At 36.2% G+C, this 72,089-nt stretch overlaps 6 protein-coding genes across 6 annotated transcripts; 1 reads left to right on the forward strand and 5 right to left on the reverse strand.

Moving 5' to 3' along the window:
- Positions 1 to 18,194: 18,194 nt before the first annotated feature.
- On the reverse strand, positions 18,195 to 18,725 carry LOC145111085 (uncharacterized). The gene is made up of 2 exons (XM_079047387.1): positions 18,555 to 18,725; positions 18,195 to 18,449 (listed from the first exon to the last, which is right to left on the reverse strand). Exons 1-2 carry the CDS (start codon positions 18,723 to 18,725, stop codon positions 18,195 to 18,197), a joined length of 426 nt encoding a protein of 141 aa, XP_078903513.1.
- Positions 18,726 to 26,839: 8,114 nt separating this feature from the next.
- On the forward strand, positions 26,840 to 27,854 carry LOC145111095 (uncharacterized). The gene is made up of 2 exons (XM_079047397.1): positions 26,840 to 27,401; positions 27,604 to 27,854. Exons 1-2 carry the CDS (start codon positions 26,840 to 26,842, stop codon positions 27,852 to 27,854), a joined length of 813 nt encoding a protein of 270 aa, XP_078903523.1.
- Positions 27,855 to 30,698: 2,844 nt separating this feature from the next.
- Positions 30,699 to 31,229, reverse strand: LOC145111101 (uncharacterized). The gene is made up of 2 exons (XM_079047399.1): positions 31,059 to 31,229; positions 30,699 to 30,953 (listed from the first exon to the last, which is right to left on the reverse strand). Exons 1-2 carry the CDS (start codon positions 31,227 to 31,229, stop codon positions 30,699 to 30,701), a joined length of 426 nt encoding a protein of 141 aa, XP_078903525.1.
- Positions 31,230 to 33,654: 2,425 nt separating this feature from the next.
- Positions 33,655 to 35,758, reverse strand: LOC145111104 (uncharacterized). Its single transcript, XM_079047404.1, has 7 exons — positions 35,606 to 35,758; positions 34,952 to 35,514; positions 34,771 to 34,835; positions 34,559 to 34,674; positions 34,064 to 34,129; positions 33,874 to 33,939; positions 33,655 to 33,750 (listed from the first exon to the last, which is right to left on the reverse strand). Exons 1-7 carry the CDS (start codon positions 35,756 to 35,758, stop codon positions 33,655 to 33,657), a joined length of 1,125 nt encoding a protein of 374 aa, XP_078903530.1.
- A 1,421-nt stretch (positions 35,759 to 37,179) lies between these two features.
- Positions 37,180 to 37,994, reverse strand: LOC145111111 (uncharacterized). Its single transcript, XM_079047414.1, has 2 exons — positions 37,898 to 37,994; positions 37,180 to 37,814 (listed from the first exon to the last, which is right to left on the reverse strand). The coding sequence occupies exons 1-2, from the start codon at positions 37,992 to 37,994 to the stop codon at positions 37,180 to 37,182; spliced, it is 732 nt and encodes a 243-aa protein (XP_078903540.1).
- Positions 37,995 to 42,019: 4,025 nt separating this feature from the next.
- Positions 42,020 to 43,189, reverse strand: LOC145132230 (protein PHOSPHATE-INDUCED 1-like). Its single transcript, XM_079066939.1, has one exon. The coding sequence runs from the start codon at positions 43,096 to 43,098 to the stop codon at positions 42,136 to 42,138; it is 963 nt and encodes a 320-aa protein (XP_078923065.1). The 5' UTR covers positions 43,099 to 43,189; the 3' UTR covers positions 42,020 to 42,135.
- Between the last annotated feature and the right edge of the window lie 28,900 nt (positions 43,190 to 72,089).

Below are 72,089 nucleotides of genomic sequence, written 5' to 3' on the forward strand. Positions count from 1 at the left end.
CCCTATCATCCTACCAGGATGGAATACCCTCTGCTACTGCTCAACATACATATCCCGCAGGTAACCTCCTACCAGCGTACATAAGGCAAGACCAACTACAGGTCTATAAATAACCACTACCAAACTATCGGGGTGCTAATCCAACAAAACTTGTCATCACTTAACTACCCTATCCTCCAGGATACTAAGCTAGCAGAGCATAACATCATATCATTATCCTATCTACCAGGATACTAGCAAGCATATCATCACATAAGCATAACAAGCTCTAATCAACAATTCAAAGGGTCGGCCTTGGTGTCGTAGACCCTTGAATACGGTGAGGATAACTCACCTTGCAACTGCCGAAATCCTGCAAATCTTTGACCGCTGACTCATCGGAACTCCCAACTATCACATGATAATCACCAAGTTAGAATCCAACATGACCTCTAGGCCAAGTGCCCACACCACTCCTTAAATCCATTCTCCTTTTATTGAGCCAAGTCCCAAAACCAAGTCCTTATGCAAAGCCCAATATTGGCCCAATTTACTAAATTGGGCCCATATTTCTAATCGGGCCTAGATCCAAGGTCCATAATAATTATTGGGCCCAATATACTCCATCTATACTGTTCAGTCACGGCCCAAGCCCAGCTATCCCGTAAAGAGCCCAATACTTCACGGCCCAAATTCGAAAACCCAACAGAGGGCGTACGCTGGGCGTACTCCTCTGGTACGCGGGGCGTACGCGCGTCTGTACCAAAATCCGTCCATGTGCTTAATGGCTTAAGCACTTAAGCCCATATGCCAGATCTAGTGACAAAAAGGGCATAGGACTCATAAAGTCTCAAACTTTATCCTGTTTGACGTCCATAAAGCTCTTAACTCAAGGTCTTACCCCATTAAGACCTTCCTACTTCACACATGGGACAACCAAAGCCATTAGGACCTCATTTTTCTCACTCAAGACCTCTCCTATGGTCTGAAAGGACAGCTTATCTTAACCAAAACACATCATGCATCATATTGGGGGGGTTTTAGGACAAGAATGGTGTCAAAACTTCACAACACTTAGATCTACATAAAATAGATGTCAAGCAAGAAGCTTTATACCTTAAAATAGTTGCAAGAGGTGATGCTATCTTAGATCTACAAGCTCCAGCCACCAAGGTTCCTTCTTTTCCAACCTCTTCTTTCTTCTTCTAAGCTTTCTTTGCCTAACTAAGCTCCACAAGGCCAAACACACTCAACAATGGCAATGGAATGGCTATCTAGGGTTTTTCTGAGGATAAGGGAACAGATAAGGAGGCTGGGGTTGATCCTTTATGTTCTTTATATAGTGGCTGGCCCTAAAATTAGGGTTTAATGACTCTGAGCGTACGCTGGGCATACCTCTAGTACGCTAGGCGTACGCGTCCTTGCACCCGCGATCATTTACTCTATTACGCTGGGCGTAACCCAGCCTACGCTGGGCGTACCCACGCGTGTCCCAATTGCATGCATGGCCTACCTCGACAACTTTTTCCATTAAGGGCCATAAATGTCACTTTCTTTAAAATGTCATAACTCCTTTATTCTAAATCCGTTCCCGACGAACTTTATATCCACGCAAAGGTGGCGAGAAGCCCTACGCTTCTAGCAACACACCTCGGTCCGAAACCTTCTCGAATGAAACCCATTGCCCACAAAAGACCGAAACGCCCTTACTCTTGATCTCGGAAATCCATAAATAAATACTTTTAAAACGGGGCGTTACATGGTCCCCAATACAAAATATGATAAAAGTTTGTCAAAACCTTTCTTTAAGAAATATATAATTTCATTTCATATCAAAACCTCGGGATGTCATGTTCCGATACAGATCAAAAGCATAAACAAGACATTATAAGCCTTTCAACAGTTATTTACAACTACTGGCCTATAATCCAAAAATCTCTCATCGTCCTCCGACTATGCTCGGGGTCCACTACCTGTAACATAAAAAGCTGAGTGGGTCAGGCTTGGGAGCCTGGTGAGCATATAGGGTTTTCAACCCACGGTAATAATAAACTTATTAAGTTCACCATTCAACAATAACCCTGATTACCCGTTCCCGTTATCCTCACTTTACGTCCCTAAACACTTTTCACAAGGGACCTAGCCTAAAGAATATCATCGGGATGGACACTACTGCTAAGGGGTTTCCTCGGCCATACATGTCCTAAAGGCAACCATGAGGGGGATGGAGTACAGCAAATGAACACCCAAGTTCATTAACACCTACAGGTTGCGAGCCTGCCAGCGTTCCACTGGACTGTCTAGAAAAGTCTGTGGTCGTCATCCAAACTCCGCTAGATGACTGGATCACAATCACATCGAGGCCTCTCATCATTTTATCTCATCACACATCAACTATCTACCCATGTTTTACCCAACATATTTGTAGATAAAAATACATATACAATTTAAAACTTGTATAAAACATCTATTCAACAGTCACCTCAATTAACAATTAATATAATTACACGTAGCACGTGTTTTATAGAAAATACTTCATATCTAGGTGTAAGATGAAGGTGACTATACACTCACCTGATTTACTGAAAATCAAACAGCAATTCGTTTCCTAAAACGTTCGTTTCTAATAAAACCGGGAGTTTTATTCAGAAACCGGGCTCTGCAAAGGTCGGGCTTCGTAACCAAAAAGATAAATTTTCCGGGCTTCTCGGGCACTTCGTGGTGTATTCCGGGGGTTATAATCGATATTGGGGCTTTGTGGGATGTTAGAATGAAGGAAATATGAAGAAAGGGGTTAAAAGTGGCAAATTTCCAAATGTATCCGAGAAGGCTCGCAAGCCTTCTATTTATAGGGGTCCGAAGTCGGCTAAGGAAGAGAGGAGTCAGCAGCGAGGACACGCGGCAGCAGTTGGGCGAGGGTGCGCAGGTGGCTCGCACGTGGGCTGCGCATGCAAGGGGCTCGGTGTCGCCTCCTGATTGGACCGAGGTCTAGTCTGAGACTTCGGACGTGGCACTCCCTGCGAGACTCGAATGCATCATCAGAAGGGTACGAGGCAGCTCCTGATTGGCCGAGCCTTCGGTCCGAGGAGAATGTGACACGCGTCGACAGGTGGCCTCAGATGACTCACAAGATCGGACACGCATCGGGTGCGAGGCGAGGACACGTGGCCGAAGTCCACATATGCGAGATTTCCCGGTTTTGACAATATTTCTCGATTTTCGCGCCAAAACTTCTAAAATCCATAACATTCGCATACGAGCTCCGTTTTTGACGTTCTTTATATGCACGCGTAGGTAAAGTTACGCTCTACAACTTTCGTTTAGACTTCGTCGGCTTATTTTGACTTCAGTTTTTATATTATTATTTTTAACAGACCGGGACAGGAAATCCGTTAAAAATTCATAACTTCTTCATCCGACGTCCGTTTTCGTCTGTCTTTTTACCGTTGTGCTACTATTGACGAGACCTTCAATTCTCATTTAGGTCGTGTCGGCTAAAAATCACTTGATCTAAAATTCGAGTTTTTAGCTGTCTACTGCTAAGCTGAAACTTCGAAAAATCATAACTTCCTCATACGAAGTCAGATTTGGGCGTTCTTTTATACCTACTATCGGTTTAACGAACACTACGAATTTCGTTTAGATCACTAAGGCCAAAAAGTAGTTTATCAAAAACTCACTTTTTACGACATTCGGCCCCATGTTGGTTTTGTCGCGAAACTTCGACAGGTCATAACTTCTTCATTATAACTCGGATTTTGGTATTCTTTATATATCTGTAATCCTTGTCACGCCCACTACAAGTTTCTTAATAGATATCGGCTTTATCTAATATTTATTTTTGACGCTCATTTTTATTCTTAATTAATTAAACCCTAATAAATAAGCATAAAACACATAATTCACATAATATTCACATAATTCCTTTTCATTTCTTCAAAATGAGTTACAAAGGTTAACCTAGACTATAATGTCAATATTAATGCCTAGCCAAGAAACACGGGCATTACAGTCGTACTCTAAAAACCCATTTACATGTGTGACAGGGAGAATACTGTCAATAATACTGTCGATAAATAAGAGTTATGGACTTAGCACATGTTGTATAAACCCTGGCAGCTATGGACTTAGTGCCTGTTGTAAAAACCCTGGCAGCTATGAATTTAGTGCATGTTGTATAAACCCTGGCGATGATGTGACCTTGTGCCTATTCCTTAGGATGAATCCTTAGGAGTGAGTGATAGTTGAATCTTAGGGTAAATCCTTAGGAAATAAATAAGATAATGGGGTTGGGGTAATTTGGTTGATTGATTGATGTTTAAGTATAATAAATTTATTTATTGTGGGTTGAAAACCCTATATGCTCACCAGGCTTCCAAGTCTGACCCACTCAGCTTTTTATATTACAGGTAGTGGACCCCGAGCATAGTCGGATGATGATGATGAGTGATTTTTGGATTATAGGCCAGTAGTTGTAAATAACTGTTGTAAGGCTTATAATGTCTTGTTTATGCTTTTGATCTGTATCGGAACATGACACCCCGAGGTTTTGATATGAAATGAAACTATGCATTTCTTAAAGAAAGGTTTTGATAAACTTTTATCATGTTTTGTTTTGGGGACCAATTCCGCAGCATCTTTTAAAAGATTTCTCTGATTTTATTTTAAAAAGCATAAATTAAATCGGTCTTTTCTGGCCGAGAAATTAGGGGATGTCACATATTGGACCGTTTAAAGTTCTTCAGAAGATTAGGAACCAAGCTTACAAGCTCGAATTACCCGAAGAACTGAATGGAATTCATAACACTTTCCATGTGTGTTATTTTAGGAAGTTCACGGGAGAAGTTCCAGATATAATTCCAATTTCTGAGTTAAGAATTGATGAGAACAAAAGGTTAATTGAAGAACCAGAGGCAATCGTTGACCGAAAGACTAAGAAGTTACGACGCAAGATGGTCGAATTAGTGCTTGTCCGTTGGAAACATACGAATGGTCCAAATCTCACCTGGGAAACAGAGAGTGACATGATGAGTCGTTATCCGCATTTGTTTGTTGATGTGTGATTCCGAGGACGGAATCATCCTAAGGGGAGAGAATTGTAACGCTCGTGTTTCTAGGCTAGGCATTAATGATGATGTAACAGTCTAGGTTAACCTTTGTAACTCGTTTTGAAATAATAAGAATGTATTATTTGAGTATTATGTGTTTATTGCTTAAATTGTGTGATTTAAATGAATTAAGGATAAAAATAAGTGATAAAATAAAATATTAGATAAGCCCGATATCTATACATGAAGTTGTAGTGGTCGTGGCAAGGTTTCCGAATATATAAAGAATGCCGAAATCCGAGTTATAACGAAGAAGTTATGACTTGTCGAAGTTTCGCGACAGAACCAGTACGCCACTGCGTGACGTAAATAGTGAATTTATGATAGAACGATATTTAGCCTTAGTGATCTAAATGAAAGTCGTAGAATACGTTCAACCGAGAGTGTGCATAAAAAGAACGTCTAAATCTGACTTCGTAGAGGAATTTATGATTTTTCGAAGTTTCGACTTAGCGGTGTGCAACCCAAAGTTCGTATATGAGATCGAGTGGTTTCTATCCGAAACAATCTAAACGAGAATCGAATATCTCGTCGATAGTAGTCCAACGGTAAAAAGACAGACGAAAACGGATGTCAGATGAAGGAGTAGTGAATTCACCGAAGAATACTGCTTTAAGAGCCGTAGTGCTGTCCGATAATCTTCCTATCAAGTAAGTGTGTAGTTGCTTTCTTCTAACACATAGATATGAATTATTCTCTATAAAATACGTGCTATGTGTTTGTATATTATCTGTTATCTGGAATGAGTATTGAATGGATATATTATACAAGTTTTAAAGTTGTATAAGTATGTATATATGTATATGTTATCTACAAAACTGTTGGGTATAACATGGGTAGATAGTTGATATGTGATGAAATAAAATGATGAGAGGCCTCGATGTTGTTGTTGATCTAGTCATCTAGCGGAGTATGGATGACGACCACAGACTCTTTCTAGACTGTCCGGTGGAACGTTGGCAGGTTCATAACATGTAGGTGTTGTGAACGATGTGTTCACCGGTGTACTTTATCCCCCTCATGGTTGCCTTCAGGACATCTATTGTTGAGGAAACCCCTTTGCAGTAATGTTCATCCCGATGAAAATCCTTAGACTAGGTCCCTTGTGATAGTTGTTGTTTTAGGGACGTAAAGTGAGGATAACGGGAATGGGTAATCGGGTTATTGTTGGTTGGTGAAATTAAATATAATTATTTATTGTGTGTTGAAAACCCTATATGCTCACCGGGCTCCCAAGCCTGACCCACTCAGTTTTATTTGCATTACAGGTAGTGGCGCGAGAGCATAAGTTGGACAACTTGTGAAGATATTTTGTTTATAGGCCAGTAGTTGTATATAACTGTTGTAAGGCTTATAATGTTCCGTTTATGCTTTTGGTCTGTATCGGAACATGACATCTCGAGTTTGGTTATATATGAAAATACATTTCTTTAAGAAATGCGTTGATAAATTATATTTTATCATATTTTGTTTTGGGAACAAATTCCGCAACTATTTTAATTCAAAGGATTACTCTGAAATTATTTTAAAAAAATAAATTAAATCGGTCTTTTCTGGCCGTGATTTTGGGGATGTCACAATCGGGCAACAAGTTGCGTCGCTAAGCCCTTTTGTATGGTAAAGCCAATTCTTTTGAAGACTGCATCCATAGATCAAGGGGATATAACATTGCTATGCATGATCCTTTGTACTCTACTAAGAAGCTCCACCGCATCCGGCGCAAGGAAACCAAACGTATCAAATCCAAATGGTATGAACGCGTGTTGATTTTCCATGCATGGTTTCTCATGTTTGGCGACCTTGCATGTAGCATCTTTTAATATGTATTTAACTTTTTATCTGAATTTGATGAACAAAAAACAAACTTTATATTTTATAATTAATTAATATAATTTAATATATAACAAAATATTATAAGTATTAAAGATTATATTTGAATTATAATTACTAGGTAAAAATAAACTGAAAATTTATAAATATATAAACAGAGGGACTAGAACCGAAAACAGAAAGTTCATCCCCATTTTGGAAGAAATGAATAGTATAACACCATATTTGGTGTAATACTATTCATATCCCCCAAAATGGAGGAATAAGTAGGAGAGGGTTGGAGAAGAATGAGGGAAAAATGGAAAATGGGAGTGGGTTGGAGATGCTCTAAGCATTGGTTAGGTAAATGTGCAACAATATTTGGGTTTGAACATTTAAAATTGAGTTCCAAACAATAAAGATAGGCGTAAATGACACTGATGGTGGCTTACCAAAGATGAGACGGTTGAGGAGCACATGTTGATTTTTTCTAGATTATGGCGAAGATTGTAGTTCACCATAAACGAATAGGATGACTGAGAAGGGTGTCACAAACAAGTTCAAGGGTAGGGGTGTAGTTGGTGGGTGGGTAGTTTGTGGTATGTGGGGCCTATTTATTTATCTAATAATAATAAGAGTAAAACATATAAATACAGGCTATGTGATTTGGTACAAATACAGTCTATGTGATTTGGTTAGATTCGCAACTTTAGTCAAATCTTTGCAAAGTTGATGGTTACACATTTATGGTTTCAAAAACTTTCATTGTTCATCCTTTCGGCTAAGTGATAACTTCTTTTATAAAACATACCTTAAGTCTATGTAAAATGTCATTATACGTTGTATTTTTGTTATTTGTCTGTTTTCTAAACTGTACGGACCAAATATATAACTAAAACGAAATAAAATAGAACCTATATTAGAAATATACATCGTTCAACCCCATCCTTAGTTCTCCCTCTTCGGAAAAACACAAGAATTGTCCCGTTTTTCAGTCCCAAGGTGTAACACCCGGTTTTCAAGTATGAGTTTTATGCTTTGATCTTGTGAAATTTTTGTGGTCACGATTTGGTAAGCAGGATCACCACGATGTAACAAAGCCTTTTGGAGTCACAATCATTTTAAATGACCATGATGTGGTCATGTATTGGTCACGACATGGTGACGTCACAAGGTAAAAACCCTAGATTTCGGGCCTTAGGCCCTATTTAAAGGAAGTAATGACTTGGGTTTCATCCACCATCAACATCCATCACCTCCAAGTGCTATGAAGCAAATCTTAATCCTCTCTCCTCCATTTTTAAGCCTTTTTTTGGTGTTCTTGTGGTTTTGAAGAAAGAAGAAGGTGTTCTAGTGCAGGGATTCATCTAGCAAGCTCATCTTCATCCCTTGGTGTATCTTCTGGTGTAACGACCCAAAAATATATGGTAAAATTTTCATTTTTATTATAGTCCAAACACTAATATAAATTTTAATGAAACATTGAAAAGCATTTCAAATAAAACAATTATCAAAGTTCATTCCCAGGAATCACATATTGCGGAAAACACGGGTGTATGCGCTGCGGTCATCCCGGGCTCTCTCATTTGAAAATTGGAGTACCTGAAACATAAACTGAAACCGTAACCACAAAGCTTAGTGAGTTCCCCAAATACCACATACCATACATATCAAACTAGCCATACATGTCATACATAATCATGAACCATACATGTCATCCATATACCATAATCAATAAGAGTGTGATGTGCCAACCATAGTCTTGCCATTATGCCACGAGCCGCCTCGTGGTCTTTCTTGCCAGGCTGGGGGCCATACCCTGGGTCTTACAGACAAGTGCCAAGAGCCACCTCCCGGTCTTCCATGCAAGCATCACCAAGACAACTAGCATATAACCTATACTACTTAACTAATTACTTGCTAGAGTTCAGATTCTGGTCTTGCATACAGTGTGCCAGGAGCCGCCTCCTGGTCTTTCATACATAAAGCCAAGGACTAACCCCCGTGTCTTCCAATAATACATAAACCAAATGGGTCGGCATTGGTGCCTTTTACCCCTACAACATTAAGGAGACTCGCCTCGAATGAAGAAGCTCCTTGAAATAAATTCGTAGTTGCTGCCCTGACGATGCCTCCGATCTATCAGATCAAAATAACAACAGATAAACAATTGGATTCCATTTCGAGGCCTACTAACCATACTTGGGGTAAAATGACCATTTTACCCCTGACCCCAAACAAGAACCAAAACTGAGGCCCAACTCCCAGAACCAAAAAGGCCCAAAACCAAAAGATCCACAAAGGCTTATTAATGGCCCAATTTTCCAAATTGGGCCCAATTCCATATGGGTCTTATCCTAAGCCCATATTTTCCTTCAATACAATTCATATTATCTCAAACACCACTTGGGACAAACTTGGTCAAAGGCATAAGTCAAAAGTAAAAGTCAACGCTCCGAGTTGACTCAACTCTTCGAGTTCTCCCAATAATCAACTGAATCGCGAAAAGTCGATCCAACTCGCCGAGTTCACCCATGAACTCACTGAGTTTCCTCTTTATACAGCAGAATCGGGAAAAAAATCATTCTAACCAGCAAAACCTCTTAATCTATTAATCCACCATTCCCAAAACTAAAGGCTCCACCACTCAGATCTCAACTGAAATAACGCATGGAAGGGTAAAGTTTCCAACTTTACCCTTAAGAACCATTCTAATGGGTCAAAAACCCAAACCCTAAGCATAAGAGGTCAAGGGCTTAATCATCAATCACCAAATCATCAAGACCAAGCTCATGGATGCAGGTCTAGACCTTAAAGGCTGAAAGGTCATGCAAAGTTTCCAACTTTACTCTCATGCAAGGCTAGAAGAAGCTCAAAGGAGGCCAAAAGAAGGGCTTAATGGATGCATGGAGCCCTTAGGACCATAAAGTTGGCACCTTTATGTCATAAGAGCTCACAAGAACCATGGATCTGAAAGAATAACTCCTTTGGGACGACCAACACCCCCATCAACCACTCAAACTTGGCTAATCCATGGAAACTAGCCCTAACAAGGAGATATAAGCATATAATAAGCATGGTTGAGACTTTATACCCGAACAATGCTGGAAATGGAGCAAAGAATTGAGATCTGAAAGATCCTTCTTGAATCCCCACCTTGCACTAAGATCCTCTTCCTTCAATAAGCTTCAAACACCCCCAAAATGCACTCAAAATGGGCTCACAACACTCAAGGAGGCTCTAGGGTTTCTGGATTAGGGTAAGGGGCAATGGAGGCTGGAAATGAGGCCAACACCTAGGACTAAAGGTGTTTAAGTAGGGTGCAAACCCCCGAAATTAGGGTTTCACAGATAACGTCCAACTCGTAGAGTTGGCCTTCACCAGCTCGTTCATGATCTCATCGGATTCTCCAAACTCGTAGTCCGTCTCCATGTATTCCTCGGGCCCGAAACTGGGGGCTGCCTCCTGACCCATCACGGGGTCTTCCTCGATCATTCTGTGGGCCACTAGGGCCTGATAGAAAAGGACGCCCTGATGTGCCTCGTCCATGGCGACTGGGCGAGAAACTGGGAGTGAGAAGTGTGTAAAGGGGGTATGTGCAAATAAGTTTTTCCAAAATACTCCTATAGTATTTTAATTATTTAAGTTTGAGTTCCTTAGAAGTTTTGGATACGAGGTAAGCTTCTTGATCCATTTCCCACCATGATTACTCCCAAACACATGTTGGTCATATTTTAAATAAATATAGTCGATCAGGCTATATTTATCCCCAATATGACTACATAACTGTATGCGTTTAATCACAGTGTTCAATTTCCTCTAGAGAGTTTTAGTGTTAAGGTTTTAATGTACACTTAGGTATTCATTTTATTCAGAGTGTTTTAGTCCCATTGTATTTATAGTTGCATATCAAGTATGATTAAATATGTCAGTTCACTATAAACAATGCTCTGATATCAATCTGTCACACCCCCGAACCAGACGGCGGAAACGTCCGGGGGCTTGTGCGTGACTTCATCTTGTAATATCATCACAATGCATATAATTGAAACAAGACAACACCATCATCATACATATCAAAGTACAACCAACATTGCTTACATCAAGTATAGTATCATAAATTACATGCCAAAATATTCAATGTATGATGATAATAAAATACGACAAATTCCTCATGTTCTTGCTGACCTTTCCGCTTAACGATTCCCTGAGAATACAAGTTGTTTTGAAAATTTCAACATATATAATGTTGGTGAGTTCATAAGCATGTTTGAATGAAAAGTTTTGTATCTTTCGTAAAATGCCAGAAAATCCGATATTTTCTGAAAAATGGTTTAAAAGTGATGTGTCAAAATCAAGTACTAATGCATGTGTGTTTTTTGTTTTTGGAATGTATATAAAAATATAATCCGGAAAAGATCCTGTAATTTTCTGTTGTAAGTAGAAGGTATTGTTTAACTGTATATTTCCCCAGAAAATCCTATATTTTCTGTTTACAAAAGTTTCGTGGTCTCAAAACCCTAAGACCGAATATCAGTGTATGTATGTTTTTGTATCAACAAGATTCTATATGTATTCCGTAAACTTATGATGGAGAGAATCTCTATGTGAGCCGTTTTAACCATACTTGATTATGACGAATTCGCATGTCGTGGGGTTTTTAGGCGCCGACTTGTTTAAGGTAAGGTTTGTCACCCTAGACTGGCCTAGTCTAACTGTAGCGAACAGCTCAGGTGTGGGGTGTCACCCCGTATAGATCTATACACAAACTCTCGCTCTCCCTCCAGGAGACTCTGGTTATAACTACAGGCTATGAGTGTACACTCGAGAGGTGTCAACCGACATGTCTCACTAGCATCCTTAACTTTGTTTACGCGAATATTGTATTATGTTATATATATAATGTTTCCGTGTACGTTTTATAATTGAAAAGTCCAACGAGTATGTATGTGAATGTACGAGGCCCAACAGGCATGTAGAAGGACCACTAAGGCCCAATAAGCATGTAATGTATAGTCCAGTCCCAATTAGCATTTAAATGGACCACTAAGGCCCAATAAACATGTAATGTATAATCCAGGTCAAATAAGCATGTAAATGGACCACTAAGGCCCAATAAACATGTAATGTATAATCCAGGCCCAATAACATGGATTGTAAGTATTAGGCCCAATAAACATGAAATCAATTAATTTAGTTCGTTTGTTATTGCATTGTTTGTTTTAGCTTGATTGTTTTCTAAATTGGCATAAAAAGCCCACCTTGTGTGATGATGACAGGTTTTGGCCTATTAAGCCGAAAATTTACAAGTTAGGCATATTTTTGATGAAATCGACACTTTAGGTCCTTCAAAACCAAAATTTTACCTTTATGGGCTCATTTCAAATAAAATGACATTTTTAGCCTACTTTGGTTAAAAATAACATTTTTGGCCCATTATCATAAAAATTGACATCTTCGGCCCATTTATATATTTATTGATGTTTTCGGCCCATCCTTATAAAAGTTTACATTTTTGGCTCAAATTTGTCTAAAATGACAATTTAATCCACAAAAGTCATAATTTTTCCAATTTTGGCCCATAAAACCGTGAAAGCCCAAATTAAGCCCATTTTGTGAAAAATTTACTCTTTTGGCCCTTTTTTAAACCCTAATGTCATAAAAACCCATTTTTATACAAAAATGACTCCTTGGTCATTGAAAAACCATAAGTGTCATAAAACCTTCATCCTTTTTGTTTATTTGTCAAAAATGGTCCCTTTACAAGATTTTGTTTTGTTTTTCAACATCATTAACATGTTTAACACTTTCATCCTTATGGTAAGTTGTATAAAGTGTTTTAGTTTACAAATATTGTCAAGGCTTGATAGAGTTTTCGAGATCTATGAAGTTTCTTCACATAATCACAACATACAACTTAGAAAACACACATAAACATGCACAAATACATAGATCTATCACATAAGCAACTTGTATCCTCCCCGAAAACATAGTAAAACCGAAAAATAAGGGGTATGAACTCAATTTGGGGTTTGGATTCGGTTTGATGAAGAGTTTGAAGAAGATTTTTGGCCCTAGGAGCTTCCTTGAGGAGGTTTTAAAAATCTGTGAAGTTCAAGAGTATAGATCATGAAATGATGTGGGCTAGGAAGAGATTTTTGATGTAATCTTGGAGTTAGACCATAGGTTTAAGCAAAGACTTACCAAGAGTGATGAACTTGATGAAAAACCTCTTGAAAGCACACACCAAAGTCACAAAAATGGCAAGGGAAATAAGGGAACTTTTCCTTGAGCTTGAGAGGAATTATGAGAGAGTTTGAAAGTGAAAATGATGATGATGGTGGTTGCTCTCGGCCAAGAGAAATAAGAGAAGAGAGAGAAGGATTTTTTTGGTCATTACATGGTGGATTAGAGAGTTTTAGCTTAGATACATGTGAGATCAATTTCATGGATACACTATATGATAAATGTATTATCAAAGCATTTCCGAAGAAATGAATTTTATTTATATTAAATCATTGGGATGTCATCGTCAATATAGAAACATAAGCATAACGAAATATTACAAGCCTTATAGTAATTAAACTAGTTGCCTAATACTCCTTGAATCTCTCAGTAGAATGTATCTTTCATAAAGCCACCTGTGATACTAAACTGAGTGGGTCAGTTTGGGAAACATGGTAAGTACATAGGGATTTCAATCCTATAATTTGATAATAATGTATATCTCAAACCTTCAGATCCAACTTTTATCATTAACACAGATATATCATATCTCTAAAACAATTTATCCCATCTTGTCGATTCCCACGTATAGATCCTATACAACGAACCTAGTCCATAATAACTTGAACCGGGATTTCTAGGGTTTTCAACCCATAGTTGACTATATGAAATGTATTGTATTAGGTTATGGGCTTCTTGAGTGAGGTTCGATTCAAATGGATGATTTTGATTAAGCATAGAGTATGATTTTCACTTAGAGTACATGCCTTACAATAGATAATGTTTACATGAGAATAGAATTTCCTAGCTAAAAATGCTAGTTGTGACATTAATGGATTAAGGGCTTCATCCATCAAGCTGATTCTAGACAAAAACCACAGTGTGGTGGTATGCTTGTCATGATGTGGTGGCAGAGCTCTTTGCGACTATTTTATCGTGGGATAGCCATGACGTAGCCAATAGTTCGCCACGACGTGGTGACCTGTTAAGTTAATTTTGACCTTAGACATTGACTTTTGACCACTTTGACATTTAGTCAAACTTGGAGAGGTTTTGAATGGTAGCGTGAGGTTTGGTTTGTGATTGGTTTAGGAGGTCCATGTAGCTGATTCTGTGAGGATTTCGAGTAGTGGGCTTCATCTCTTTGATAAGGTGAGTTTTTTCAATATACTATGTAGGACATTAGGTGTCATATGTGCTTGTTGTCTTTGTGACTCTTGATGTTATGTTTGCAGGAAATTTAATGGGGAAGGCCATGGAAACTGCAAGGGTGTTGTAAGACTACATCCAGGTTGTGGCATTCACTTGGGATGAAATAGGTTGTGCATGGGTGATTGTTAGACTATGATGTAGCCCACAACATATCATTTGGGATGAAATAGACTTGTTGGCTGAAATAAGTTGTATTGCATGTTTATGGTTATCTATGGTTTGTGGTATTTTGGGGAACTCACTAAGTTTTGTGTTTACTGTTTAAGTTTTAAATGTTTCAGGTACTTCGATAGCAAGGGAAAGGAGACAGTTTAATTACATTGCATCTACCAATGATTTCCGCACTACGATATTTTAGGATTTACTCTGATATTTTATGAAAACAATATACTAATGTTTTCGATTGCTTCACTTGTGATGTTTATGGCATGGTTTTAATGCTTAGTTTTTTTTAAAATTTCTTAGGTGTTATTGGGATGTTACAAGTTGATATTAGAGCTCTGGTTTGACGGATTCAGGCTAGCACAAGGTGTGGTATACGAAGTATACTATTTGGAAAGCCCACTTTAAACACCTCACTAAATCACAGCCTAAACATCATCCCCGTAAGTAAATCAATTAGTATAACGACTTGGAATCACTGATAAATCTTGTTTATAGGTTCATTATAAAGATAATGAACTTAAACATAGGTTATACTTAAAGTAGGGTAAGCATAACTCACTTACAAGGGAGTTTAGCGAGGAACCAGGCTCTGCGCGGGCAGAACTTCTGAGCCGAAATCTCTTTTTATCAGGGCCTTCTGGTACTCCGGGACTCTGTACTAACACCTAGGAGGTGCTAGGGGAAAAGACTTGAGGGTTTGGGGGTATTTGGGAGAGAAATGGGTGAAGAGATGTGAGAAAAAGAGTGAAAAACGCCTTCTATTTATTTGTTGCCAGCACCGAGTACGATGAGCGTACTCAAGAATTATGCTGAGCGTAATGGGTTTTTAAGGGTTACGTTGACCATACTCAAAATTAAGTTGGGCGTAATGTGCAACGTGTCGCGATCTCCTGCAAAGCCATGGGGAAGAAGCAGTGGCTCACAGGGGCGGACCTAGGGGTGGTCCACGGTGGCACCGGCAACCCCTAACTTTTCCGGCTGCAGTGGAAAAATTTTCGAAAATTTTCGAAAATTTTATTTTTTATACTACCGTGCAACCCCCAACTTTCCCGTGCAATCCCTACTGTAAAATCCTGCGTCCGCCCCTGGTGGCTCAGATCGTGCCACGTGTCACTCGCTGGTTACTCCAAAAACTAATTATCTTCTAAAATCCATAACTTTCGCATACGAGTTCCGTTTTTTACGTTCTTTATAGTCACACGTAGGTAGCGATGTGATCTACAACTTTTGTTTCGACGCCGTCGGCTAATTTTGACTTTATTTTTAAATTTATATTTTAACAGCCTTATGCGGTTAAAGTCCGTTAAAAATGCATAACTTTGTCATCCGACGTCCTTTTCGTTGTCTTTATATCGTTGAGCTCCTATTAACGAGATCTTCAATTCTCCTCTAGGTTGTGTCGGCTAAAATCGATCGATCTAAAAATTCAATTTCCTGGTTGTATACTGCTATGCAAAATCTTAGAAAAAGCATAACTTCCTCAAACGAAGTCTGATTTGGACGTTTTCTATACGCACGCTCTCGGTTTAACGTATACTATGAATTTCGTTTATATTGCTAAGGCTAAAAAGTATTTTATCAAAAATTCACTTTTTACGATACGCGGTCCCATACCGGTTTAATCGCAAAACTTCGACAGGTCATAACTTTTTCGTTATAAGACGGATTTCAGCATTCTTTATATGTATGGAATCCTTGTGACATATACTATAACTTGGTTAAGATTATTTACTCTAAATAATCTTCTATCAAAAAGTCATTTTTTACGCTTATTATCTCTAAATTGATTAGCCCGAATTTGTGGGCGTTACACACAACAAATGGTAACTTAACAAACGTTTAGATTGCTAAGGCTTAAAAGTATTTTGTCAAAAATTCACTTTTTACGATACGCGGTGTCGTGTCGGTTTAATCGCAAAACTTCGACAGGTTATAATTTCTTCGTTATATGTCGGATTTCAACGTTCTTTATATATACAGAATCCTTGTGACATATACTATAACTTAGGTAAGATTATCTACTCTAAATAATCTTCTATCAAAAAGTCATTTTAACGCTTATTATCTCTAAATTGACTAGCCCGAATTTGTTGGCGTTACACACAACAAACAGTAACTTAACATGTTTCCTAAGAACGCAAAGGCAACAAATGCTAGAAGAGGAATTACGATTACAATCAATGATTTTATTGTACCTAAGAGTGTCCAAAACTTGAGAACCCGGATGACCTAAACAATCATGCCATAGAGAAAGAGAGATGATTGTAAATATGGAAGGTAGAGCTTGATTATATTTAGAAGTAGTAAGAGGATAAAGGTCACCCTGACTGTCACATCTCGTTATTCGTCTCCCTGTTTGAAAATCCTTCACAGAAAACCCAAATGGATCAAATAAAACAATTAAAAATGGTTAGAAGTAAATTTCCGAACTAAAATAGGATTTTTAATAATTTCGGGATCATGTAGAACTTTTTTCAAGGATAAAGGAAGATTAGGATCAGGTAATGAAGTGTGATCGTAACCATGAATTGGAATAGTATGGTCATTTCCTACAATAATTCCATTATGATGATTGCTCAAATTAAAAAAAGATGAGAAGATACCATTAGAAGACATCATGTGGGATGTTGCGCCTGTTGGATTTAAGTGTCTAAGCCTATAACTATATTTGGTATGTACTTGACCCGAGAGTAGCATGATCCATTTGGGTTGCATGTCACCAGAACATTTGTAAGGATAGACTTTTGAGAAGAGGCTATTTATGATTTATTAATATATTATAAGTTCTAATATATTAATATGAAATCATATTATTAATTAGTATTGATCAAGAATTAATTTTGAATTAATTTAGTGATCAAAAGAGTCTAATTAAATGTAAAGGGTTGATTTGGTAAATCAATGATTCTTATAGTGTGGGCCTATGGTTATTTAGGTTGGGCTAAACCAACATGGTAGTCCATGGAGGTTTAACCCCTGGAGCCTAAGTAAGATGAAAGGTCATGCATATTAGGGTTTACATGGATGTAACCCTAATCCTTGCCACACTATATAAGAAGTCCTTTAGCTCATGAAATCGGCCACTAGTGATCTTTGGAAGAGCATAGCCGATTTTGTGTGCAAGTAATACTCTCTCAAGTCCTCCATTGTTGGTGGTGGTGTGTGAAGCATTTGAGGCATCACATTTGGGGTGCTAGGCTCTTAAAGGTCCAAGGAAACAAGCTACAAGAAAAGGTATGTCATCCAACTAGTTTTTGTTATACAAGTACCCATGTTTTGCATGCTAGTTAGGATAATGCTTTGGAAAATCAAATTGCATGTATAATTAGAGAAAACATAGATCCAAAGCATTTAGGGTTGTATGTGCACCTTAAGGTTGTTAGAGTGCTCAAAACCCATCAACGCTGATGTCCATGTACCACGTTGGATCGGGTGGATTGATAGACATAATGTGCATAGCTACTACAATATTTGTTGGAGCATAGGTTGTGGACTCATCATTTTGTGAAGCTATAATAGCTTGATGGTGTTGTGGACAAGGTCCAAGAACACCATCGTACTGCTGTTTGATACGTACTGGACCACGAGCCCACCTTTGTGTTGGATATGGGCAAGGTGGTAAACCCATTGAGGAAACCAACCGCAAGGACTATATCCCTAATGGTGTTGTGAATTCCAAGGTGTCATACCATGTTGCTACTTTTGTGTACTTCCACGATTTCCACCACTATTGCCTTGACCCATACCGGAACCACAACCTCCATCGTTGCTTGATTTTCGGCCAGTTTTCCAATTTCCAGATTGCTTCCCCCTGTTATGCACGAGATCCGAGTTGGACTTGGGAACAAAGGAATCCTCTGATTGCAAGGATGTGACCATGGAAGATTCCGACCCTGTAGCAACTTCCTTAGCGAAACCCGCTTCCTCAAGAGTTAACATAGAGCGAGCCTTCTAGAAGAGGGGCAAAGGATCACTTTGTATTATCATAATGTCGTCACCTCTATAAGCTCTGGGGAGACCCAAAACCATTTAGATGACAAGGTGACTTTCTGATACAGGAGCACCAACATTCTTTAGTTGATCGACAAGAGACTTGAGGCGTTGGCAGTAAGCCGAAACATTAGGAAAGTTCTCCATTATGGTATTGGAGAACTCGACTTCAAGGGTAACCACACTGGAAATCTTGTTGACTTGGAATATGTTTTGTAACCTATTCCAAGCTTCCATGGTTGTAGCATCTGGTTCAATAATTGTGTGGAAGAGATCATTAGAGATACTAGCATGAATCCATGAGAGAATTGTTGCATCAACAGTAGATCATAATTCTTTTTCTTCTGCAGTAGTTGCGACCTTAATATTTAGAGGAGGAATAATATGATGAAGGACCTTATGAGATTGTGGAGTAATCTTGAATACTTCAGGCCATGTCGAATATTGAACATTCTCCATTTCAAGAATGATGGATATATGGTTGCGTATGTTGGACACCGCAAGAGTCAGATGAAAGGAGGTATTGTTATTAGACATGGCGATAAGAAAAAGAAGAAGGAGAATGTTAAGGAACTTGCAGAAGAGAAGACATGGAGATGGAGCATGAGATAACCCTAGACTTCTGATACCATTATAAAATATTTTCCTTAAGATTTTCAATCTCATTTCAGTCAATATATATAAAATATAGAGGTATAAATTGTGTTTAATACAAAGGAGTCAAACCTTATTTCTAGGAACAAAATATTGACTAAACTAATATACAAGATACTATATTTACATGTAATTAACAAAGATAATATATTTTGTTAAGTGTATATATTTAACTATTTGAAAAAAAGAATATAGTTGATTTATCATTGAACCCTTCTATCATGTTTATAAATAAGGGGAAAATACAAATCTAGCCATTTTTGTTAATTACTTATCAAAAAATAGCCAAAAAATACTACTTAGCCAAAAATAGCCCACAAAACCGTAGTCAACTTATGGTTGACTACGGTCAACGTCGTTGACTACTGTTTTAGGCCGAAAAGTACTCTTTCGTGCTAATGGGCTACTGTTTCACGGGCCCGTTTATTTTTTCGTGGCCCATTAGCCCAAAGTATATAATGAAAATTTTTTCAAATTAGGTCATTTTTCCTATTGTTTTCTTTGGTTTGGCTACTTTTTTCTCTCAATGGAGCACCCGAAGAACAACCAGATTTGTCTACTTTTCATCAAAATTTTACCGTTTTTGTGATTAGGAGTAGGTTTTGTGCAATGTCGACTTGTACACCGTATGTTTCGTACGAACCGTACGGAAATATATTTTTTTCGTTTTTTTTTTAAATTTGCATCAATAGGATCGGAATTGTATGTATTTTGTAGTCGTATAATTTTTTTTTATAAAACAAAAAAAAGGGAAACCGTAGGTTTTTTGGAAACCTACGGTGTACAAGCATTTACTGCACAGTTTGTGCAGTAAACACTTGTACACCGTAGGTTTCCCAAAAATTACGGTTTATTTTTTTTTTAATAAAAAATTTTTATAACTAATAAACATTTGTATCCCCTTGTATGTATCTTATGATTTTTTGTTGGAAAAAAAAATCGTAGGTTTCCTTAAACCTATGGTTTTATATATATATATGTTTTTATTTTTCTTAAAAAAAATTGTTTAAACGTATTTTTAAGTAATGTATTCCCTTGTATGTATGTTATGATTCAATGTTTGCATGTTAAAAATGATGTTATTTTCTATGTCTCAATTATAGCATACAATAGCAATGTACTATCTATTTGAAGAAGTTTTTATGTTTATAATGTGTAGATACTTTGAAGTATACTGTATTGATAAAATAACATTATGTTTTGGTACTTTCGGGTTTGTTATAAAATATGTTATTGTCACACCATTTTCAAAGTACAATGCTAAATTTGGTATACTAGTAGTATAGAAAATACAAAAAAATGTAGTTAATTAATTTCCTTTGGTATTTTATACAAAGTAAATAGAATATATGAAATGATTAAGTCTTATATTGTGTGCTTTCTCTAATTGTTTATCAGTTTTTTTTCTTTTATAAAACTTTATTTAACCTTAATGTTTATTTAATTTTGTAGCTTCCAAACAAAACGATGATGGGTCACTTATCTGTCAAAGCTTCATGCCATAAATTGCATGAAGTTTTGAGTCGCTTGAACGGACCCGTGCGCGATATTTTTTTAACAACTAGCTTCGGTTACTTGTTGGACCTACCAGCTCAGTCCGGAGACGGACTTCTTATTCATGGGTTGTTACTGCATATGTTGCGTCCTACTGCTGAAACGGACGCAGCTGAGCGTCTATATTTTAGGTTTCTAGACGTACACTGTCATTTGGGCCGGAGGAGTTTTGTCTTGTGACTGGACTTTACATGGGCCGCTGTCCTACATCAAGGATCGAATTTTCAACCATGTATAAACGCGGATATGGTGAAAATACATTTCGGTCCAGAGTCTTCCCATATCGCACGGACACTTCTTTACTTGTAGGAGATTTAGAGCTCCTTATCTTGAATCAACGGTTCAATGATATATCCGCTCATGACGGTGTCCGTGCCATTTTGCTATATATCCTCAATCAAGGTTTTTTGGGAAAGGAGCTTAATGATAAAGTCACCAAGGAATTTTTGTGGGTGGTAGAGAACCCGGATCAATGGAATAGGTATTTGTCAATTTAATATTTATAATAAAATACTAATTTTTATACGTTTAACTAATATTTTTTCTTATAATATAGGTTCTCGTGGGGGAGTTATCTATGGACTAAAACATACCCTAGATTGTCGGGTATGTTTAAGAAATTTGAGGATCATATGTCCAACCATCCAACAAAAGCGATTGTGTACACACTATCGGGTTTTGTTATTCCTTTGAAGGTATATTTAAGTAATTAAAAAAATATATTTAATAATTTATCGGTTTTATTTTTTTTATAATTTTAGTTAGTGCTAACACTTATAAATTAACGTATATTTATTACAAGATATGGATATGGGAGATGTTCCCAGTAATTCGGGGAAATGTTGCAATACGACGCAATTATTTATATCCTCGTATATTGCGCTGGTTTCATATTAGGAGGTTAACTTGGGCGAAAGTTTGCGATGTTTTCGATGTTGATCAGGACGAGGTGCATCAACCCAAAAAAAAGATGATTGCCTGAGATGTCGAGTCCTCTACTCCAGATTATTTGTCATATATTACTAGTCTGAATTGTGAATCGTCTGAAGTCCCTTCTTCTGTACGCTACAACTTTAGAAATGATTTAAGTAAATTTGTAAAAGCAAAATCTAGTATAATAAATTTTTTCAACTATTATTGATATATGAAATAATTTATGTAGGGGGCATCTTCGTCTGATCCATCATGTGGAAACAACCAATCTTCCAAGTCTACCGAGGAACTTATACGGTGGGAATTAACAAAAAAACCGCGCGAGAAATAATGGCAAGACTTCAATCTTTGGAGGAAGAAATCTGTGGATTGAAAAATAAAGGTGGAACTCGAGATGATGATGACTTGGAAGAATTTTTTAACGAAGCTTTTGAGGTATTACTATCAATTTCAATATATATGATGTATTAATTAATTTTTTAACGAAGCTTTTTATTAATTATTTTTCTTTAAATGTAGGGGAATGAGAATGTGGTTGGTAGTCCACAGAAATCAAATCGAGTAAACGAGGATGATGATGTTGATAATTCACCATTGTTTGAATAAAACAAATGGAAATCGTGAAGGAGGTTATAATTTTTTTTTTTTGTATATTAAACTTTTTATTTTTTTACAGTATATTAAAAAAATTAATATTTTTTTTTGTAGAAGAAGAAGAAAAAGAAGGTTGTTGCTAGCGAGATTGTGGATGCGGAAAATCATATACCCGGGCCTCCTATTGTGAAAGAAAGTCGTCCGGTTAGGCAATTGAAACCTTCTCAATATCTTAGCTCCCCATACGTTTCGGTAAGTATGTTAAAAATCATATTTACTATAATTTTATTACTATATGGATAGTTATTGACTACGTATATAATGTAGGTTCAAAATGCCCCCCGGTATCGTACAGGTGGGGTAATACACAACGAACCACCACCCCCTGTATTTGTCAGCGATCCCCCGGCACTTTTATTGGAGCCGTATGTGAATCCGGGTTGTAACGCCCCTGCTCTATACATGGGAAACAAACCGACTGTTTTTTTTTTTGAAACATCGGTTATACAATGAAAAAATGGAAGCAAAGTTTTGGGATTTGCTTTTTTATGCAAGTGAATTGGGATTTTTAGATGAAGCGGTATGAAGACATTCCTTTATATTTAAATTTTGAATAATTTAATAAGCTACTTATGTTTAAATTAAATTTAAATGCAGCATGTTGACATATGGGGAAGGCTTTTGAATGAGCGGAGACCGAACGATGCTCGATGGACAATCATGTCATCGTCATTTTTTGGTGCATTTGAGATGTTCCGGTGGGCAGGAAGTGCAATGAGAAATCCGTTTGACCCATTGGATGGATGTAAATCTTGGCTAGAAGTTGACCGTGTAAGTAAAGAAATAATATATATATTATCAGTCACTTTAATTGTCATATTACACTAATTAAACGTTGTAATTAATTGCAACGGTTGTGTGTTAAAACAGGTTTATTTTCCAATATGCATCAACCCACATCATTGGGTACTTGGCGAGTTATGGATGGACACGCTGTCGTTGAATTTGTACGACAACTTCCGATTATTTGACACCGTGAAGATTATTGATTTTGTGCGGTTTGAAGAGCTTATGGACCGCATTCTGCTGGAAATTGGCTATTGGAACCACATGGGTTTACCTATTCAGAAAGCATCCATCACTGTTACGGATGTTACGGATGTGCCCCAACAAGAAGGGATGTTTGGAGAGTGCGGTGTATTTATGCTGATGTTCATGGAGCAACTTGTTTCAGGTCGACCGATTGGTATATCGATGGCACCTGTTGTTGCTGCTACTCAGTTTCGCTATAGGATGGTCATGATATATTATGGATCTTCTACACAGGCGATTTTTAGTTAGTCCGAGTTGTATGTTTTTAGTGACATTCAATGTGTACTGTTTCATGACGATTGGTTAACAAAATGTCCCCTAATTATTAAACATAAACAAACTAGCAAGAGAATAGTACATATTATATAGATTAATCATAATAAACAAGCAAATATAAAACTTATTACATAGATAAACTCATAAATAATGCATAAACTTACTACTTGATTAATCAATAATTATTAAATTCAAACATCTCGAAAATCATTTGGAAATTTTGCTTTTTCTTGAATCACCCTGTCGTAATTTTTTTGTATGTTTTTGAGAATCTTTTTCATTTTAACCTCTTCTTTGTTGGCGTAGTCTATTGCATCTCGTACCCAAACCCTTGCAGTTTTTATGTCGTGTTCATTATCTTGAACCGACCTCATTTTAGACCAAATATTGGCTTGTAAGTTATCCAACTGTTTCCTATCTTCTTCAACGCCTTTAATCTCGTTCTTGATCTCTTCTTCTTTTATTAACATTTGCAATCGCTTCTCTTGTGGCATCAACCACCATTTTTCTTGAGAGGCGGACATGATTGTATGTGTATGAGGGTTACAGATTAACCACTAATATATGATTTGTAAATCTCAGACGCATACATTTAAGTCTCTATATATAATTGACAATTTAACTACTTTTTTATAGGCTTTGACTACTGTCAAATAGCTTTTGACTACTATAGTAGGTGTTGTCATATCGTACCAAGACATTATTCTAATTTGACTACATTCTTATAGGATTTGACTACTGTCTACTAGCCATTGGCTACTACCTCATGTGTAATCTTAACGTACAGTGAAGATTCGACACATGATTGTTATTTGACTACTTTTTATAGGTTTTGATTACTGTCTATTAGTGTTTGACTACTATTTTATTCGATTGACTATTTTTTATAGGTTTTGACTACTATCTTATAGCCGTTGACTATTATCTAATGTCATATTTAATGTAAATTTGTTATCAATTCAGAAATCAAAGAAACAATATAAAAAAATTGTAGTGTGAAAATGACAGAAAGATCAGAGGAGATGAAAAGGATCCTGGCAAAATTTAATTGGCCATCTACGTCCAACAGTAAGCCTCCTTTGGAGTCAAATTCCAATAACGTTTCAACCAATCCCCCTCCCCACGTCGATCTTCCTATATTAGGGGAGAAGATGGATGAGGAAGTGAAAAAAATGTTGTTACAAAGAGAAGCTGATGTGGATAAGGCATTTGAAGATTATCGTTTCCAACGAAACCTTCTAGACAACTACTGGGATGATATTGACCGTAAAAGGAATTGGATTATAAGTACTAGGCAACAAATCCAATCTGCCGAGACTTCGATCCGCTCTAGTGAAGAAATTTTTCGAAAGCTAAAGAGAGAATTAGAACTTCGTGAGTACTATTTGGAGAAAAAAAAAGGAAGTCCTTGCTATGAAAAAAGAGTATCCTTACGAGTTTCCGATGTGGGAAGAAGATGAGTAGTATTTTAATAATTTGTTTATTTGTTGAAGTAATTTTAAGGTAGAATATATGTCTATGTATGTCTTTTATTTGTAATTTTTAGATAATATATTTGTATCTTTGCTTTTTATTAGTGGTTGGTTAGGGAAAAAAATTGTAAGAGTATTTGGTCTACCTATGTTTAGTTATCTAATTATGTTAATGTCAAATAAATGTATTTGAATGAGTACTGTATTGTAAACTAGATACGTATGATGTGTTTAATGTCAAGTAATTGTATTTTAATGAGTAATTTATTTCCAACAGTAAACTAGATACCTATGATGTGTTTTAATGTCAAATAATTTATTTCACAGAATAGTCTGTACTATATGCGCCCTATAAGATTCTTTAATTGTCTATATAAAAATTCTGCCATATCACATTAGTTTGTATCATAAAACATGGATCCTATTTTACCACTAACATGGAACACCCAAGAAGAAGGCATTCTGATACGTGCTTGGATTACCATCATAGAAGAAGCATATACGCAAGGTCCCCCACAATGTCGTATTGGTTCTTTTTGGAGTCGCGTCTTTCACTTGTTTCATTATGAAATGGGTCGAGGTTATTACCGGACCAAAAAAGATGTAAAATTAAAAATGTTACAAGTGAAACGACATGTGAAACACTTTCATAGAATTCATAGCGGGATCGAAAATGCACGTCCGGATGAGGAAGAACAAACAATTTTACTGGCGGCTATGGAGCTATTTCGTTTGGAATCTAACGGTAGAGAGTTTGTCCATGTTGATTCTTGGAATGTTATGAAGAATCTACCGTATTTTTAATTATATTCCAATCACGAATGAAATTTGTTTTGTAGCTTAATTTCTGACTGATAGTAGCTGCTCTTCTGGTAGTATAGCTGGTAGCTCTGCTTATGCTAGCCTCCACCCCTCCGATAAAGACCTTAGCACTAGCAGTTGTGTTGGTCTTTCTATTGACCGAATCAGAGGTGAGGGTGATGCAACGGCCTGGACTCAAGGTCTCTCCTGCCTCTCGGGCGAGGGATGAGAGCAGTGTTATTTAGTTTGATGAGGGTAGCTGCCTTATCTATGTTAGAACTTCCCTTCCTTAAGTCTAATTTCTATCTGAAGAAATAAATATTTGATATTCCAGAAATCATGTTTGTTTTATCTGTTACTCAACGCAATGTTTCTGTCTGCTAAACGAAATTTGAGTACTGTGTTATAGGTATTTACTACTCTCTACTAGCATTTGACTACTAGTTTATGTGTTGTCTTATCATATATTGAATTTCAGACACATGATTGTAATTTGACTGCTATTTTATAAGTATTGAATATTGTCTACTAGCATTTGACTACTAGTTTATGTGTTGTATTATCGTACAGTGAATTTTGGACATATGATTGTAATTACCCCTGCATTCAATTTGAAATGAAATCCATTTATAGTGGACACCTTATTCATTGAACATACCAATTGGCAAAATGAGTGGATTCAATGAGGTATACAAAAAAAGTTTTTCGAACCTACCAATATTCTTTCATAATCTTGAAAGAACAAATCGTAACTATTTCACAATCATTAAGAAAGATATGAGAGACCGGTTTCAATTTTGTTTTGTCGCATTGGGATGCGTGGTATGTCCTTCTCTATACTAAGTTATTATTTATTTCAAGTTCATATTTGCCTAATGTTGGTATCGTTTCTTACAGATTACTACCTTTCTCACATCCATGATACCAACAATATTTGTTGGTCATGTACCCCTTATTGGGGCCAACATAACGACAATGTATGTTGCTCTTGCTTTGGATGGTAATCATGAACCCCTGATCATAGTATTCGCTTTGGGAAGCATAGACTGTGACGAGGCTTGGATTTGGTTCATGACAAGGTTAAAAGAATGCTTAGGTGACACTATTGAAGTTGGTTTCATAAGCCATATGTTTGATTCCATAGACTACGCCATTCAGCGGGTATACCCAGATTCATATCATGGGTACTGTTGTAAAAATATAGCCGATAAAGTTAGGATTTCCACAGGAAGTACCGTTGTGGAACAGTTGTTCTGGAAGACATGCAAAACTTATAGTGTGTCTGAATTTTATGTTTGTTTGAACAAATTAACAAATGAGGTTAATGGGAATGATCTTCGTTGGCTTGAAATTATTGCAATTGCAAAATGGGCTCGAGCCTTTTTTCCTAAAGTCTGTTTCAATGTGAAATATATCAGCATTCCGATTGGATTGAATTGGCTAACAACAAACACGCACGAGTTATCAATAACATCAATCATTGAAGTGGTCCATCAGTCGATACAAACAATTTACGGCTATCGAGCTGCATTCGGAGGTAATAAATATTTGTTATTTAACTTTTACCTTAATATACCCCCTATTTGATTGTAACTCAAATAATTTCACAGAGGGAATGCATGGTCATCTTACCCCTTATGCACAACACGTGCTTGAAAGAAGAATGAACTAGTCTAATGGTTATGAGGTTACACATATTGGTAGTGACAAATTTGAAGTGAGTTTAAATTTAACCATAGAAACGGTACAAGTTGAACGTGGTATTTGTACTTGCGGCAAATGGCAAAAATGTGGCATACCCTATGAACATGGTATAGCATCGCTAAGAAGGCTTACAGTTGAAGAAATACAGCAATTGGTAAATAATAAGTTGACTTCTGCGGTGTATCGAAATGCATTCCAAGCTGAGGCGGTTAATCCTATTTCAATCCTTCTGCATTGGGAAATACCAGTTGAAAATATGGTCGTCTTACCACCATTTGCACGTTAGTAATATGTTAAGTTATCTTTAATATTAATGTTATGTTTATTTGTAATTCTAATTTCCTTTCAGTGGCTCACAGGGGCGGACCTAGGGGTGGTCCACGGTGGCACCGGCAACCCCTAACTTTTCCGGCTGCAGTGGAAAAATTTTCGAAAATTTTCGAAAATTTTATTTTTTATACTACCGTGCAACCCCCAACTTTCCCGTGCAATCCCTACTGTAAAATCCTGCGTCCGCCCCTGGTGGCTCAGATCGTGCCACGTGTCACTCGCTGGTTACTCCAAAAACTAATTATCTTCTAAAATCCATAACTTTCGCATACGAGTTCCGTTTTTTACGTTCTTTATAGTCACACGTAGGTAGCGATGTGATCTACAACTTTTGTTTCGACGCCGTCGGCTAATTTTGACTTTATTTTTAAATTTATATTTTAACAGCCTTATGCGGTTAAAGTCCGTTAAAAATGCATAACTTTGTCATCCGACGTCCTTTTCGTTGTCTTTATATCGTTGAGCTCCTATTAACGAGATCTTCAATTCTCCTCTAGGTTGTGTCGGCTAAAATCGATCGATCTAAAAATTCAATTTCCTGGTTGTATACTGCTATGCAAAATCTTAGAAAAAGCATAACTTCCTCAAACGAAGTCTGATTTGGACGTTTTCTATACGCACGCTCTCGGTTTAACGTATACTATGAATTTCGTTTATATTGCTAAGGCTAAAAAGTATTTTATCAAAAATTCACTTTTTACGATACGCGGTCCCATACCGGTTTAATCGCAAAACTTCGACAGGTCATAACTTTTTCGTTATAAGACGGATTTCAGCATTCTTTATATGTATGGAATCCTTGTGACATATACTATAACTTGGTTAAGATTATTTACTCTAAATAATCTTCTATCAAAAAGTCATTTTTTACGTTTATTATCTCTAAATTTACTAGCCCGAATTTGTGGGCGTTACACACAACAAATGGTAACTTAACAAACGTTTAGATTGCTAAGGCTTAAAAGTATTTTGTCAAAAATTCACTTTTTACGATACGCGGTGTCGTGTCGGTTTAATCGCAAAACTTCGACAGGTTATAATTTCTTCGTTATATGTCGGATTTCAACGTTCTTTATATATACGGAATCCTTGTGACATATACTATAACTTAGGTAAGATTATCTACTCTAAATAATCTTCTATCAAAAAGTCATTTTAACGCTTATTATCTCTAAATTGACTAGCCCGAATTTGTTGGCGTTACACACAACAAACAGTAACTTAACATGTTTCCTAAGAACACAAAGGCAACAAATGCTAGAAGAGGAATTACGATTACAATCAATGATTTTATTGTACCTAAGAGTGTCCAAAACTTGAGAACCCGGATGACCTAAACAATCATGCCATAGAGAAAGAGAGATGATTGTAAATATGGAAGGTAGAGCTTGATTATATTTAGAAGTAGTAAGAGGATAAAGGTCACCCTGACTGTCACATCTCGTTATTCGTCTCCCTGTTTGAAAATCCTTCACAGAAAACCCAAATGGATCAAATAAAACAATTAAAAATGGTTAGAAGTAAATTTCCGAACTAAAATAGGATTTTTAATAATTTCGGGATCATGTAGAACTTTTTTCAAGGATAAAGGAAGATTAGGATCAGGTAATGAAGTGTGATTGTAACCATGAATTGGAATAGTATGGTCATTTCCTACAATAATTCCATTATGATGATTGCTCAAATTAAAAAAAGATGAGAAGATACCATTAGAAGACATCATGTGGGATGTTGCGCCTGTTGGATTTAAGTGTCTAAGCCTATAACTATATTTGGTATGTACTTGACCCGAGAGTAGCATGATCCATTTGGGTTGCATGTCACCAGAACATTTGTAAGGATAGACTTTTGAGAAGAGGCTATTTATGATTTATTAATATATTATAAGTTCTAATATATTAATATGAAATCATATTATTAATTAGTATTGATCAAGAATTAATTTTGAATTAATTTAGTGATCAAAAGAGTCTAATTAAATGTAAAGGGTTGATTTGGTAAATCAATGCTTCTTATAGTGTGGGCCTATGGTTATTTAGGTTGGGCTAAACCAACATGGTAGTCCATGGAGGTTTAACCCCTGGAGCCTAAGTAAGATGAAAGGTCATGCATATTAGGGTTTACATGGATGTAACCCTAATCCTTGCCACACTATATAAGAAGTCCTTTAGCTCATGAAATCGGCCACTAGTGATCTTTGGAAGAGCATAGCCGATTTTGTGTGCAAGTAATACTCTCTCAAGTCCTCCATTGTTGGTGGTGGTGTGTGAAGCATTTGAGGCATCACATTTGGGGTGCTAGGCTCTTAAAGGTCCAAGGAAACAAGCTACAAGAAAAGGTATGTCATCCAACTAGTTTTTGTTATACAAGTACCCATGTTTTGCATGCTAGTTAGGATAATGCTTTGGAAAATCAAATTGCATGTATAATTAGAGAAAACATAGATCCAAAGCATTTAGGGTTGTATGTGCACCTTAAGGTTGTTAGAGTGCTCAAAACCCATCAACGCTGATGTCCATGTACCACGTTGGATCGGGTGGATTGATAGACATAATGTGCATAGCTACTACAATATTTGTTGGAGCATAGGTTGTGGACTCCTCATTTTGTGAAGCTATAATAGCTTGATGGTGTTGTGGACAAGGTCCAAGAACACCATCGTACTGCTGTTTGATACGTACTGGACCACGAGCCCACCTTTGTGTTGGATATGGGCAAGGTGGTAAACCCATTGAGGAAACCAACCGCAAGGACTATATCCCTAATGGTGTTGTGAATTCCAAGGTGTCATACCATGTTGCTACTTTTGTGTACTTCCACGATTTCCACCACTATTGCCTTGACCCATACCGGAACCACAACCTCCATCGTTGCTTGATTTTCTGCCAGTTTTCCAATTTCCAGATTGCTTCCCCCTGTTATGCACGAGATCCGAGTTGGACTTGGGAACAAAGGAATCCTCTGATTGTAAGGATGTGACCATGGAAGATTCCGACCCTGTAGCAACTTCCTTAGCGAAACCCGCTTCCTCAAGAGTTAACATAGAGCGAGCCTTCTAGAAGAGGGGCAAAGGATCACTTTGTATTATCATAATGTCGTCACCTCTATAAGCTCTGGGGAGACCCAAAACCATTTAGATGACAAGGTGACTTTCTGATACAGGAGCACCAACATTCTTTAGTTGATCGACAAGAGACTTGAGGCGTTGGCAGTAAGCCGAAACATTAGGAAAGTTCTCCATTATGGTATTGGAGAACTCGACTTCAAGGGTAACCACACTGGAAATCCTGTTGACTTGGAATATGTTTTGTAACCTATTCCAAGCTTCCATGGTTGTAGCATCTGGTTCAATAATTGTGTGGAAGAGATCATTAGAGATACTAGCATGAATCCATGAGAGAATTGTTGCATCAACAGTAGATCATAATTCTTTTTCTTCTGCAGTAGTTGCGACCTTAATATTTAGAGGAGGAATAATATGATGAAGGACCTTATGAGATTGTGGAGTAATTTTGAATACTTCAGGCCATGTCGAATATTGAACATTCTCCATTTCAAGAATGATGGATATATGGTTGCGTATGTTGGACACCGCAAGAGTCAGATGAAAGGAGGTATTGTTATTAGACATGGCGATAAGAAAAAGAAGAAGGAGAATGTTAAGGAACTTGCAGAAGAGAAGACATGGAGATGGAGCATGAGATAACCCTAGACTTCTGATACCATTATAAAATATTTTCCTTAAGATTTTCAATCTCATTTCAGTCAATATATATAAAATATAGAGGTATAAATTGTGTTTAATACAAAGGAGTCAAACCTTATTTCTAGGAACAAAATATTGACTAAACTAATATACAAGATACTATATTTACATGTAATTAACAAAGATAATATATTTTTTTAAGTGTATATATTTAACTATTTGAAAAAAAGAATATAGTTGATTTATCATTGAACCCTTCTATCATGTTTATAAATAAGGGGAAAATACAAATCTAGCCATGTTTGTTAATTACTTATCAAAAAATAGCCAAAAAAATACTACTTAGCCAAAAATAGCCCACAAAACCGTCGTCAACTTATGGTTGACTACGGTCAACGTCGTTGACTACTGTTTTAGGCCGAAAAGTACTCTTTCGTGCTAATGGGCTACTGTTTCACGGGCCCGTTTATTTTTTCGTGGCCCATTAGCCCAAAGTATATAACGAAATTTTTTTCAAATTAGGTCATTTTTCCTATTGTTTTCTTTGGTTTGGCTACTTTTTTCTCTCAATGGAGCACCCGAAGAACAACCAGATTTGTCTACTTTTCATCAAAATTTTACCGTTTTTGTGATTAGGAGTAGGTTTTGTGCAATGTCGACTTGTACATACACATATAAATACATTGGTAAATATAGTATTTGATAGACGAACCTTCACTGATGTTGTGCAACAATTGCATTGTGTCCAGCTTACGATCTGATTTGAGATTCCATGTAAGCGTAGCGTATGGCGAAATCTGCAATCGATCTCTTCAAATCCATAAACAGCTCCTTCATATAAAACCCTCAATGACAGTAAAATAGACGATTAGAGCTAAGAAGTTAAGTTACTGACCTCAATACACCACATAAATCAACATTTTGCTTCTTCTCTTCCTTCTGCCTTTCCCAATACACCAGAAACATGGTCTTCTATGGAGGACGCTCTGGTCCGTTGAATGTTTCCACCACATAAGAAAAACAACAATAGGAAATGGAAAAGAGACGGCACCTTTGTTCGTAATGGATGTTGTTGTAGCTGTAGCAATTACTCTTGAAGCCCTTTCTTTGCAATCGATATTTATGAGGATGTGTCGTTAAGATTCTTGTCAGTGGGTGTGTTCTTTGAGTTGAAAAGATGGGATTTCGGGGAAATTGGACTGTGGCGACACCATCTCGCTTCTTCTTGCCTCCGTCTTGATCTCTTCAATCTCTATATGTTACTATTCATCGAGGGTGGATGGGCGGTTGCTTCTGATCGATGTCGAGAAAGGGATAGGTAGAACGGTGGTGATCGGAGGTCTGGACTGGTGAAAGAAACAACATGTAGGTAGGAGGATGACCGGTGGAGAGCGTATGAGCATCTGATGGAGGCAGTGAGAAAAAAAAACAAATACATGAGATAAGGCGGTGGAGAACAATCGGTGGGGTGCTTATCAAAAGGTTTGAGAAGCATCTCAATCTCTGTCGGTGATGGAAGTAAACAAAGTGAGGCCGCCGCCATTGACCTATTGACCATAAAAAAGGATGAAGGACCAAATTGCCAATACGGTAAACCTATGTGGCCAAAATCTTAAATCCCATAGTATACTGTATATAAGGCTCCCTAGAATTCATGTTATATATAATTCTAATTTCCTTTTAGTTTTATGTTATGTTTATTAGTAATGTTATGTTTATTTGTAATTGTAATTTCTTTTCAAATCCGGATATTTTCAGACGAACAAGTATGTACACAGAACGTAACCAACAAATAAAACATGAAAATCAGACTTAAAAACATACTTTTATGGTAAGCTAAAAACGGCAACTTATGTTATTTAATGTCGTTTTTAAGAGCACGAAGCATACTTTGGAAGGTAAAACCAATGAGGTAACGATATCGGATTTGAAATACGGATATTTTCCGACGAACAACTATGTTCAAAGTACGTAACCAACATATAAAACTTGAAAATCAGACTTAAAAATATTATTTTATCGTAAGCTAAAAATGGCAATTTATGTTATTTTATGTCGTTTTTAACAGCACGAAGCATACGTTGGAGGGTAAAACCAATGATGTACCGATATCGGATTTGAAATCCGGATATTTTCCGATGAACAACTATGTAAAAACAACGTAACCAACATATAATACATGAAAATCACACTAAAAACATACTTTTATTGTAAGCTAAAAATGGCAACTTATGTTACTTTATGTTGTTTTTAACAGCACGAAACATACTTTGGAGGGTAAAACCAATGATGTACCGATATCGGATTTGAAATCCGGATATTTTCCGACGAACAACTATGTAAAAACAACGTAACCAACATATAAAACATGAAAATCACACTAAAAAACATACTTTTATCGTAAGCTAAAAATGACAACTTATGTTATTTTATGTCGTTTTTAACAGCACGAAGCATACTTTGGAGGATAAAACCAATGATGTAACGATATCGGATTTGAAATCCAGATATTTTCCGACGAAGAACTATGTAAAAACAACGTAAGCAACATATAAAACATGAAAATCACACTAAAAATATAATTTTATCATAAGCTAAAAATGACAACTTATGTTATTTTACGTCATTTTTAACAGCACGAACAAATGGAAAATATATTACAAAGACAATTGCAAATACATTACAAACATAATATATTTCAAATATATTACAAACACAATGTCAAATATATTACAAACATAATATATTAAAATATATTACAAACAACACAGCAAATATATTACATACACAACGACAAATATATTACATGCATCAATATTTAAAGTGAATAAATTTTACATCGGCAATAAAACAGCCATCAATGGGTCTGATATTTACCATTCAGATGGTGAGGGTAGTGGGTGAACGGTTTGTGTCTGGTAGACGAGCTGAAATACATCAGCATGGTAATATACTTGAACCAAATTAACTATTTCATGCATTTTCGAATCACGTGCTGCTGCGATGGCATGACCACATGCTATACCGAGACTGCTCCATTTTCCACATGAACAAGTACGACCGTTAAGGTCTACAACACAAGTTTTTTAAAATCAAATACTTCATACACATATGTCGGCATGGGAGACGAGATCTGTTGGGGGATCTGTGTTGTTTGCCAACGAACAGACTTTTGCATCCTTCTTTGAACCACCACTTGAGCATACGATGTTAGTACACCAGTCAAACTCCCTGAAAAATAAATATGGTTAGAAAAGGTTGTTGTACAACATATTTAATTCTTTTATATTGCACCCGGAAATATACTTGTCATTATACTTCGTTCAACAAATGTATTTTGCATGTACCCACGAATTCCCTCGATAAGCGCTATTATCGGTACATTACGATGATTGAGCGATACTACTGAAAAATATTGAGGAACTTCCATGTTGAGTACATTTGAACAGATGTTAGGGAAATAGGCTCTTGCCCATTTTGGATGACCGATATTCGTAAGCACTTCACGAGCATCAATGCGTAGCCTAGAAAAATTTTGTTCAAAAGTTGACGTAGTGTAGGATTTTAATGTTATCCAAAACAAAGTTTCCATTGATCTTCCAGAGCCTACTCTTGTGCGTAAACCATGATAAGAATCATTGAAAACATTATCTACGCAAGAGCCAACGACATCGTACATATTGGATATGAACACTACTTCCTTACCCTCTCCGAGACATTCTTTTAACCTCATTAGGAACCATGTAGAAGTTACCACATTATTTTCAACCGCCATACCAAATGCTGTAGGGAAAGTCAGATTGTTCCCATCTTTAGCAACCGCTACAAACATTGTTTTTAGGTAGTCCCCTCTAAGACGGACACTACCTATGTAGAGGACAGGCAAGAAACAATTTACGAATGCATGGACCTGTATTTTTTAAGAGTGCAAACCAATTAGTTTAAATGTACAAATATTAACAAATGTAAAGAAACAAAAGAAATTTGGAAAAGAAATATACCACCCATCCAATAGCCAGAAAACAAGATTGGAAACGATCCATCAAATTCGTTTTGATGTGAGTGTGAGTATGCGGGTTGGTTCGCCTTAGGTTATAAAGGTAAACAGACAAGTTGTTAAAACTTTCTTCATGGTCAATGTCGGAGAAACTCATTTTGAATCACTTGTAAGAGACAGTTACCAATTACTTAGTGTGCCTAAGGTTGTGGAGGTAAGGTTCTTACCACATGCGGACACATATGTATGTAGGAGCTGTAAAGGTAAGGTCCATAATGTATTGTCTTTTCGAACAGTATATTTGTCGTTTCAAACAGTATCTTCGTGTAAGGTATCTGACAATTGGATACTCTTTGACATTATTTGACTACGGTTTCATAGACTTTGACTACTGCTTCGTAGCCTGCATAATGTATTGTCTTTTCGAACAGTATATTTGTCGTTTCAAACAGTATCTCCGTGTAAGGTATCTGACAATTGGACTACTCTTTGACATTATTTGACTACGGTTTCATAGACTTTGACTACTGCTTTGTACACTGCATAATGTATTGTCTTTTCCAACAGTAGATTTGTCGTTTCAAACAGTATCTCCATGTAAGGTATCTGACAATTAGAATACTCTTTGACAATTATTTGACTACGGTTTTATAGACTTTGACTACTGCTTTGTAGCCTGCATAATGTATTGTCATTTCCAACAGTAGATTTGTCATTTCAAACAATATCTCTGTGTAAGGTATCTGACAATTGTACTACTTTTTGACAATTATTTGACTACGTTTTTATAGACTTTGACTACTACTTTGTAGCCTACATAATGTAGTTTCAAACATTACTTATGGGAATCCACCTAACTGTTTATCAGTCTTTTTTCTTATTTAAGTACTCCTATAAAATTAAAACAAACTAACAAACAAATTTAAAAAATGGCCTCCAATCAAACAACTTCTCCCTATTCAGCGGCTCCGTCCAATACTCCACATCCATGGACGATAAGAGAGGTAATGGTGGTAACACAATGTTGGATGAACGTTTATGAGGATGTAACAACCATGGTTAACCCTGATTGCTTTGAAGGTGATGAGTGGACCCACATAACAGCTATGTTTAACCTCTCGTTGGGAGAAGGAAAACACCGAACACAAGAAGATATTGTTGGTAAGTGGATGGATTTAAAGGAAAAAATCACATGGTTCAATCGATGGTATCATCATCTTAAAAATAGGTATCGTTATCCAAACAACGACAAAGATCTTTTAGAATTGGTTAAAGATCATTACATCTTGGAGCACGAGGGAAGTGACTTCGAGTATGAGGATGCATGGATTCTAGTTAAAAATAACAAATATTTCATGTAGAAGACTCGTATATGTGAAATGTCTTATGTAATGTTTGCTACTGATGTATCTCGTTTTCTATAATGTTTTATGTTTGTGTTTTATTTTTCATGGAATAAATTAGATAATAAGTGGGGTACTAGATTTAATTAATAATGTCAGAAGAGCAGTTTAATACAAGCAATACAGATTACAAATACGGGAATTCATTACTTTCATACATTAATCTAAGGACAATTTAAATCAAATGTGTTGTTGAAATCAAAAGTAGGGTACACGCTTTCGTTCTATGACCGCTTCCGTATGCGATTTCATCAGTCATTATGCCCTTTTGTGTCGATTTTTTCCTCCCCCCAGATCCACTCCCCGATCCCCTACCCTTACAATCATTCCTCGTGTGTCCAAAATGACCGCATGTAGAACATTCTTGTCGTATGGGACGCTCACCTTGCGATGGAATACGGCCAGTGTTTCTTGGTCTACCCGGCTGACGTCTCTCCATTATGGGTGGCTTCACAATCATCAAATCATCGGGAATCTCCCACTCAGATGGACTTGGTAAAGGGTTCACAGACTCCTCGTAAGTTTTCCTCAGTGTCTCTGTAAAGTAAGCTTTTAAAGCAAATTCCGAACAATCTTCGTAACGGTTCATTGTGAGCACTTTTATGACATGGCCACAAGGTAAGTCATCTATTTGCCATCGCCTACATGTACAGGTTCTTTGTTGTAAATCAACAATGACACTTTTGTGAGTAGAGCTTTTCACTTCAAATCTACTATTTGAGATAGGATACACCATCCAATTATTACAAGCTTTCTTATTTGCTTCTATAATCGTTTCAGCCCATGGGGTGAGTGTTGTTTTTGCTTCAACTAAAAAAATAGACATAATTTCATAATATCATATAAGTAGTAAAATAAAATTTCAAGTACTATTATATATAAAATATTAGTACCTGCAACATTACGTTTCTGAAAACTCCATTGTTGCATTGTTGCACGGAAATACTCAATCAACATCAATATTGGCATCTTTCTTGCAAATCTTGACATTTAATCTATCGACTCTGCACTATTTGATGTCATAAGAAAATACCGATTCCCAGGAAAATGTGCCCTAGCCCATCTTTCTGGATTGATGTTTTGTTGGTATTCCCATACACGAGCATTTACCTTTTTAATTTTTTTCATCCCATTATCGAATTTTTTAATAGTATAGGCTTTGCATGTCTCCCAAAATAATGCGTGTATTGTATCGCTGCTTCCGAATTTTGCTGAAATGTTGCAATACAAATGGATACCACATATTCCATGATGGGCGTGAGGAAATATATTTGCAATTGACGTCGCTATGGATGGAGCTCTATCAGATATGAATGTAAGGTCTTCCACATTGCCTATACATTCACATACTTTTCGAAGGAACCAGGACCATGTCTCCGTACATTCACTTTTGCATATGGCATAAGCAACAGGCATGATTTGGTTTTGACCGTCCATTGTCACTACGAGCAACATCGTACCCTTGAATTCACCCTTTAGGTGACCACCGTCAATTAGGGTCGGCCTACAATATTTGATGAACGCTTGTACCTACAATTATTTTTGATGGCATTAACAAATACCAATTAGGATTCATATGTTATATTTGTTATAAAAAATTATCACTGCTTACCGAGCAACCCAGCGCGATATACACGAACTCAAACCGATCATCATCATCTGTTCTTATCTGAGTAATAGTTCATGGATTATGCTTGACCAAGTTGTGCAGATACGCTGGTAGTTTGGTGAATGAATCCTCTTTGGTACCTCTTAACATCAACAACGCATATTGTTTTGCCCGCCATGTCTGTTGGTATGAGATATTGATTGGAAATTTCGAATTGATGTCCCTCACAATTTCATTACCCCGATAAACTCTATTATAATATCCGACCAATACTTCAGCGATAAAGTGGCCGAGTACCTTTTTCTTTGATTGTCGATGATTAGACTCCAAGTTTGTTGCACAACAAGTGTGTTGGTCAACAACTTTTGTGACTTGGAAAGCAGTAGTCGATTTGATTCCCCTTGCCCTAACCATCCAAGAACAATTGTGTACCAAACAAACCACCTCGAACCTTTCTTTGCTCGATCTGGTTGTCTTATACTATTTACCTTGTTCCATGCATTGTCTTCCAATTACAAGCTTGAGCAACTCTTTGTCATCAAAAATGTCTAGAACCTTAATCTCTTCATTTATATCTACCCTCTGACATGGAATGTTCACATCATCGTTTATAGGACACGAAGGCAATGGGGGCATACCATGAAACATGGTATCTAAATAAGTAAGTTTAGGTTCATCATCAAATTCTTCTCCGTTAGAATCACTCTCTAGGCCGGATATATCCAACTTGTCACAATCCGCAAACTCGCCGTATCCTTTTAGTTCACCATCATGCAAAAATGGAACTTCTTGTTTTCCAGATTCATTACCAACCTTATTCACCACGTCTAGTGCTTTTTTTTTGTCAAAGTAATGATTTACACCAACATCATTAACATATGTATCAACATTATTATCACCGATATACTTATAATTCTCCGGTGTAACATACATAGTCGGTTCTGGCACTACAGGCACTACATTTACATTTTCAGCGACACTATGATATTGACTTTTACTTGGACTTTTAAAATTACCTATTGGGTTGTTGCTCCCTTTTCCACTTGATAAATTAGCTGCAGATGCCTTTCCTCTATCATCCACTTCGGTACGCGAAACGCCTTCTTCAACCACCACATAGACAGACACAGATTTATCTCTAACGACATTTATTATCTTGATCAGCTTTCTAATATCACGATTATCAACAATACCACAATAATAGAGTTGTTCTGGATGTTGATAAGTCATACTGACTTTTGATTCTTCGGGAAGACACATCTTGCACTTCACCAAATGAACAAATTCGGTGTACGTGGTGGTTTCGTAAAATTCAACACCGAAATAAAACATTCTCGGATTGTATTCGGGTGGCCAAACATATGATAATTGGGAATTAACAAACTCCCAACTTCCATCCGTAATGAGCAAATACGAAATACTCGTTACAACTCATTATGTTAATTTTGAGAATAAAGAAGCTAGAGAGAAGTGCAGTTTTCAAAATACGAAATAATTTCAAAAATATGAAATACTTAATATATATATATATATATATATATATATATATATATATAGGGTATGTTCAAAATAGTAGTCCACTCTGACAAAAAAGTAGTCAAGTTTAACAAAATAGTAATCAACTCTGACAAAAAAGCAATCAAGTTTTACAAAACAGATGTCAAATCTGACAAAAAAGTAGTCAAGTTTAGCAAAACATTACTCAACTCTGACAAAAAAGTAGTCAAGTTACCAAAAATATTTTCAAATTTACCAAAAAAAATCAGTCAACAAATTCAAAAAAAATAATCTACAATTTAACAAAAAAAAATTGTATTAATTCTTAAAAAACTAGTTTATATTTTACAAAAAATATTTTTTAACAAAATAATTGTCAAAAAACAACTCTACATTTTATAAACAATATAATTAAAATAATTCTACATCTTATAAACAATCTTTTTAATACTCTATATCACAAAAAGAATACGTTTTTTTTTAAGTCTAATGTTTTCAATTCTCAAAAAATTTTAACAAAATAATTGTTAAAATAATTCTACATCTTATAAAAAAAATTTAAAAAAATTCAAAAAAAAAATTAAAACGGTAGGTTTTCTCACAAAACAGTAGATTAAACCCCAAAACAGTAGATTAAAAAAAACGTATTTTTATCCCCAAAACTGTAGGTATACCGAGAGGAAACCGTAGGTTTTAGAAAACCTACGGTTTTGTTGCTTACAAATGAAAAAAAAATTATACAAAACACGAAACAGTAGACGAATATAGAAACTTACGGTTTCGTGGGCTATATTTGGACATTCACTAATTTTGGCTAAAAATTGCTAATCACTTCCTTAATTTGGCTAGATTAGTAATTACCCCTATAAATAATGAAAAAAATATTATTATAACCGCTTATTGTAGAATTAGCAAGTTTCTAGGAACCATAACAACCACGATCATCTTTTCAAATAAACGTTTACATAGACGTAGATGGTAAACGGACAACAAGTTGCGCCGCAACCCCTTTTCAAATAGCGAAACATTACTCTGCATGACTCATTGGACTCTATTGAGGAGCTCCACAACATCTATCGCAAGCAAGAAAGTATCAAATACGAACGGTATAAACATGTGTTGATTTTTCATGCACGTTTTCTCATGTTTTGTCACTTTTCATGAGACAAATTTTAACAGTGAAAACTTGACTTCCCAAGACACAAGAGGTTTAAGCTATATAAGATATAAATGATATCTTTATGATTATACTAATGATATTTGTTAAAGAGAAACACAAAAAAAATCCAAAATTGATATATAAATGATCATTATTATGCTTTTTAATAAAAAAATTATTTTTATTTTAAGTTTTAATAAACAAATATAAGTTTTTTTAATAAATTTAGTATATATATAAAAAAAAATCTCCAGAAAAATCATTAAACTTTAAAAAAGTTATTTATTATTTTTTTTGTTTACATTTAAAACCTTAAAACCGATACTAACCAATTAAAATGGTTATTTTTTAAAAACCGATACTAACCAATTAAAATGGTTATTTTGTAAGTATTTATCGATTTCGATGGTTAAATCGAATAAGAAAAATCAAAAATGATTTTTTTTTATGAATAGAACAAAAATAAATAGACTTCTTACGAATTTCCCATAATTAAATGTGTTCGAAACAATGTGTCGACATAAATTTCAAAACTTTAAAACCAGGCTTCACCCGGGCTTTTTTGGGCCAGGCCAGGCTTCAATCCGTAGACAGTGTTGACAATGTTGAATTCAACAAGTCAGTTTTTAAGTCCAACATAGATCAGTTTTGCACTATAGAATTTAAAAGATAGACCTTCAATTGTTAATTAACCATATAATCTTAATACATGCATCAGAAACGTTAATTAAAAAATAGGCAAAAAGCAAATACTATAATTCAGTATCCATTAATAATAATAAATAAATAAATGAATTTATGACAATAATTCTATTTTTTCTTTCTCTCGCTAGTCGCTATGCACTAATATGACTTTTGAGTTTTAATTAAACCAATGTGGAACAAGTGGAGGATGATGGGTCGTATAAGGATGGAAGCAGGTACTTTCTGCCGTTTGTACCATGTGCATTATAACTTGCACCTGTTGTCGAGTCCACCAACAAATCCCCTGCGTACCCAGGATAAGCTCCTTTAGCATACACACCAGGACATGCGGATGCAGCTTCTAACGGTGCACTTGCATCCCCCTGATAATAACCGTTTCCAAATGGGTTGGTGGCTGTAGCAGCCAATAAACCGGCCAAATTAATGACCATTCCGTCGAGACCGACATCGTTGTTGGGTGCCACCAGCGGTGCAGCCTGTGGTCCGTAGATCGGCTGGTGGAATGGCCACGCGCATTGACCCGCACACTGAGTTTCCGAGTTACCAACCCAGATGTACGCAAATTTGTAATTCTTTCCTTTCCCATTGGGAATCTTCGAAGATGATGACGAGGATCCGTGGGTCCCGCATCTGCTGGAGCAAAACCCATCAACTGCCACGTCGGATGCCGTTAACACGACGTTAACAGCGTTCCTTGACTCCCCTTTGGAAGCTAACTGAACCAGATGCTCGTCCGTCAACGACTTTCCAAGAGAATAAGCCGGGTCGGATATTTGTTTACCGAGTCGGAGTGTAAGTGAACGTTGCTTCTTTGATTTCATCTGATATTTCTCGGTGGTCTTCCACCACGTGGCGACGGATGGTTCGATCTGAGATTTTGGAGAAATTCCGGATCCGGAGGAGAGTGAGGTGATGAAATCGGAGACAATGGCTTTCTGCGACGGTTTGAAGTTGCCGTACCAGATGAAATTGACGGAGATATCTCCGGTGAGGAGAGCACCGTTGTGGTATTGCAAAAGGTTAGACGCGTCGCTGACTAACTCAGTGAGTCGTCTACCAGCAGAGGAGACGTGGAAGATGGAGACTACGAAGAGAAATTGAACCAGAAGACGAGCATTCGCCATTTTTGTGAAGGTTTTAGAGAGAGGAGGAAGGATTGGAAAGATGGAAAAGGTGAAGTGAGGAAGTGAGTACTGAGTAGTGAGTATTGAGACGACGGTGAAAATGTGATATTTATAGTGCAAACAAAAAAATTATATTTAAATTTTAGGTTGTTTTTTAGAACAAAAATAATAAAGAAAAGCATTTTGCTTAGCGGGCAAGAAGAACCTACAGCTGTAACTTGTTCCCAGTCCCACACGGGTTTGTAGTTATTAATGGATGCAAAATTCAAATCTTCACGCTCTTTTCAATTAATATTGATGTATATATAGATAATAAGATGCTTTAACTTATTATTCAATAAATGCGTAAAATAAAATTAAATTAAATACTACTCCATTTACAAACAAATGCGTAATTGAAAATGTTTATAATCGGAGATGGGTTTTAACAATACTTTTCTTTATTAAATAAAAGTTTGTATTGTTATTGTTATGATATTATAAAGTAAATAAAAACCATAAATAGGCTAACCGATCATTCTAGACGTGCAATCATAAAACGAATTCGCAGTTTGCAACAATATTAAGAAAATAAATAATCATTATCAATAAAACATTTGATCAAATTATAACATACATACTAGTTTATAATCCGTGAGAACTATAGTTATAAAATTAATTAAACTTTCATATTAAAAAATCAAAATTATTAATCAATTATTTTAAATAAATTATTACTTAAGAAATGTTTTTTTATTTATATAAAATTATAATTGTTGATTTAAATAAATACATGAAGTTATATCATCTTATAATTTGTATTAATTTTATTTTATTTTTTAATCTAATGTTATTAATTTAAAATAATTAAAGTGAAAATATTTAAAATTTACAATTTAAAATTTAAAATTTAATATAATTAGGGTGAGAAATTTAAATTTTAAAATGAATAATTAATATGTTAACAAGTGGCATCATAGGGGACATATAATATTAATGAAGATTTCTATTATAATGACATTTATCAATACAAGAATAAACATATTCATTTATTAGAATAGAGAAATTGTTAAAATTTATATTGTTTATTTTCAAACTAACATTTTAGTTGATATAGTTTAGATGTTTTATATAAGGGTGTTACAGGTAATATTGATATGTTGAAGGGTTGAATATGTTCAGTTGATTTCTCGGATCGGGTTAATGCGCGGATCTTCGGGTTGAAGGTGACCCGGATATTTAAAGGTCTTAGTGGCTTGTCTTGGTTCATTATTCAATCATTCAGATCACAGAGCTCTCTCGTTTCCTCTCATTTTAGGGTTTACTTTGTATTAAGGGTTTTCTGTGTGTTCTTGATATATAATTTTTGTTGTTCTTAATCATCTTTTAGATTAGGATGAGTGAAATGTTATTGAGAGTAGTATAGGACTTGTGTAGTGAGGTTGCTTTGTAAGTATATGAAAACCACCTGTCTGTTAGTCCTAAAATGATATAATAGATGGTGATGTTGGCTATCTTGAGTTTTACGAGTTTTTACATGGTATCAGAGCTTTAGGGCTCCGATTCTAGTCTCAGATCATCGCTTCGTCGTCGCTAAATCGAGGTAACTGTTTCGGTTTCCTTTCTTTTGTGTTTTTTTGTTTTGTTTGTTTCTCGATCTTGGTTACTGCGAGTTTTCTGTTTTGTATTGCAGAACTTCAAAGATCGGATCTCTTGTTTGCTTGGAAACTTTGTATACAGCTGGATCGGTTGGTTAATCTCACAAGATCTGAAATAACTCTCTAAGGGTCGGATTTCATCACCGATAAACCTTTGTAGAGAACGGATCTGAGAGTCGATCGGTTTTTTGTCTATCGGTTATCATCTGCTCTCATTGTGAGGTCTTCTTGTTCCTTTTTCGTTGGTTGTTCTGATAAGATCTTGTTTTAGTTTTTCAAGTTCTTGTTGTTTTCTTGATTCGGTGATTGCTTATCTTGGGCCCCGACATACTGTGGTGACCATCTGGACTCTAAGGCTTTCACTGATATCTTTGTTTGTTTGATTTCTTGCAAATATGACTGATTCTGGTGTTGAATCTTCTGGTGGGTCTGGGGCTAAACCAGATCCTGCTGTCAACTTTGATGATCCTTTGTATGTTCATCCTTCAGATTATACAGTTACTAGTGTTATCAGTTTCAAATTGTTAGGAACTGAAAATTTTAGGATATGGCGTAGTTCTATGGTTAGAGCTTTGAAGACTCGAAATAAACTTGGTTTTACTGATGGAACTGTGTCTAAACCTGTTAATGATCCTGTTAAAGAGTCTAAATGGGAACGTGCCAATGCTATTACTTGTTCTTGGATTCTTGGTTCTATTTCTGAGAATCTATATGCCAACCATGCTTGTTCAGAAAGTGCTTATGATCTTTGGAATGATTTAAATGAAACTTATCATAAAACAGATGGTTATGTTATTTTTAATGTCCATCAAAAAATTGTGTCTCTTTCTCAAGCTCGTTTGTCTTTGTCTGATTATTTTAGTAAACTAGATTCATATTGGAAAGAGTTTGATGGGTTAACTAGTCTTACTGAGTGTACTTGTGAAGTTGCTGATAGTTTTAAGAGTCGTTCAAAATTAATGAAGTTAATGCAGTTTTTGAGTGGTTTAGATGATTCTTATAATCAAGTTAAGAGTCACATTTTGTTAATGGATCCTCTTCCTTCTGTCAAAACTGCTTTTTCTTTAGTATCTCGTGAGGAGTCAAATAAAAAACATGGTTCTAATTCTTTAAATTCAAATTCTAAGAATTCTGCTTCCACTTTTGTATCCAAGTTTGTTGATCAGAAAAAATCTAAGTCAAAGGGTCAAATACCACAGTGTAAAAACTGTGGTCTTAAAGGTCATAATATTGATAAGTGTTTCAAAATCATTGGTTATCCAAAAGATTACAAGCCAAGGTCAGAAGTTAATAATCAAAATAAAACCTTTTCTAGTAATTCAACTTCTGTGTTTCAAACTGAAGTTTCTTCTGGGTCTAGAGCTGGTGATAATTGTAATGATTGTCATTTTTTAACTAATGAGCAATATTCTAAGTTTCTCAGTCTCATTGGTAACAATAAGCAAGGGTTAGATGATACGTCTGTCAGTGCCAATATGGCAGGTATTTCATGTAATTCATTTTTTGATAATAAGTGTTCTAAATGGGTTGTTGACTCAGGAGCTAGTCAACATATGATTAACTCTGAGTCTCATCTTCAAGATTCAGTTGATGTTTCTAGACTGAATCTAAGGGTTAGTCACCCTAATGGTTCTTCAGCTCAAATTAATAAAATTGGGAATATGCAGTTATCAAGTTCTCTTACATTGTTTGATGTTTTTGCTGTTCCAGATTTCAATGTTAATTTGTTGTCTGTTCATAAGTTGTGCAAAGACAGTAAGTGTGAAGTTGTTTTTAATGAACATAATTTTCATATTCAGGATTCACAGTCCAAGGGGACGGTGGAGACTGGTAATCAATCTGGTGGTCTTTATTATCTTGATCCATATATAGCAGGTAATAAGTCCTCTGTTTCGAAGAATGTTTGTTGTGTGTCTAAATTTACTTGGCATAGTAGACTTGGTCATCCTGCTGACCAAGCTTTAAACATTCTTAGAGATAAACTTAATTTTAGTAATGTTTCTCTGCCACCTTGTGATGTTTGTCATAAGTCTAAACAGACCAGAGATGCATTTCGTAATAGTTGTCATGTGACAAAGTCTCTTGGTGAGCTTATTCATCTGGATGTGTGGGGACCTTATAGAGTTGAATGTATAGGAGGTTTTAGGTTCTTTTTGACTATTGTTGATGATTACTCTAAAGCTACTTGGGTTTTTCTCCTAAAGTCCAAAGAAGAAGTTTTTCAAAATTATGTGGTGTTTTTTAATATGTTGAAAAATCAGTTTCAAGCTCTTATTAAAACTATAAGAACTGATAATGGTACTGAGTTTACAAATTCTCGTTTTAAAAGTTTTAGTGATAATCATGGTATTGTTCATCAAACTACTTGTGTTTACACTCCACAACAGAATGGAGTTGTGGAGAGGAAACACCGGCATATTCTCAATGTTGCTAGGTCTTTAATGTTTCAATCAGGAGTTCCATTAAAGTACTGGGGTGATGCTATTCTCACATCTGTTTTTTGATTAATAGAACTCCTTCTTCTGTTTTGAAAGGTCTTTCTCCATATGAGTTAGTTTATAAAAAATCACCTAACTTTGATAATCTTCGTGTGTTTGGTTGTTTGTGCTTTACTACTAATCTAAATAATTCTGATAAGTTTTCTCCTTGTTCTGAAAAATGTGTTTTTATGGGTTATTCTTTAGACAAGAAAGGATATAAAGTTTTGAGTCTTGATTCAAATTCTATGTTTGTTTCCAGGGATGTTAAGTTCTACGAATCTGTGTTTCCATTCAGAATGCAAAATCCTGTTTTTAGTAGTCCTAGTAATGTTTCTAGTGGGTTTGATCCATTTTCCTATGATGATCCTGTATCTACTAAAAATTATGTTGATGATGGTGTGTCTAGTAGAACTCAGAGACTGGAGCATCATTTAGATGGTGCTAGTTCTCCTTTAAGTCCTAGTAGAACAGATCATACAAGGAAAGATTCAGATACTAGTTTGAGATTTGAAGAGTTCAATGTGCCTTTATTTGATGGGTCTGGTCCTAGTTCTATTAGTTCTCCTGACTCATCTGTCAGGACTGAGGAAAATAATTCTTTTGTTCCTAATTCTTCTGATATTCAGTCTATTGGTATTTCTCGTGAAAGAAGAGAAACTAGACTTCCATCTAAATTCAGTGATTATATTGTAGAAGGAAAATATACATATGGCATTGAAAAAACTCTTAATTGTTCAAAGTTAACTTCTGAAAATAAATGTTTTGTTTCTAATCTTGATAAAACTGTTGAACCTCAATCCTTTGATGAGGCATCTCTTAACCCTGAATGGGTTAAAGCTATGAATCAGGAAATGGAAGCTTTGTATAGGAATAATACCTGTATAATAACAGATTTACCTAAAGATAGAAAACCCATTGGTTGTCGTTGGATTTATAAAATAAAGTATGAAGCAAATGGAGAAATAGAAAGATATAAAGCTAGGCTAGTGGCAAAAGGTTATAATCAGAAGGCAGGTATTGATTATGAGGAGACTTTTGCTCCTGTTGCCAAAATTGTTACTATACGTGTTGTTCTTACTTTAGCTATAAATTATAATTGGAATTTGTATCAGTTTGACATTAATAATGCATTTCTGTATGGGTCTCTAGAAGAAGATGTTTATATGTCATTACCTCCTGGTTATCATAGTAAAAATAACAACAAGGTTTGTAAACTGTTAAAATCTTTATATGGATTAAAACAGGCACCAAGAAAGTGGAATGAAAAACTGAGTTATTCTTTATTTAGTTTTGGTTTTAAACAGAGTTATAATGATTACTCTATGTTTGTTAAAGTTTCAGGGAAGTTGATTGTTATGTTACTAGTATATGTTGATGATATTATTGTTACAGGGAATTGTGAGAAAGAAATAACAAAGGTAAAAGATTTTTTGAAGTCTCAGTTTCTTATAAAAGATTTGGGGAAGCTAAAATATTTTTTGGGAATTGAAGTGATTAATATTCAAAATGGAATTTGTTTGTGTCAAAGAAAGTACTGTTTGGAGCTTTTACATGATTTTGGTATGTTGGGCTGTAAGCCTGTTAAAACACCTCTTGAGTCAAATGTTGTTTTTGATGATAGCAAAAGTGTTTTAGTAGAAAATATTACTGATTTTCAAAAATTAGTTGGTAAACTTATTTATCTGACTATTACTAGACCCGACATTGCATATGTTGTGCATGTGTTGAGTCAGTATATGCATAAACCTATTAAAGCTCATTTTCAGGTTGGAATGAGATTATTAAGGTATCTTAAACTCAGTCCAGGCAAAGGTGTTAGTATTTTAAAATCTCAGTCTAATGAATTGGTATTAAAAGGATTTTCTGATGCAGATTGGGCAAAGAGGTTGTTTTCTAGAAAATTTGTAACTGGTTATGCAGTGTTTTTTGGTAATTCACCTGTTTCTTGGAAAAGTAAGAAACATACTACAATATCACGTTCCTCAACAGAGTTTGAATATAGAGCTTTAAGCTCTTTGTCATGTGAATTAATCTGGATTCTAAAAATTCTTTATGGTATTGGTTTTAAAGTTTCTGTTCCTGTAAATATTTTTTGTGATAATGAGTAAGCTATAAAATTAGCTATGAATCCAGTGTTTCATGATAAAACCAAACATTTTGAGATTGATGTTCATTTTATAAGGGAGAAAATTGTTAAAGGAGTCGTAAAATTGGTTAAAATTAGTTCTTCTAATCAAGTTACAGATATATTTACCAAGTCTCTTGTGTCTTCACAACATGAGATTCTTAGTGATAAACTTTGTATGATTGATCCTTTTTCTACTAAATAGTTGTTTTAAAAATGTTAGTTTGAGGGGGGCTGTTAAAATTTATATTGTTTATTTTCAAACTAACATTTTAGTTGATATAGTTTAGATGTTTTATATAAGGGTGTTACAGGTAATATTGAAATGTTGAAGGGTTGAATATGTTCAGTTGATTTCTCAGATTGGGTTAATGCGCGGATCTTCGGGTTGAAGGTGACCCGGATATTTAAAGGTCTTAGTGGCTTGTGTTGGTTCATTATTCAATCATTCAGATCACAGAGCTCTCTCGTTTCCTCTCATTTTAGGGTTTACTTTGTATTAAGGGTTTTCTGTGTGTTCTTGATATATAAGTTTTGTTGTTCTTAATCATCTTTTAGATTAGGATGAGTGAAATGTTATTGAGAGTAGTATAGGACTTGTGTAGTGAGGTTGCTTTGTAAGTATATGAAAACCACCTGTCTGTTAGTCCTAAAATGACATAATAGATGGTGATGTTGGGTATCTTGAGTTTTACGAGTTTTTACAGAAATCATACAATTTTTATAAAATTAATGACTATCCCCTTTAAAATACAATATGCATATATAAGAGTAAACTAGAGATACATGTATCTTTTCTATTCCATTTGCTGCACTCCGTAAGTTGGTTTACCAACAGTTGTCATATACTCATATTATCTATTGATTTGTAATAAGAAAGATTTTGGATTCACTTTATTTTATATTATCAACTAAGTATTGTATGTATTAGGTTTTCATTGGTGAACTATTAAAAAAGTTTTAATAATATCATTCCATCTATGGGTTAAAGTGAACATTTTAGTTTACTGGTTTTTTTTTTAGTATTGAGTTTCTATAACGACTTATATTATAGGCATTTTTTAATATATGTTTTAAGCAATGTTTTAAAAACCGGTTTGAACCGGCCGGTTGAACCGGTTGGACCGGGATCCGAGGGAGAGAACGGTTCAACTATCACCGGTTTTATGTCGATTTCTGAACCGGATTAAACCGGCCGGTTTTTAGAAAAACCCGGTTGAACCGGTCAAAATAAACCGGTTGAACCGGTTAAACCGAATAAAAACACATGGGAAAGAACCATTTTCATAATAAACTTTGGTGATTTTTTTCAAATTTATTTACTTTTCTCTAAATAAAAACATATGGTAAATGTTATAAAGTTTTTTTGATGTGTTTGTATTCATCTAAAATTATATTTTGTTTCGGCATTATATTTTATTTTCTTTTTGATGTATATTGTTTGATATAAAACACTAAAACTTATGGTTATGTGTTATTTTAATGTATTTAAATTGATCTACAACTCATTTTTATGTATATTTTTAATATTTGAACTAATAACGTTAAATTCATGATTTATATATGTATGTATGCATAGGAAAATAGGAAAAAAATGAAAATTATAGAAACCGGTTGACCCGGCGGTCAAACCGGGAACTGAAAACCATACCGGTTCAACTAAAAAACCGGTTTTTAAAACATTGGTTTTAAGAGCACATATAGCAAACATTAATTATAGAAAAAGTTATTCATAATTAATATTTATGACGTTTAATTATGATAATATTTTTTATAATTAATATTTTAATTAATATTTTTTTTTATGTATCCTAAAAACATATATTAGAGAATCTATATATTATATTATATATTTAAAACAAAAGATAATCAAATACGATAAGAAAAAGAAAAAGCGTTTAAATTATGAACTGAAGGACAAAGTTGCAGCCTTTTTTAAGAATTGGGAAAAAAGAAAAGTCGAAAATGTGTGTGGATGATATTTTGCTTTTTTGATAGTGATATGAATAATTGCATATGGGCATTGTGGATAAATTTGAAATTTGGGAGGAAGAGTAATTCTAACACTTCCCAGCTGGCGCCCAGTGTATGCTTTTTGAATGTTGGAAATTGGGTCGGGTGCACAGCTGTAACCTGTAAGAGGATCCGAGGCGCTGACTCATGCACACTTCTCGTGACATCCAGGCGCGCAGTTAATGGCTTTTTTTCATTAAAAATAAAAATTAAAAATTTAACGGCATTATCCAATATTTATCAGATAATACAGGGTAGAACAAGAAAGTTTTATTAAGGATAACACAAATTTTTTTGTCCGATAAAATATAAACCACAAAATTTTCACATATTACGGGATCCTTTACAACCTACATTTTGAGAAGACCAGTGTGGCATAAAATTAGTATTTTCCTTTATCTTATAATTTTCAGACTTAATTAACAGGCTATGACATTATAGCTAGCTTCCTAAGACGAACATCACTATTGTAGGTTTTCTTATGATCTTAATGACAAATTACAGTATTTAGATTAATTAAACATGAACACTTCCCCTTGAACATCCAACAATGAATCTAACAAGATAATGTAACCCAAATAGAAACAAAAAGATGATATAAATTTTGATAGGGAAAATATTTATAAAATTGGGTTAGGTCGGTCGCAGGAGCAGTACTTGGTAAGATAGAGTGCATTTGTACCTCTAGACACAAACACAAACTTAATAGATCGCATGTATCATAATAGAGACAATTCAATTTTGATTTGAAGTTAAATTTAAAAATTAAATAAATAAATAAAGAAAATCTACAATCAAATTTGTCTCAGTTTGTAATTTATTTATTCGGAGGTGACAACAATCAAGAAAATACTTATATTTTGTAAGGTTCTTCTAAACACCAAACCAAGACTTTTTTTTTATACTTAGCATGCAAAATTCAAAGACTACATTTGAAGCTAGACGCATGACATTAAAGAGAGAAATACAAGATAATTGACTTCATAAAAGCTATTTCTTTTCCAAGCATACATTATACCCTATGTTTTATCCATCAAATTAGGAGTAAAAGACCAAGCAGTTAGTGCAAATTGAAACCAAAGTGACTTGTAGCAAATTGGAATAGAATATATATATATATATATATATATATATATATATATATATATATATATATATATATATATATATATATATATATAATGTCCAACGTCTGTTTACTTAAAACAGAAGTGGAATAACTTTTGGAAACCGGAAATCTAATGTAAATATATAATCAACAGACAAAAGCTCAAGAAATCAAGTATTAAATTATGTGAAATTTTACACACATAAACGTTAACCGAGCAGAAGATGATTAAGCAAATATGGATATAAAAATGATGAATGGAACGTGTGCATGATATATAATAGATTCCTTTCACTATTTAAGGTTAAAGCTCATATAAATAGGGATACAAAAAATGTCCTATTCTAAATCCTACTCACTACCATAAACCCTAATCAATAAGAGTGTAGGTCAAAGTGAGAAATATAAGAACCTAGAACTACATAATCAAATCAGGGTTACCTTCACAATAAAGTTTTGATTCAAACAATTATGTATAGAGGAGGCAAACGGAAATAAGGTTTAAGAAGATATATTGCTTAGTGCAACACCAAAAAATTCATACATTTAAATAAGAAAATTAATAAAAACGAAAATTGTAAAATAGAAATTATGTAAAGAGAAAAAACGTAACTTTAAAATATAGTAAGAGATCACACAACTTTTAAAATACCAATAATTTAATTTTAAAATTATAAACAATGACAATTGTTAGATAAAATTTTCTTGAGAGTAAAAAATTTACATGTGAAAATTTGTTATGATCAAGGTAAAATCTTTATTTCTAAAGAGATTATTATTTTGCATCTTGCAATCTTCTATTTCGAAAATTTTAAATTTCAAAGTAATTTTGTCCAAAAAAATCACTTTTAACATGTTTTTTCTAATAAAAAGAATAATCAAAACTCAAAAAATAAGTTTGGAAATAATCAATTTTTGAACTCGATGATTATTTTTCACATTGTAAAAAATAGAATTATATGGTTGTTTACATTTATAATATGTGACAGTTTTGATGCGTATCCAAATAAACTTCCAAGACTTCCTAGGATTCCACTCCCCACATGTGCCGGAAGATCTCTGTTGATGCTGATAAATCATCTCACGAATGCAAGTCGTACATAATCAAAATAAAATAGATCTTTGAATAGATGTCTCTACCCTAAGGCCTTCATAAAACAAGAACATGCAATAAGGCTGAATCAAACATTCTAATGCTATTTAGTCTTAATTATGTATCACTCTAATGTATTCATCAAATAATTTACTAGCATCATCACAAATCCTAAAGCATTTCTCTATCAACACATACATGCATACACGATATCTCTCCTAAATAGACATTCTAGCATCCAACTCTGAGGAGATCCTTAACCTAACACAAACATATAACTTATATCATATCATGCTAAAACATAGCATTCATGTATGGGTATTTTGGGAATTACTTACTTGAGCTCGGTTGATTGCATGCATCACACCCCTTTGGTTTAAAAAACCCTTTTTAGAAAACGTTTTCTTGTGAAAAGATTTTATTTATTCTGCATTTGAGTCCAAACGAACCTTGTGCTAGCCTGAATCCCTCAAACCAAGGCTCTAATATCAACTTGTAACATCCCTAAACCCTAATTAGGGTTTCCAACCCCATCTTAGTCCAATAGGCCCAATAGCTAGGTCTTTTGATCAATTGGGGTTGATTAGGCCCATTAGTCACATGTTTGGGCTTTTAAGTCAATTAGGGCTTCATTGGGCCCATTAGAGTTTATTAGGCCCATTAGGGTTTATTGGGCCTATTAGGGTTTTAGTCCCTTTGTCCAAACATTCCAAACGAGTCACGATCCAACAAGGCACATCGCCACCCGACACGGCGGCCGGTGGCGGCAGCCACCACCTCACGGTGGTGGTTTTGAGTTTCTTTCCATTATTCCATTTTTTTTACAATTTACAATGCATATTTCCAAAATAAACACACACTAAAAAAAATAAAAACACAAACAACCACCCTTGTGGTGGCCAGCAGTGGTAGATGGTGGCAGCCACCACCTCACGGTGGTGGTGGTGGTGGCCCTTTCTTGGCTTTCCGACCAAATAGAACACACACCCACCCTATGGCTTGCGAATTGGACCCTGCCACCCACCTGGTGGATCACAGCGACGGCAACGACAACACAAACGACAACAATGGCGGCACAGCGGCGGCACCACGGGCGCTTATGTCATTTTGGCAGCAGCTCACGGTGGGGCAACAACAACCCACGAACACGACATCATCTTCGACTGAACACGAAAAAAACACCCATTGGAGGTCTTGCGGCGGTAGGCGGCGGTTGCACGAGATGGCGGCGACATCATCTTCGATCTCCGGCCGGTACAGCTGTCTTCGACCGTTCTCGGTGGTTTTTCCTCGGTTACACACGTCGTCCAATAGCAACGATGGTGGAGCAAACAGTGTCCTAGAGGTGGCGTTTAAGAGAGCTCCGGAAGATGGTGACAGTCGAACGGAGAGGCGGATGTTGGTGGTCCTTGTCGTCTTCGCTGATCAGAAATGGCATACGGCGGCTCACGTCTTCAACGGCGGCAGGACGACACCGGTGGTGGAGGCAAAAGGGTGGCAGTGGCGCCAAAAGTGGAAGGGAAGGTGGCGCCGGTGAGGGAGGTATAAGGTTGGAGGGTGACGACTGTACTTTTGTTTAGGGTGAGGGTTACGAAACCTTATATACCCGACTCCATTATAAAAAGTTTGCCATAATAGCAACAACAGTCCCTCCATTCCCTTTTCCTTTCAAATGTAATCCAATATTTACCCTTTAGCCCTTGATCCCATAATTTCCTTTCATAATAAGTCCCAAAATTACCAACCAGCCCCCTAAGCCCTCAAATCTTTTCAAATTAATTCCATTAATTACCAAACGCACCCTGACTTCTGAAATCCTTTTCAAATTAAATCCATAACTTACACTTTTAACCCCCAACTTCTAAAATTTGACAATTAGCTCCTCGAGACCAACACCTTACTATATAATTATTGATTTTAAGGCTACTATTCATTCATTACTTTTTATTTATTTATCTATTTATAAAATGGGGTGTTACAACTCTCCCCCACTTAAATTAAATTTCGTCCTCGAAATCATTCTTTACCATTCCTTACACGCCTAACCACTCTAGTAACATGGTCACAATCCTGGGCACACCCTAGCCTTCCCAAGGTAGTCGTGACCAATCTTCGTAAGCCCTAAAATCCGCAGGTGAACGAATTCCTCGCAACACGATCACATGTACTTTGTCCGAAATATGTTGTCTCGAGATGGTCTAAATACCTGACAGACCACTCATACTGAATCATTATCGTTGAATCTAGTATGTTTATCCCTCAACTGACTACTCAACTTCTGATAACCTGTGGTTCCCACTAGAAAACTGAAAATCACATACCCAATTATCCCTGCAGGTCATTTAGCATAACTCAAGCAATCTGTTATTCCATCCGAACTTGCAACCTAGAACACAAATACTAATACTGCCCAAACGCTGGAACTGCCCGAACACTAAACTGTCTGAAGCAGTATATTGCCACATGGCTGCTTTCCAAAATCTAACGAGACCTCCTTGGTCTCAATTCGTTCGCCAATCATCTGAAATACTGGGTTCCGACCCGGCTGCGGAGTCAAAGGACTCCCTACTTAGTCGACTCACACGACTTCCGAACGAAATCCTTCTCTGGAACTAGTTGCCACTAGTTATCATGCTACTGCGACTCTAACAACTTTATGATCTAACCGATCGGGTCCATGCGTCGAATCCTGTCATCATCAAATCCAAGACTAAAAGTGATTGCTACCTGGCCAATGGTAGACTTATATCACAAACGACGTTATACAGTCCATTGCTTCCCTGATCTCATAACTGTAGTGGCGTCCCTACAATCTTATCACTGGCTCAACCAGATCTAATCCCTCTAGGGAAATCTATAAACCAATTCGTGGATTTCCATATCACTGGCTCAACCAGATCTAATCCCTCAAGAAAGGGCCCAAATCTTCTCTTTTCTTTTCCTCTTTCCCCTCTCTCGGCCCAATAACACACAAAAAAAAGAGAAAATGATGGATAATTAGAGGAGCGACACCTCACAATTTACCACCAAACAACAATGTTATTATTTAACATACTTCCATGCAAGCTAGCTTGTGACCATCATGCAAAAATCACCACCTTCTTTCTCTTCTTCTTATTTCGGCCAAGGAGACTCCACCACCATTCTCACTTTCTTTCCATTACAACTACATCCAACAATTATCTCTAGAGCTTCAAAAACTCCCTCATCCTTCCTCTTCAATTTTTGTGTGAGCTTGTGTGAGTGTTGAAGAAACACTTCATCAAAGGGCATCATTCTTGGTAAGGCTTGTTAATCCTCTTTATTTGTTTCAAGTCTATAACAAGATTCTTGTTCTTATAACATTATTTTCGTATATAAGGCCTTAGAACCATCCACATCTTCAAGATCTTTTCAAGGAAGTAAGTTAGGCCGAAAACAACATCATCTTCTCATATCTCTTCATCAAAATCGAACCAAACCTCAAGGTGGGTTCATACCCCCTATTTTTGATTTTTACTTGGTTTTGGGGGAAAATACAAGTTGCTTTGTGTAGATCTATGTGTATATGCATGAATATGTGTGTTTTTCATGATTTATTTGGTGATTATGTGTTATTAACTTCATAAATCTAAAAGTATGTTAAGAATATGAAGTTTATCACTTGGATCTACATAAAAACCTTGAGAAAAGTATGTGTTATCACATATAATACATGTAAACTTGTAGATCTGGGATTTATACATCTAAAATAGCAAAAACAAGTGTTGTGAACAAACATGGATAACTTACACTCAAAAATCAGCCTTTGACAGAAAAGTTTTTGTCTAATCTTGGACTGTTTTGACCACCTTAATGATAATATTTTTCAAAACTTTTTTACATGCAAAACGTTCAGGTTTATAACTTTAAAATGACTACCCTCACGTTTTTATACGATTTTTCTACAATTTTTGGCGAATTTTACAAAACTGTCTATCATATTTGAAATAATCTCGGACCAGCCTGTGAAGGTGAGCAATTTCACACTTGTTTGAGGCCATTAAAAATTATGAGAAAAATTTTGAACAAAATAGACAAAATTTCCAAACTTCTAGAGTTTAAGGATCCAAATTTCGACTTACGATGATTTTTCTACAATTTTTCCAACAACCGGGTCAAAAAAGTCAAAAACCAGAAAAATGTGTATTTTCACAAAAATCAAGCCAAAAATGATATTTTGACAAAAATGGGTTTAAAATGTTATTTTTACCAAAATCTAGCCATAAATACAAGTTTTGAACAAAATGGGGACTAAAGTGTTATATTTACTAAAATTGGGCCTTAATTGTAAATTTTTGGCTTATTGGGCCAAGAACGCCATTTTTACAAAAAGTGGGCATTTATGCTATTTTAGTGAATAATTTAATCAAAACCAACAATAAACTGACAAACGGATTAATTTTTGATCATTTTTAGGTTATTGGGCCTTAGTGGCCCATTTGTATGTTTGATAGGTCCTGAATACTATTTATATTTTTATTGGGCCTTACTGACCCATTAACATGCGCGATGGACCATGTATACTATTTGTGTGCTATTTGGGCCTATAAATACCTACATGTGAAATGGGCCTTAGTTGTCCTTTTACATATATTTTGGGCCCATGTTATATAATCTTATTCCTATCGGGCCTTGAAATGACTTACATGTTTAGCGATGCCTTAGTGGTTCACTTACATGGTTCATTGGGCCTGGGAATGAGTTTTATATGTTTTTGTTGGGTTAAAATATTGGTTTATACTTTGCTTTTCTAGGAAAATGTATTTTTATGTCTAGAACCGTAAACAACTTAGTGTTTACGGCTATATATGTGTTTACGGTTGTGTGTACGGCCGTACACAGGTTTACGGCCGTAAACCAGTGTACGGCCATCTGTCTCATATATATAGGGTGAGGAGTGCTTGAGAGTAAAAAGGCTAGAGAAGGAGAGCATATTGTAGAGAGAGAAACTAGAGAGAAGAATAGTGTGTGTGTGTGTGTGTGTGTGTGAATCTCTTGTAAGGATCTTCATTCATATCATCAATACATTAGATTCATCTTATTCTTCTTCTCCTTCTCTTCTATTTTGATCAGGCATCATCCGTTTGATTGGGATTCCACACCATCAAACGGATCTGATTGATACACAAGCAGATTGGGGACTTACAATTGGTATCAAAGTGTATGATGAAAATGCTCTACTGGGTTTATGATGAATCCACAGCTTCTGCTGTCATCAAATTTCCAGATGGTTGCTTTCGCCTGTTCGACAAAAGAGACCTACTTCAATTCGGAAAGTGGGATATTCATCATTTGGCACAACATCAGATCAAAGTGGCTGAAGAGATCTTCGAGAGTGTTGCTAAAGAATACACGTCAATGGTTGTAGAGATCATCGCAAAAGAGATGTGGAGTGGCGTGATGGGGGGGTCCGATGTGCTTATCGTTGAAAAGGACTAAGTCAAAGCTAGCCTCAAACCAAGGGGGAGATTGAAGGGTCTAGTTTATGGTTTGGGCTAGGCTATTTGATGTATAGGTCTTAATGGGTCTTTTGTCATGTAATAGAGTTGTTTGGAAGTGTTTACGGCCAAAAGTCTGTTTACGGCCGTGAACAGGTTTACGGCCGTAAACCTGTTTACGGCCAGCTTTTCCCCTATATAAAGGGCTTGTCAAAGTCTGTCAGTGGTTGTTGTCGAATCATAGAGTTTACGGTCTATGTGTGTGTGTCCAAGTTGTACCTGACGTTTCTTTGGTATAAACGTGTGCAAAGCTTGGTTTAATCTTCATCTACTCCATTCTAATCTTGTTTGATTGTTATTTGTTTGATCACTAGTTCGGATCCTAGATTTCAAGGCCTTACAATTGGTATTAGAGCTTGGATTGTATCAATCATTTTTGTCAGATCTGGAGCGTATTTGATCTTATTTATGAAGGATTTCTGCGTTTTTGGATAGATCTTTGCAAAATAGGGGGTTTGTTCTTCGTGTTTTTGATAAAAAGGGGTTTTTGATCGAGTTTTGGAGCTACAAAGTCGAAAAAACGTTGTTTTTGGTCGTAACCAGCGAGGGGGTGGCGGCGTGTAAGACCAGCGGCTAGGGTTTCCGAAGCGTTTACGGCCGGTGTTTACGGCCTCGGAGTTTACGGTCAGGATTTACGGCCGGAGTTTACGGCCTCGCCTCAGAATTTACGGCTCAGCATCGGTTCCAGCTTCGGACACTCCTCGCTAGTAGCCTCGTGTGCGCAGATTCCCAAAGCAGCAACGTCTATTAAAAATTGTTGAGGGTTGCAAGATTCAAACCCGGGTGCTCTCCATATTGAATCATCCGCCTTACCAACTCCTCTAGAATCACTAATGTTTCATTCCTTTCGATTTTAATTCAAAAGCACTCCCTTTCGCACCTATTTTCGCAAAATTGACACTTTTAGCCCAAAATTCAATTTTTTTTTAATTTTAAATTCTATTTTCTTCCAAAATTTTAGCTTTTAATTTTTAAATTTCTAAATTGACTTTTGACCTTAAAATTTGACTTTGACTTCCAAGTTTGACCTTTGACTTTAAACTTTGACTTTCTCGTTTAATTTTTAAAATTTCAAATTTAGCTTTTCGATTTGTCTTTTCAAGTTTGAATTTTAAGTTTGACTTTTTTAGAAATTTGAATTTTAAGGTTGACTTTCTCGGTTTTTAAGTCAAAGAATGAGTTCCTCAAACATCCCGGTCAATGAAGTTTCATGTACTCCATCTTGTGAAAATACTATTAAATTTCTCCGAGATCAAATCGATTTATTAAAAAGAGAAAATGAGGACCTTAAATACGAAGGCTATACCCTTAGGAAAGGTCAGAAACCTCTAAAAGCACAACTAGAAGCCAAAACAAAAGATTTTAGGAAACTTCAGGGAGAGTATAGCAATAAGTGTGCAAATTATAGATATGTGACAGAACAACTTGCTGAGTTAACTGTTGAACTTGACACATTGAAAAATAAGTTTGAAAATGCAGATTTTAATTTCAGAAAATTTGATGTGTCAAGTGGAGTAGTTGCGTCAATGATGGAAAATAGTTTGAGATTTAAAAATAATCAGTCAAAGGGTTTAGGGTATGATAAAGTGCCTCCTCCTTTTAATCATACCTATCAATATAACCCTTTGACAAAAGAGGAAATGGACAGAGAGGCACATCTCAAATATGGAAAACCTGTTGTATTTGTGCCGGCAAGTGGTCTTCAGATTGAAAATACTAATGCTTCTACTTCCTATGCAGATTCACCTCTAAGACATTGCAAGCAAGCTGCTGAAGAGAGTGTGTCTGATAATAAAATTGTATCAAAGTCTGATGACTCAAATTTTTTCGATATATTTGATGATATCTTTGATATTTATGTCGTGGTTGTGCCAGAAAGTGTTGAGCTGAACGATTCTAGTGCTTCTACTTCTTGTGCAGGTAAAGTAGTAGAGGATGAGGACAAAGAGAAGAGAACTAATTCTAGTTCTGGAAATTCTGATGATTATCAAACAAATGACTCATTGAAATCTGAATCTGTTGCTTCAAACTCAGTTACTTCTGATCAACCTGTTGTTGAGAAATACAGGCCACCAAATCAAGTGAAACAGTCAGCCTGCTGCAAGTGTGCATATGGGAACAACCAGGAACAAGGCAAGGACACGCCACCAGGGGCAGGAAGAAACAATTTTCCAGTGAAGAAAATGACATGTTTTCACTGTGGAACACCTGGACACATTGCCAGAAATTGTCCAAATCGCGCATACATTCCCTACTCGGCACAAGGCTGGCAGAACGCGCCAGGAGGGAGATTTTCCAAAAGAAACCCCTAAAGGTCACGTTCAGACAATGGCGATTGGAATGCCATGAAGGGCAAGAGTTCAACTCCCAAGGCCAAGAAATCAACTCCCAAGGGAAAGAAGGGATTATCGGCCAAGAAGTCCAATCCAAGAGATGCTCCAGTGAAATCAAGACCGGTTAGGTCAAAGTCATCTCGAAGATCGGCTTCAAGTTCTGAAACAAGTGTCAGGGCACCCATCAGATCGAACAAGAAATGGGTTAAACCCAACTACAGATGGGTTCCGAAGGTTCACTCTCCCAAATATCCTAATGCTTCTAATATTTCTACATCTTCTGTTTGTGATAAGCAGGATATGTCATGGGAGAGGGTACCTTGCACAGATGAAAAAGGTCAACCCAGTTTCAAAATGGACTGGGTTCCAAAGACCAACTGATCCCGCTCTGTGTCGGAACAGCTATGGAGGCATATCATCAGACCTCGGTTTGTTGATAGTGGCTGTTCCTGGCACTTGCTAGGGGACATCTCTCAACTTTACTACATTCACAACTTTGTTTGAGAGTATGTGTCCTTTGCGGGAAGGGAAGAAAGGAAAGGATCACACATGGGGTTTGTGCTTAATGACATGAAGAATTTTCGGATCTGTTCTGAGATTATGCGTGCTGTTCTCAGACCTTCTGGATGCAAATTCAATCGGTGACTTACGGTTTGAGTTTTCTTCTCGATACTCCTGAGTTTTTCTTAAGCTGATTCGCTCCTAAGACAAATTTTTGTTTTAGGATAGTTTAAATTTGCGCATTTACTTTCGTTTCTCTCCTATGCACAAATTTAGGGGGAGAAATAAAAACAAAACAAAAATTTTCAAATTTTAAAAAATCCAAAAACATTAGATAATCAAAAAATCCAAAAATATGTTGTTAATGGAATGTGCTTGCAGGTGATGTGTTGGGAAGTGATATCAACAAGTGTAATAGGCAATCTGAATCCGTATAACGTACCGAAGTTGAATTGTCTAGGCTCTGTGTTCGATGCGCTGGTAGGCACGAAAGATTTAAAATGGACTTAACTACGCATAGATGAACTTAAGGAATCTAGAGACTTGAAAAATCTTGACCTAGATAGATCCATTTAGCCTGAAAATACAACGCTCAGATAGGTTGAGCAGGGAGATATACATGAGAATCTGCGGATACGGACTCTGTCCTTAATTCCGGTATTGATGGGGCGACTGGGGAATTCCGATAAAGTAGGTCTGTAGGAAATTATTTTCTTGCTTTCTTTCTGTTAGTCATATGTTGCCTCCTCTGTATGATTGAAATACATCCGACCTGGACTGCAACATATGCAATTCTATCTCTCTGCATCTCCTTCTATGCAATTCTTTCTATCTGTTAGTCATATGTTGTCTCCTTTGCATGATTGAAATACATCCGACCTGGTACACAACATATGCACCATTCTACTTCTCAATCCCTCTAAATCTGGTTGGTCATATGTTTCACCCTCTGCGTGATCGGAAGATCCGACCTGGGTGTATAGCATATGCATTCTAAATCTGACTTCTGTCATAATAATTGTCTGCTCACCTAAAGTAATGAGTACTTTGGAAGTTCCTGATTATTGGGGTATGTCAGGAAGCGGGAAACATGTTCTAGTACATTTAAAATTGAACAATCACTAGGTTGTCTGTAGATCTCGCTGCTCAATTTAGGTAGACAACAATATATTTGGTCGTCGTCAGCTGAATGGTCCTTTAGGAATATTATCTATGAACATAGGATCACATTGTCTTGTCACTTGTAGTATGTCCTAATTTTGTCACAATCTATCGTGTTTAAGTGAACCACAATACCGGCAATTGACCAGATCTATTCATGAAGGGAGAGGTACTGATAAATGCATAAAGGCTGTCTAAAAACTTTGATCCCAAATCACTCTTAAAGTTAGCTATTATTTTTGTTTTTGTTAAATTTGTTCATAGTTTTCTTCTAATTTAAAAATTAGGGGGAGAATTGAAATTTTAAAAAAAAAAAAACAAACAAAAATCAGAAAATTAAAAAAAATCCAAAAAATAGTGTTATTTCTGTTTTATTTCTTTTTCAGAAAATATGAAAAATCCAAAAATATTGTGTGTTAAGTTTTTTTTTAGTTTTGTTTCTATTTTTAGCTTTGTTTGTCTTGAAAAGTGAATTCAGATGTAGATGAGACTCGTGGAGACTGTATCAAGAATTTCTGAGCCAAGACTTCATCCGTGAGTGTCGAAGAATTTTCATTCAAAGGAGCAAGAAATGAAGATTATTCTTTCAACATTCAATCTTTCAACCCTAGAAGCAAGGTGAAGCTGTACTTGAAGATTATGTGACAGATTGCATTGAAGCCTCCTCAATCAATTTGCTGCTATCTTGTACCTGCTGAAGTGATCCAGAAGATTAGATTTCTCTATTGTTCTCTCTAAAGATTCTCAAGCTGAAAGCGCTATTTTTCAAAGAATCTTTTCAAGAAACCTCCTCACCCAACGTGCGTTCAAAGCAAAATCCTGAAGAAAAGCCCAACCGCTCAAGATGAAGTCATTCATTGAAGATTCATCAAGTTCATCTTGAAGTTGTGAAGAATTTGAAGATTAATGCTGAAGCCAAGCTCCCAATGAAGATTAACAAGAAAAGCCAGCTACTTTTTAGGGGGAGCTTGTTGGGTCAATTAGAAAAGAAAGCTATAAACCAAGGGGGAGATTGTTGGGTTAAAATATTGGTTTATACTTTGCTTTTCTAGGAAAATGTATTTTTATGTCTAGGACCGTAAAAAGCTCAGTGTTTACGGCTATATATGTGTTTACGGTTGTGTGTACGGCCGTACACAGGTTTACGGCCGTAAACCAGTGTACGGCCATCTGTCTCATATATATAGGGTGAGGAGTGCTTGAGAGTAAAAAGGCTAGAGAAGGAGAGCATATTGTAGAGAGAGAAACTAGAGAGAAGAATAGTGTGTGTGTGTGTGTGTGTGAATCTCTTGTAAGGATCTTCATTCATATCATCAATACATTAGATTCATCTTATTCTTCTTCTCCTTCTCTTCTATTTTGATCAGGCATCATCCGTTTGATTGGGATTCCACACCATCAAACGGATCTGATTGATACACAAGCAGATTGGGGACTTACAATTGGTATCAAAGTGTATGATGAAAATGCTCTACTGGGTTTATGATGAATCCACAGCTTCTGCTGTCATCAAATTTCCAGATGGTTGCTTTCGCCTGTTCGACAAAAGAGACCTACTTCAATTCGGAAAGTGGGATATTCATCATTTGGCACAACATCAGATCAAAGTGGCTGAAGAGATCTTCGAGAGTGTTGCTAAAGAATACACGTCAATGGTTGTAGAGATCATCGCAAAAGAGATGTGGAGTGGCGTGATGGGGGGGTCCGATGTGCTTATCGTTGAAAAGGACTAAGTCAAAGCTAGCCTCAAACCAAGGGGGAGATTGAAGGGTCTAGTTTATGGTTTGGGCTAGGCTATTTGATGTATAGGTCTTAATGGATCTTTTGTCATGTAATAGAGTTGTTTGGAAGTGTTTACGGCCAAAAGTCTGTTTACGGCCGTGAACAGGTTTACGGCCGTAAACCTGTTTACGGCCAGCTTTTCCCCTATATAAAGGGCTTGTCAAAGTCTGTCAGTGGTTGCTGTCGAATCATAGAGTTTACGGTCTATGTGTGTGTGTCCAAGTTGTACCTGACGTTTCTTTGGTATAAACGTGTGCAAAGCTTGGTTTAATCTTCATCTACTCCATTCTAATCTTGTTTGATTGTTATTTGTTTGATCACTAGTTCGGATCCTAGATTTCAAGGCCTTACAATTGGTATTAGAGCTTGGATTGTATCAATCATTTTTGTCAGATCTGGAGCGTATTTGATCTTATTTATGAAGGATTTCTGCGTTTTTGGATAGATCTTTGCAAAATAGGGGGTTTGTTCTTCGTGTTTTTGATAAAAAGGGGTTTTTGATCGAGTTTTGGAGCTACAAAGTCGAAAAAACGTTGTTTTTGGTCGTAACCAGCGAGGGGGTGGCGGCGTGTAAGACCAGCGGCTAGGGTTTCCGAAGCGTTTACGGCCGGTGTTTACGGCCTCGGAGTTTACGGTCAGGATTTACGGCCGGAGTTTACGGCCTCGCCTCGGAATTTACGGCTCAGCATCGGTTCCAGCTTCGGACACTCCTCGCTAGTAGCCTCGTGTGCGCAGATTCCCAAAGCAGCAACGTCTATTAAAAATTGTTGAGGGTTGCAAGATTCAAACCCGGGTGCTCTCCATATTGAATCATCCGCCTTACCAACTCCTCTAGAATCACTAATGTTTCATTCCTTTCGATTTTAATTCAAAAGCACTCCCTTTCGCACCTATTTTCGCAAAATTGACACTTTTAGCCCAAAATTCAATTTTTTTTTAATTTTAAATTCTATTTTCTTCCAAAATTTTAGCTTTTAATTTTTAAATTTCTAAATTGACTTTTGACCTTAAAATTTGACTTTGACTTCCAAGTTTGACCTTTGACTTTAAACTTTGACTTTCTCATTTAATTTTTAAAATTTCAAATTTAGCTTTTCGATTTGTCTTTTCAAGTTTGAATTTTAAGTTTGACTTTTTTAGAAATTTGAATTTTAAGGTTGACTTTCTCGGTTTTTAAGTCAAAGAATGAGTTCCTCAAACATCCCGGTCAATGAAGTTTCATGTACTCCATCTTGTGAAAATACTATTAAATTTCTCCGAGATCAAATCGATTTATTAAAAAGAGAAAATGAGGACCTTAAATACGAAGGCTATACCCTTAGGAAAGGTCAGAAACCTCTAAAAGCACAACTAGAAGCCAAAACAAAAGATTTTAGGAAACTTCAGGGAGAGTATAGCAATAAGTGTGCAAATTATAGATATGTGACAGAACAACTTGCTAAGTTAACTGTTGAACTTGACACATTGAAAAATAAGTTTGAAAATGCAGATTTTAATTTCAGAAAATTTGATGTGTCAAGTGGAGTAGTTGCGTCAATGATGGAAAATAGTTTGAGATTTAAAAATAATCAGTCAAAGGGTTTAGGGTATGATAAAGTGCCTCCTCCTTTTAATCATACCTATCAATATAACCCTTTGACAAAAGAGGAAATGGACAGAGAGGCACATCTCAAATATGGAAAACCTGTTGTATTTGTGCCGGCAAGTGGTCTTCAGATTGAAAATACTAATGCTTCTACTTCCTATGCAGATTCACCTCTAAGACATTGCAAGCAAGCTGCTGAAGAGAGTGTGTCTGATAATAAAATTGTATCAAAGTCTGATGACTCAAATTTTTTCGATATATTTGATGATATCTTTGATATTTATGTCGTGGTTGTGCCAGAAAGTGTTGAGCTGAACGATTCTAGTGCTTCTACTTCTTGTGCAGGTAAAGTAGTAGAGGATGAGGACAAAGAGAAGAGAACTAATTCTAGTTCTGGAAATTCTGATGATTATCAAACAAATGACTCATTGAAATCTGAATCTGTTGCTTCAAACTCAGTTACTTCTGATCAACCTGTTGTTGAGAAATACAGGCCACCAAATCAAGTGAAACAGTCAGCCTGCTGCAAGTGTGCATATGGGAACAACCAGGAACAAGGCAAGGACACGCCACCAGGGGCAGGAAGAAACAATTTTCCAGTGAAGAAAATGACATGTTTTCACTGTGGAACACCTGGACACATTGCCAGAAATTGTCCAAATCGCGCATACATTCCCTACTCGGCACAAGGCTGGCAGAACGCGCCAGGAGGGAGATTTTCCAAAAGAAACCCCTAAAGGTCACGTTCAGACAATGGCGATTGGAATGCCATGAAGGGCAAGAGTTCAACTCCCAAGGCCAAGAAATCAACTCCCAAGGGAAAGAAGGGATTATCGGCCAAGAAGTCCAATCCAAGAGATGCTCCAGTGAAATCAAGACCGGTTAGGTCAAAGTCATCTCGAAGATCGGCTTCAAGTTCTGAAACAAGTGTCGGGGCACCCATCAGATCGAACAAGAAATGGGTTAAACCCAACTACAGATGGGTTCCGAAGGTTCACTCTCCCAAATATCCTAATGCTTCTAATATTTCTACATCTTCTGTTTGTGATAAGCAGGATATGTCATGGGAGAGGGTACCTTGCACAGATGACAAAGGTCAACCCAGTTTCAAAATGGACTGGGTTCCAAAGACCAACTGATCCCGCTCTGTGTCGGAACAGCTATGGAGGCATATCATCAGACCTCGGTTTGTTGATAGTGGCTGTTCCTGGCACTTGCTAGGGGACATCTCTCAACTTTACTACATTCACAACTTTGTTTGAGAGTATGTGTCCTTTGCGGGAAGGGAAGAAAGGAAAGGATCACACATGGGGTTTGTGCTTAATGACATGAAGAATTTTCGGATCTGTTCTGAGATTATGCGTGCTGTTCTCAGACCTTCTGGATGCAAATTCAATCGGTGACTTACGGTTTGAGTTTTCTTCTCGATACTCCTGAGTTTTTCTTAAGCTGATTCGCTCCTAAGACAAATTTTTGTTTTAGGATAGTTTAAATTTGCGCATTTACTTTCGTTTCTCTCCTATGCACAAATTTAGGGGGAGAAATAAAAACAAAACAAAAATTTTCAAATTTTAAAAAATCCAAAAACATTAGATAATCAAAAAATCCAAAAATATGTTGTTAATGGAATGTGCTTGCAGGTGATGTGTTGGGAAGTGATATCAACAAGTGTAATAGGCAATCTGAATCCGTATAACGTACCGAAGTTGAATTGTCTAGGCTCTGTGTTCGATGCGCTGGTAGGCACGAAAGATTTAAAATGGACTTAACTACGCATAGATGAACTTAAGGAATCTAGAGACTTGAAAAATCTTGACCTAGATAGATCCATTTAGCCTGAAAATACAACGCTCAGATAGGTTGAGCAGGGAGATATACATGAGAATCTGCGGATACGGACTCTGTCCTTAATTCCGGTATTGATGGGGCGACTGGGGAATTCCGATAAAGTAGGTCTGTAGGAAATTATTTTCTTGCTTTCTTTCTGTTAGTCATATGTTGCCTCCTCTGTATGATTGAAATACATCCGACCTGGACTGCAACATATGCAATTCTATCTCTCTGCATCTCCTTCTATGCAATTCTTTCTATCTGTTAGTCATATGTTGTCTCCTTTGCATGATTGAAATACATCCGACCTGGTACACAACATATGCACCATTCTACTTCTCAATCCCTCTAAATCTGGTTGGTCATATGTTTCACCCTCTGCGTGATCGGAAGATCCGACCTGGGTGTATAGCATATGCATTCTAAATCTGACTTCTGTCATAATAATTGTCTGCTCACCTAAAGTAATGAGTACTTTGGAAGTTCCTGATTATTGGGGTATGTCAGGAAGCGGGAAACATGTTCTAGTACATTTAAAATTGAACAATCACTAGGTTGTCTGTAGATCTCGCTGCTCAATTTAGGTAGACAACAATATATTTGGTCGTCGTCAGCTGAATGGTCCTTTAGGAATATTATCTATGAACATAGGATCACATTGTCTTGTCACTTGTAGTATGTCCTAATTTTGTCACAATCTATCGTGTTTAAGTGAACCACAATACCGGCAATTGACCAGATCTATTCATGAAGGGAGAGGTACTGATAAATGCATAAAGGCTGTCTAAAAACTTTGATCCCAAATCACTCTTAAAGTTAGCTATTATTTTTGTTTTTGTTAAATTTGTTCATAGTTTTCTTCTAATTTAAAAATTAGGGGGAGAATTGAAATTTAAAAAAAAAAAAAACAAACAAAAATCAGAAAATTAAAAAAAATCCAAAAAATAGTGTTATTTCTGTTTTATTTCTTTTTCAGAAAATATGAAAAATCCAAAAATATTGTGTGTTAAGTTTTTTTTTAGTTTTGTTTCTATTTTTAGCTTTGTTTGTCTTGAAAAGTGAATTCAGATGTAGATGAGACTCGTGGAGACTGTATCAAGAATTTCTGAGCCAAGACTTCATCTGTGAGTGTCGAAGAATTTTCATTCAAAGGAGCAAGAAATGAAGATTATTCTTTCAACATTCAATCTTTCAACCCTAGAAGCAAGGTGAAGCTGTACTTGAAGATTATGTGACAGATTGCATTGAAGCCTCCTCAATCAATTTGCTGCTATCTTGTACCTGCTGAAGTGATCCAGAAGATTAGATTTCTCTATTGTTCTCTCTAAAGATTCTCAAGCTGAAAGCGCTATTTTTCAAAGAATCTTTTCAAGAAACCTCCTCACCCAACGTGCGTTCAAAGCAAAATCCTGAAGAAAAGCCCAACCGCTCAAGATTAAGTCATTCATTGAAGATTCATCAAGTTCATCTTGAAGTTGTGAAGAATTTGAAGATTAATGCTGAAGCCAAGCTCCCAATGAAGATTAACAAGAAAAGCCAGCTACTTTTTAGGGGGAGCTTGTTGGGTCAATTAGAAAAGAAAGCTATAAACCAAGGGGGAGATTGTTGGGTTAAAATATTGGTTTATACTTTGCTTTTCTAGGAAAATGTATTTTTATGTCTAGGACCGTAAAAAGCTCAGTGTTTACGGCTATATATGTGTTTACGGTTGTGTGTACGGCCGTACACAGGTTTACGGCCGTAAACCAGTGTACGGCCATCTGTCTCATATATATAGGGTGAGGAGTGCTTGAGAGTAAAAAGGCTAGAGAAGGAGAGCATATTGTAGAGAGAGAAACTAGAGAGAAGAATAGTGTGTGTGTGTGTGTGTGTGTGTGAATCTCTTGTAAGGATCTTCATTCATATCATCAATACATTAGATTCATCTTATTCTTCTTCTCCTTCTCTTCTATTTTGATCAGGCATCATCCGTTTGATTGGGATTCCACACCATCAAACGGATCTGATTGATACACAAGCAGATTGGGGACTTACAGTTTTTCTTCGGGTAAATTCGATTAAAGATCTAGTGAGATTTGTCGGTTGACACCTATTGAGTGTATGATCGTAGCCTGTAGTTATAATCAGAGTCTCTTGGAGGGAGAGAGGGGTTTTGTGTATGGATCTATACGGGGATGACACCCCACACCTGAGTTGTTCGCTACAGTTAGACTACATCGGTCTAGGGTGACTATAACCTTATTCTATTTTTCAGTCGGCGTTCACAAACGCCAAGACAGGCGAAATTGTCATTATTTAGTATGGTTATGACGGCTCACTTAGAGGAATTAACGTTATGAAGTTTGCGGAAGACTATTTTCTTTTATGTTGGATTACTCGGAAACTTACTCACACTGGTACTCAACCTCGGGGTTGGTACAGCAGCATTCTCTTTTCTTCTTTTACGGGCAACATCGGGTTGTATGGGGGCATTCTATTTACATTCTCTTCAATCACTTTTGGCATTCTATTAAACAATAACACACATGCATTAATACAAGATCGGACACAAACATACCAAACTATTTTGAGAAAATACAGGATTTTCTTGTGATTACAAAGTTATACAAATCATTTTCTCAAATATACTTATGAACTCACCAACATTTTTATGTTGACCTTTTTAAATTAACTTGTATTCTCAGGAAACCGTTGAAGCAGGTTGAGCGGAACAAACTAATGGATACTTAGTTATATTTTGTTTTATCATACCCTGACTAATTTGGCATGTAATGTTCGAATACAATACTCGATGTAAACAATGAATGTTGTTATATTACATGTGTGATGATGATGATGTTATGTTTCAATTATATAATCTGTGATGATACTGAAATGTTGAAAGTCACACTAAGCCCCCGGACGTTTCCGCCGTCTGGTTCGGGGGTGTGACAGATTGGTATCAGAGCATTGTTTATAATGAACTAGCATATCTAATGATACAGGATATGCAACTATAAATACAATGGGACTAAACTACTCTGAACATATTAATTAAAATACATACCTATGTGTGTATTTTAGAGTAATAACACAACAAGAACAGTAAAAGTCTTTGGAGGATTTGAACATCACGATTAAACCCGGACAGTTATCTAGTCGTATTGGGGGTGAATGTTGCCTGATCAACTACATTCATTCAAAATAAGACCATCATGTGTTCGGGAGTAATTGTGATGGACAATGAATCAAAAACTTATCACCGAATTATCCAAAGAGCTTATAGAACCAAACCTAAACAAAATTTAAAATACTATAGGAGTATTTGGTGTGCTATTAGTTTCTAGTATTTACACACTTACGTTCAGACACTATGGCCGGGTATCATTAGCCAGGAAACCCCTATCTCCCTAGTCAGGGAAAAGCAGGGTGGCTCGACCCAGAAGGAGACTCAGAGGAAGAACCAGAGGAGGAACATGAAGTAGAACTTGCAGATAGACCCGCCGAGTCAGTGGTGGACCTCGAAGAGGAAGAGCTCGAGGGGAATGTCGATGATGCCTCGGATGCAGAATCTGAGGTCATCAATCCTCCATACATGGTCAAAGTACCGACTTATCGTATGGGCCCCAGTGGCCCCGCGCCTCATGGGCACTCGATATTAGAGATAGATTCGCCAGCAGGGGATACGACCGCCCTACGGTATGACCCGAGACATGGGCAACCAAGCTCAGGACACCCCAAATAAAACGGACCAAATGTGGGCTGCTACTGAGAGAGATGAGAGACAAACATAGAAAGTGATCGGGGACTTCCAAGCGAGACAGTCAGTTTGGGAGGCACGACTA

This window comes from Lactuca virosa, chromosome 1 (assembly GCF_052849685.1).
Source record: "Lactuca virosa cultivar CGN04683 chromosome 1, Lactuca_virosa_CGN04683_v6, whole genome shotgun sequence".
Lineage (NCBI taxonomy): Eukaryota > Viridiplantae > Streptophyta > Magnoliopsida > Asterales > Asteraceae > Lactuca > Lactuca virosa.

Excerpts from the sequence above, each read along its gene's own strand:
- LOC145132230 (XM_079066939.1), bottom strand. The coding sequence starts at position 43,098 with ATGGCGAATGCTCGTCTTCTGGTTCAATTTCTCTTCGTAGTCTCCATC.
- LOC145111111 (XM_079047414.1), bottom strand. The coding sequence starts at position 37,994 with ATGTCAAGATTTGCAAGAAAGATGCCAATATTGATGTTGATTGAGTAT. Across the intron at positions 37,815-37,897 it reads TCAGAAACGTAATGTTGCAG|TTGAAGCAAAAACAACACTC; the intron begins GTACTAATATTT and ends CTATTTTTTTAG.
- LOC145111085 (XM_079047387.1), bottom strand. The coding sequence starts at position 18,725 with ATGGAAGCTTGGAATAGGTTACAAAACATATTCCAAGTCAACAAGATT. Across the intron at positions 18,450-18,554 it reads TAAAGAATGTTGGTGCTCCT|AAGGCTCGCTCTATGTTAAC; the intron begins GTATCAGAAAGT and ends CCCCTCTTCTAG.
- LOC145111095 (XM_079047397.1), top strand. The coding sequence starts at position 26,840 with ATGTATGTTGCTCTTGCTTTGGATGGTAATCATGAACCCCTGATCATA. Across the intron at positions 27,402-27,603 it reads CTATCGAGCTGCATTCGGAG|AAACGGTACAAGTTGAACGT; the intron begins GTAATAAATATT and ends ATTTAACCATAG.
- LOC145111104 (XM_079047404.1), bottom strand. The coding sequence starts at position 35,758 with ATGAGTTTCTCCGACATTGACCATGAAGAAAGTTTTAACAACTTGTCT. Across the intron at positions 35,515-35,605 it reads TTCTGGCTATTGGATGGGTG|GTCCATGCATTCGTAAATTG; the intron begins GTATATTTCTTT and ends TAAAAAATACAG. Across the intron at positions 33,751-33,873 it reads CATTGGTTTTACCCTCCAAA|TTGTTCATCGGAAAATATCC; the intron begins GTATGTTTCGTG and ends GTTTTTACATAG.
- LOC145111101 (XM_079047399.1), bottom strand. The coding sequence starts at position 31,229 with ATGGAAGCTTGGAATAGGTTACAAAACATATTCCAAGTCAACAGGATT. Across the intron at positions 30,954-31,058 it reads TAAAGAATGTTGGTGCTCCT|AAGGCTCGCTCTATGTTAAC; the intron begins GTATCAGAAAGT and ends CCCCTCTTCTAG.